This window comes from Vanessa cardui, chromosome Z (genome assembly GCF_905220365.1).
Source record: "Vanessa cardui chromosome Z, ilVanCard2.1, whole genome shotgun sequence".
Lineage (NCBI taxonomy): Eukaryota > Metazoa > Arthropoda > Insecta > Lepidoptera > Nymphalidae > Vanessa > Vanessa cardui.
This window is the reverse complement of record NC_061154.1, coordinates 8,800,239-8,860,589: the sequence shown is the minus strand read 5'-3', so window position 1 is coordinate 8,860,589 and position 60,351 is coordinate 8,800,239. Positions and strand designations below refer to the sequence as shown.

At 31.2% G+C, this 60,351-nt stretch overlaps 1 protein-coding gene and 1 long non-coding RNA gene across 2 annotated transcripts; both read right to left on the bottom strand.

Moving 5' to 3' along the window:
* Nucleotides 1-9,134: 9,134 nt before the first annotated feature.
* On the bottom strand, nt 9,135-11,368 carry LOC124543366. The gene is made up of 3 exons (XR_006967455.1): nt 10,797-11,368; nt 10,568-10,714; nt 9,135-9,248 (listed from the first exon to the last, which is right to left on the bottom strand). It is a non-coding gene; the product is annotated as an uncharacterized LOC124543366 (long non-coding RNA).
* Nucleotides 11,369-12,450: 1,082 nt separating this feature from the next.
* Nucleotides 12,451-40,146, bottom strand: LOC124542862 (alpha-1,3-mannosyl-glycoprotein 4-beta-N-acetylglucosaminyltransferase A-like). Its single transcript, XM_047120750.1, is given in 12 exon segments — nt 12,451-13,246; nt 14,341-14,557; nt 14,898-15,094; nt 15,824-15,931; nt 16,050-16,262; nt 17,365-17,593; nt 20,995-21,107; nt 21,974-22,182; nt 22,944-23,049; nt 23,130-23,242; nt 34,562-34,692; nt 40,053-40,146. Coding segments are annotated over 11 exon segments (1,752 nt in total). The 5' UTR covers nt 34,686-34,692; nt 40,053-40,146; the 3' UTR covers nt 12,451-13,123.
* Between the last annotated feature and the right edge of the window lie 20,205 nt (nt 40,147-60,351).

The following is a 60,351-nucleotide window of genomic DNA, read 5'->3' as shown; positions in this document are numbered from 1 at the left end:
ATGTTCCAAACCTTCTCCTTAAAGGAAGAAGAGGCCTTTAGCTCAGCAGGGGGAAATTACAGGCTGTTGTTGTTGTTAATTCTATATGAACATATTGATTTATGACTAGCTATGCGTTCTGGCTCTTTCGTGTAGGTAGGGGTTTGCAATGTACATTTAAAAATATTTAAGGAAAAACAAAAAAAATCTCGCGTTATTGGGTTAGGAACTGCTCAGCGCTACAACTCACCTAAGAGTCATCAAAATCGGATTAATGGTTTAGCGAGACATATAGATCAAACATACAATTTTGTTTGTGAACATTCATTTTTATTTATTGAGATTAACAAAAATTTAAAGCATATCCAGTAAATCTATAATCGGTTAGTTATCCCTTATAATGATTTAATGGTTTTATTTTAATTAGTTAGACTGTTAACTGGGCCTGTTCATCACCAATAAATAAAAATTGGCTTAAAGAAATATAAAACATTGCATACATCGATTACGATATTTATCTTTGGAACTAAGTCACCTCGTGCCAGTAGTTATACTGACTCACTTTAAGTCTGAACACAAAAACAGCTGTAGTATTGCTGTTAAGCGGTAGAATAGGTGATGATTAGATGGTATACTATATTATGGCGGTTTTTCCAAACCGATGCGACTTGGGAATCTTTAAGAAAAGAGCGTACTCCTCTCCTAAAGGCCGGCAACACACCTGCAAGCCCTTCTGTGTTTTGGGAGGTGGTAATCACTTTCCATCAGATGACCTCCTGATCGATCGCAACCCATAAAACATAAAAAAATCTTACCCAAATTCTCTACTACTAAGATCAACAAAAAAAGGCTCAAATTAATCGTCTTCTTATGTACTTTTTATATCCAGTTGAGTAAAGATGTTATCCACACATTCCATAGGTGTCATAAACTGGCCGGGTTGGCCGCCCCACATTTTCGAATTAAAATTAGTGTATCATGGACATTATATATTTTTTTCAAAGATCGCTTCTTTTTTTAAAATAAAAACAACCAATCACAAAGACAACATAAGACTGCAGTCTCCGAGAACTTCAAACGAGTTCGTTCTTCTTTAGCGTAACCATCGAAACGCATATGGCAGGTAATTAACTAATTGTTATTGAAGTTGTGTAGTTATGTAGATTTACAAATTAATTTATTCAACAAATGAAATGGAGCCTAAAATAATGAGACACAGCCACGCAAGAGGATTTCTACTGAAATATAAATACATATATCATCAACAATGTATCATTTTGGGATTTTATAATTTACATTGATTTGCTATAGAGGCAATGATGGATTGTACAAAAAACAAATACATTATTTAATTACACAGAGCAATGCTGGGAAGTGCTGCTCATATTTTATGTCTATTAACATATTTTAGCTTAATATGTTCAAATAAAATATAATCGAATAAAAAAGTTTTCTGACTTTCAAATTTCAACCTTAAAGATCATCTACAGTGTCACTTTGCTATAAATTGATATTCTATTTTATATGGAGTATATTCGTTGCGAACAGTCTTTTTTTTAAATAATAGTTTATGCTGCTTCGTATTGTGTAATGTAATAGCTATGATTGTTTCTTGCAGCCCACAAACCAACTTTATAATAAAAAGTCCTGCTTTCCTTATAATAGAAAGACAACATATATGTTTTCAAGAAAATAAGTTCTAGTAATGACTAAGCGAAGCCAAACGACATAAACTTATCTGCCTTTTTCTAACTCACTTTACTAAGAAACCTAAAAAAGACTGTACCTGCTCATAATGCATCTAATATTTGAGACAATAAAAATACCCAAGTGGCTCATATCGCTTTTAAAATATATCATACTACACGAAGCCTGAATCCAGATCTACAAACCTTAGCTACTTGATTTCGAAAAGGCACGTTATTAAAATTTATTGTGCTGCTTTTAAGTTTTGTAATGCCATCTAGTTCCATTTTCTAAACTAAAATATAATGTCGTATAACAAATAGTGTATAAACTGGAAGACAGATGGCGGTAGCAAATTGATAATAAAAACATAATTTTATTATTAAAATAATATTAAATAATAATCTTATTGATCAATTATAAAAACGGTTAAAATATATACCCTTCTTATATTTATACAAAAACTATAATAATTATAACAGAAATTAAAGAACGTTACAACTCAACGCTATCTAGTTTGGCATGCATAAAATATACGAGTGACGAAAGTTCTTCTATTCACCCATAGATGGAGCTCGTGTTTTTTAAACTATAATAATATTTTAAATTGGTCATAATATATATATTTTTTCAATATATAAGTTTTTATTAACATAATAATTAATAAGATTATATCCTTAAATATATACAAATATGAACTAAAACTAGTTACTGTATGAATCTTGACCGCGTGGAATGGGGGCAAGAATGCTAGCAGCATTTCCCTGTTGAATCGATTCTCTGGGCAAAAAACGAATCAGCCGTCTTGTCACCAGTGAAGGCAATGAGGCGAGGTGATATACTTTTGACAAAGCTACTCCAAGGGCTAAGCACTAAATATTAGCTGCTAACAAGCAGCATTGCTATGCACTTCAAGAAAAAAATCTAACTGAATATGATTTTTGAATAAATTCGGAATAAACAAACGAGTCTTAAAAAAAAACCTCTCTTTTTATTAGGTACCAAAATATTGACCTATACTCCAAATCATAAATTCATCATCTACTTTAGTTTGCTGTGACTTCTGTGTATGTGTTTTCGACAACTCAGACTTATTATTGCATATTCCTGATGCAAGATGTCGTTATTTCTACAAGCGCCATCTATTGTTTTATCTGCTAACTATAACGCTTTCAAACAATCACACTACACTCCAAAGAGGACCTATATTATTTATTTCCTACTTGTAGCGGATACGTCTGATTAGCATCGGTCACTTGACAGCTGTCAGATTAGACGTAATATTTTAAATTTCCCGCTACATCTAATCAATGTGAGTTTAGGGGTGGATTTATATATAGTTCACTGACCTCTATTCCATTTATCCCGGATCAGCGCAGTCTCGAAAGGGAACAGTATGTTAGCCCCAATCACGTTAGTTAAACTTAATTATATTGCCACGCGAATTTTCGTTTTGAAGAATTAGTGACCAGGTTTAATTTATAGGTAGCGTGACGTCATAATGATATCACGGTTGGAAGCTGTTTGATGGAATGATTAATTAGTTTATCTAGTGGTAAATGGTCACGGGTCGCTGTTTTGACTTTCGTGTAATAACATTGATTCTTTAACCCTTAACAAAATACACTATAGAGGTAGAATAAAAAATCTAAATAACAAAGATATTAATATTAATAGTTTGAAGCCCTTCGTGGTCGAGTAGTGGTCTTCATCGGTACGCCACTCCGAAGTCTCGGGTTCGATTCTCGGTCGAGTCGATGTAGGAAAAGTTCATAACTTTTTTAAGTTGTCTTGGGTATGGGTTTTTGAGGTACCGTTGTTACTTCTAATTTTCCATAACAAAAGTGCTTTAGCTACTTACATTGGAATCAGAGTAACGTATGTGGTGTTGTCCAATAATTATTCATTTATTCATTATAATGTCATAATTATTTAAAAAACTATTGCAAAACCTTAATTTTATTGTATTAAAAATTAAACAAAATTATCACCTTGATATAAAGACAGTACGTTTGGCTCTAAACTTTTATTTCGTACTAATATTTATCTATAAGATACAAATAAAACAACATTATATTTACATGTACATTGTTAAAAGCCGCATCCGCCGCGGAAATAACAGAACGAACAGGCAATGCAAATATATACTTACTTCAAATTATGTCATTCCGATCACAGATAAAATATAGATAAAGAAAAGTCACGGTACAACACAATACAAACTTCGTCCAGACTAATTTAGTATAATATTTATTGTTACTAAACAACAATTTCATTTAAATGCTATTTGCTATTATTTTGGAGCTGAGATGGCCCAGTGGTTAGAACGCGTGCATCTTAACCGATGATTGCGAGTTCAAACCCAGGCAAGCACCACTAATATACATGTGCTTTATTTGTGTTTATAATTCATCTCGTGGTCGGCGGTGAAGGAAAACATCGTGAGGAAACCTGCATGTGTCTAATTTCATCGAAATTCGGCCATATGTGCATTCCATACACTCTCCTTAATGGAAGAGGAGGTCATATCCCAGCAGTGGGAAATTTACAGGCTGTTACTGTACTTTTTTTAACTATTTTTTGGAATATTTATAAACCAGTTGATGTAAAACACTTTGCTTGTGTTTCAAGGGTTCGTTGTCATGTTATGCGTATAAACATTACCGTCTTTACATGGAATACATGTCCAGGGCCCCCATCATGAGGGGGCACCGAAGAAACAAAAACTTCTCAACACATTTGTGCTCACTTAGACTGCTATGTATATTTTGGAAATTGTCATATTTGTAAGAACTAACATCTTTATCAAAAGGCTAGTGACAATAGTCGATAATAAAAGCTAAAAGCTATAGACGTGCTCATGATAGAAATATATATCGTATCATAAGTTTGAACAACCAATCAAATTTTTAAGATTTACGAAGATTTACGAAAATTACTGCAACGTTTTTTAGAAACTGAACTATTAGCTAATTAGTTCTGCATGGTACATTAAAAAAAATATATTGTTTCATTGTGATTTAATAAATATCTGGCTTAGCTATTTAATTTTAGTAAATAACTAGCAAAGGGCAATAAATTCATGCGTGCTAAACAGCTTGCCTAAGCTATTGCTGTTGTTTGTAGCTGTATGCAAATACAACGCCTATCTTTCCTTGGTTTAAGCTTTCTTTATACCAAAATATAATCAGATACGGTTCAGCAGTTTGACCGATAACGACAGCAGATATGTTTATATGTATATTATATGTTGCATTTAAAATATTATCACACATTGAGTTACTTTAGCAGTAGGAAATTTCACTATTATCAAACATTACATAGAGTGACCATGAAATAATTAAATGTTCATTGAGAAAATAATACTACAAAGTATATAAGCTACAGTTCAGTAAATAGACGTTGGCATTGTATTGAATGTATTATTATTAATCGATTGATCTTCAAATGATTGCAATGATTTTTTTTTTAAGATAAAATAAAACGACATACAGTTTTGGTGTTTATTAATGATTATCTACTTACAATTGGTTAAATTGACATCAATTACATTACAATAGAGATCTGTAAATTTCACCATAGACAATAAATTCATAGTTATATAACCAAAAATACAATAATAAATAGAATCGTATAGGCATAAATAAGTTCGCAAATAATAAATAGGTATATCACAAGCGATGTCCGGCTTAAGATGAAGAGATTGAATCTACTAAGTAGATTTATCATTTCATAACACATTTAGACATCAAGATCACTCAGTAAGACCCTAAGTTCGAATCTAACTTTTATGGTCTTCTGTAAAGTTACTTTCATATACCTAGTATTTCGGAATTCTCATTTTTAAAACCTATATCTTTTATTATGAGCTAACTAAACTACATACACTGACTTAAACTAAAGGAGAAAAGTGGTCTAAACCTTATACCAAATAATAATTTTCTTACAAAGTACTTAATTTTATGTTCTTATATACTAAATGTCAGACGTATGTGAATGGCTTATCGCGAGTTTAATCCCTCAAGCGATTTATTAATTTAAATTAATTCCAACAATAAATTAAAAATATAATCTTATCCTAACATTATCTATATTTATTATGTACAGTGCGGCAGGCTGGAAAAGTAAACAATTCGTCGTTCGAGAACAATCAATACATAGGCAAATAATAGTACAACCAAATTTAATTAAAATAAAAATAAAAAAAAAACATAAAAAATAGTCCCAAACTTACGAGCGACAGTATTTACGAGCGATATTCGGTGATAATGGTTGAAAATTAATTATAAGAAAAGAGATAATATAAAAAAAAAACATGTAAAAATAATAACAATAATAAATACAATAAAGATGGGAATATAGGCGAACGTTATGGTTGTTAGTACCAACCACAATAAAACAAGTCTTTCATTCCTTTATCTTATTTTTTTTATAAATTTCTTTTTAAAAAACGTTCGGAAAGAAAATTGTTGACCTAACTAATTAAAGCAAATTAATTAAAAATGAACAGATAAAAGTATAAAAATAATTAAAAAAGGCGAAAAGAAAATGGGTTAACTGTCGACAAATTACCTACTTTTCCAAAACACAAAGGCGGTGTAAGGAGTGTACTACAGTCCTATCAAAGCCGATGTATCGCCTGCCACGGGATCTAAGGTGTTACATCCCATGTGCCCAGTAACATCTGGCTCACTCCCCTTCTGGCCGGAATACACCAACACTAAGTATTGCGAAGTGTAGCTGCTTTCCGGCGGAATTAACAGGGAGTGGGTGGTACCTACCCAGTCGGGTTTTGCACAGAACCCTACCACCAGTTTTAGCGTGTGAAGGTTTTAAAGTCTTTTTTAGGAATTATAGTACCAAAACGAACTTAAATATGTACTTTTGTCACCTGAGGTATGCATAAGGGTGAAATTGCATACGAAATTAAAATTAGATTGCAACAATGTAATTAAAAGTAACGGCTAATGCGTTTATGTTTAGAGAAAGGCGGAAACGAAAACATTCAGACCTGAAAAACTAAACGAAGAAACTCGAAACTCACCAGAAAACGACTGAGTGAAATATCAGAACGTGATATTCGAAATTTGTTATAATAATAATGAAATATATAGGACACAAGTATCAAAATTGCATGTCAAATCATGTTAATTGTGAACATTTAACGAACGAGAGCCAAAGGTAATTCTTTCCAATTCGCACTTCTGATAACAAGTGGCACAGTTTGACAATATAAGGAGTATAGTTTTCGTGTATAAGAGAAAAAAATATGGAGTGATATACTGATTTTGACAACTGCAAAGAAATAGTTTCGGTTATATTAAAACAAACAAGTTAATATCAAGCAATTTAAATGCACTTAATTAATGTCAAAAATCTTCCACCGATTTGACGGAGAAATACTTGGGAATGGACCGGAGATAGAAACTCAAAGATATTGAAATAGCCTGGAGGCGCTCGGTCATATTCTATAGCACTCTCATAACAATTATTTAAAAATATACAATTGAATATTTTTGAAGTTCCTCGGAGATCCTGTTCTTAAATAAAAAAGTCAAAAATCTTTATTCAAAATATAAGTATTATTTACGTATAATAATGTTATTTATTTAGAAGATACAAGTAGATAATACTCGTTCTTTCCTTAAGCAGTACCTACTCAATGCACAATTACGTAAAAGTATTTTACATTTTTACGTTTATCAAGTAGAACAACAAAATACTTACATTTAATCTCCTTTCATTCGAATATTTATAATTCGAATATAATTCGAATGTTCGATTCGGTTATACTTATTTATCAAAAAAAAAAAAAAAAATACGGATGTAAGCCCATTGTTAAGATGTTATTTTAATTACTGGTAAATGATCTTTTTGAAAAAAGAAACATAATTTCTTAATTAAGGACGATGAATAATATAAAATAAATATTACTTAATTTTCGACGTAAACGATAAATTATATGATTTGTATTAAAATAATAATGCATCTTTTATATTGCCAAACCACGCCAGTTGTATATTTAGAATTGCAAGCATTAAAAATTCCGATCTGGTGTTCAATCATTTGACAACAGTACAGTTCAGCGCTATTCGATTCAGATTTTACCCGGAGTAATTGTATGAAGTTGAACGGACGACATCGGAGCCAATACCGTTACAGACATTTCCGCTTTCCGGGTCAATTTCGCACCAGTGTGATGACAGATTCAAAGTCAATCAATTCACGGTTGATCATATTAGAAGAGGTAAAATTATTGGCATTGGCAAACCAAACAGTTCTTGGAATACGAACTGAAGCCCCACTGAATTTTCATATGATTTATTTCGTGCTTACAATTTATATTGAACTAGGCGATTTGCGAAAGCTTTACGTGGAAACTCGCATGTGTGGATATCAGTCCGACATTTATGAGCAATCTGCTTTGAATTTTCATGGAATATGCTCTGAACTCAGAATAACGTTGTTTTTGGATTTTTCGAATACGACTTTCAATCGAATTTCACAGCTTTAACTTAGAAATAATTAATTATGATATCTTTATTAACGGAAATAACATCAGATTTCATGTTGTTGGAACGGCTGGACCGATTTTGACGGGACTTTCACTGGTAGATAACAGATATAATAGGGAATAACTTAGGCTACCATTTTTTTTGTTAAATTCAAAGACGTACAAGGTGGTCACAGCTAGTCTAAAATAAGTTCACATCCACATTAAGATATCTAGTCAGTACGAGAGTCACGCACACCAATGCACGCATATTTAACGTAGGGGGGCGCGTCTTCAAAGTGTATAGATTTCTATTTAACAAATAACAAGTCGGTGGTCGAGTGTATTTCTTCAAGTATAGGAAGAGTTTGTTTGAAACAAAACCCATTTCTATCTAATAGTTAACATACGAAATATAAATAATTTAAGATATATGTAAGTAAGGTTACTAGTATTACTAATAAATAATTGCTTATGTATACACATTTTTTAGCTTAACATGATATAATATAGACACAGTGAATCACATATATTTATAGTCTTTTTTTTTAAATCTATCAATGTATATTTGAAATCCGTCAAACGATTTTAATACAAAAAGGTATAATATAGCGCAATCAAACTTCGTTTGAATACTTATTTGTTAACTTAAATAAAAATAATATTAATATAATCTAAAATAAATCATAATTAAATTAAATGAGAGATCAGTTTGAGTAGCATGATTAAAATTTTCCTTATAACTAACACTTTAATTTTCTCCTCAGGAGTAATAATGTACAGTCCGAGTAAGAAAACCTTCGTCAGTTCAAAATCATTCCTTTATCAAGTATTAAACTCTTAGTGCCTTTTGAATCTAAACATTAAATATTTGCGAAGTAATATGTCATTCTCAATCGGTAAAGCAGATTATCGCTCATACTGAGCACACGAAAATAGATCTTAAGGTGACGAATTTTTTCTTACCCCGACCTCTTTAATTAATTTATTATTTAGATTATTATTTTGATTCTTCACAATATCATTCAATTTCCATTCCCGTTGTCTATTTCGTGTGCGTGATCATATAAGGTCTCCCACTTGGCGTAAACTGAAAATATACTTATTTATATGTTATACTTATTATTATATTGAGTACGTATAAGTGGACCAACTTAAGGTTAGTGGTCACCACTATTAAGAAATATTAACCATTCTTTACCTAGCCATATGTCACCATATTTGGGAACCAATATGTTATATCTCTTGCTACACTCACAATTCATACTTCCAACCTTAAATGACGATACTAAATATTACTGTTGGTCGGTGTGGTAGCCATATGGTATGTTACCACCGACTAATATTTATAATATCGAAGAATGTTACGTAAAGTACATATTCATAAATTTGGGTCAGTAAAATGAAAAATACAAAATACAAATGATTGTAAAATATTTACATTAAGACATAAAGCAGAAGGAAACTTCTATATCGAATAAATTGCTCGCTTTAAAATTTCACGTTTCACATTTCAAATTGGAAGTTTATGTGAATTTTGAAGTTAAAAAGCTTTTATAACTCGTGAGAGTATTGCGACTTGTGATCATTGGAAAATTGACGTACACGGAAGTTTCGAAATTTCGAAATACGATGTTGAAAATGAACCACCAATTGGAAGAAGGAAGGAATAAATCCAAAAAATAGGAACGGAGATAATAAAAAAAAATTCATAACTTTTTGCTTTCAACTTATAAACTTATAGGACATCAATGATTATTAAGAAAATATCAATCCTGATTTATGCACCGACCGATCTGCCTTAAATGTATAATATTTAGCCCTACGTCTAAAGAATGTAAGATTGTATAAAAGTGAATATATCGAAAAGTGGCGTTTATTCCCTTCTTCCAATTGGTGGTTCAAATAATCTCAACACTATATTTCCAATGATGATTATAATACATTTTGGTTACTTGAAACCGTTAATGATAGAGGAAAAAAGGTCAATGGGTCAAATTCAATAGGTACCTTATTTTTTACAATTCCTTGTCTAGGAAGAAAGAGTATTTCTTGGTCTGTGTCCCATAATCACTCTATGGACCTATCACAGGTAGTTTTTACGAAAAGGTACGAGTTGGAAATCTCTAAGATATATAAATTTTCTTAAAGAAAAAACGCAACTGCAATACCCCGGGGTATTTCCATGTATCCGCTGTATGTCCATGGGCGGTGGTACTCACTTTCCATCAGGTGAGAGTTTGTTTCCCACCCATACAAAAAATCACCGGATGGATAGCAAAAAATTAGGACAAATATTTTTTATTTTAAACAATTTACTTTAAACATTTATATTTAACTAAACTAAACACTTAATAATATTTTATTTATTACTCATAGAAAGTTTAACATTACTCTAGTTTTACTTACCTTATGAAGTGTGGTCAAAACATGTAAGCCATCGTCCATTGCTGCTAAAATTTTCATCAGCTAAGCCGATCTCGCCAAAACAACCAACACGTGCGCTTAAACTAATCCGTGACCTCACTTGACCTTTTAGATCACGTACTGCATACCCTGTTGATAATTTATAAACTAAATGGTTTATTTTTATCATAACGAATTAAAAAATGTAATGTAATTGTTTCAAATTACTTACATGCTTAGGGTTTTGTTTTGCGTTTGTTATATGTGTTATATTTTCATATTGAATTATTTATATTCTCCAATATAGGCCATTAAATCGATTTCATAACGCTTCAAGATTACTATTTTCTTAATATCCTAATTTGGATTTTTTTAGTACTTTAACTCTTCATAAAATTAGCATTACTTTTTACATTATCATCAAACATATAATATATATAAATGTTAGTATATTATGATATCATAAATGAGCATGTTCAGTCATCGTTGTGTCATGGTTACAATATTTCTCCTACTAGAGTAAGCACGTGAGAGGGCAAGCTACGAACGTTTTAGTTACGTGAAAATTGTTTGTGTTTGCTTTCAAGCACCTTACCAACTTTTACCCTGATCATGCCTTGATCACAATCACGCGATCGGTGCCGCTAGTCCAGTGTTTACAAACGTATATAAGGCATAGAAACCGTGAATAATGATTCTTAGATATTTTATGTAACTTAACATTTTTCAAACAACTTTTCCTATAAGCTCCCAGATTATCTTGAAAAAAAATTGGGTTAAATTTTTTTATTTTAATTGTCTCGGCTATAAATAAGGAAATTGTTGTATTTTTTTTAAGTTAATCGTTCTTAAAATATCAAATTAGAAATTAAAAATATTAATGATGAAAATTCTTACTTTCCTCTTATTAAAATATAAGTTAATCTACAACCGTTAATCCGTTACAGCGTATTATCAAAAGTCGATTTGTTTTTTGAAAAGTCATTTAAATAAAAAAGTGGTGAGGGTAAGTCATAGGAAATCTTTAATTTGAATTGAATGCAACCTGTATAGACAAATTCATTTTTATTGTGTATTAAGTGGTAATATATTTTATGATTTTCAGCGACGGTACTTCTGAAAGACAAAATCTTATAGAAAACCCGAGTCGAACATCAAACAATGCACTCGGCTTTTCGATCTCGGACAGGTATTAATAGCTCTCGGTCGTTGAAGGCCGCTGAATGGAATCCAAATAAAATAACTCGATAGCTTGAAGTTACGCAGAGAGTTTCTATATAGTAAAAACGGAGTCTCCTTATTTATGTTACATTGGATGTGTAAAATACGTTAGACATTGTATACACATGTATAACGTTTTTATACATAAATAGCAATGTCATTTGAAAATTAAAAAATAAATATTTATAACATTTTCTTCAAAACCAATCGATAGACAAAATTTATAAAATGTTCTGCTAAAGCTCAAATTGAGAATTAAATTAACTTTTATTATTATTAAATCTTACTGTAACAGTGTAAACAGTGGATACAGTTTTCATCTTACTTTCGGTACACAATTTTTTAAATTGTGACGTATATAACATATTAACGAGAAGTCGAATTTTGACTGTACTTGTTTTAGTTTATTGTTATATTACGATGATGGTAAGTTCTATGGAGGTTTAATTAAACAAAACTCCCTATTAAAAATTGTAGAGATTTTTATAACAATTAATATTCCCGATATTTTACGTTATTTAATTAATTATATGATTTCGCGCACCTAATGACGTTTTGAAGCGTACCCTCTCACGTTTAAAGTTACTCTTTATTTTGAGCAATGTTAGATATTATATATTTTATGTAAAATTCATTCCAATTTTAAATTTACATTTTATTTTAATAATATTTTTTAAACATTATAATGGATATATTTATCCAATTATTAGAATACCCTAGGCATTATCAATATATTAAATAGACAAAATGACAAAACATGCGGTGGTCCTTTCAGTTATTCATTAATTTTTTTTTGGGTAACAATAAGCCTTTTACAATGGCAACACTTATCTAGTACCTTATAATATAAGATTACACAAAATTCTTAATTTAAAAATTAATATGATTCCTCTAAATATGAATAAATCCTAGTCTAGTATATGATGTAGCATAGACACTTATTGTAAATCACAATTGTTTTTGGTCGTGAATTTTTCACATTTTTTTTTAAATTTATGAATGAGTCATTTCAAATGCTTAGAGTTTTTACGATTACAATAAATTGTTGCGCTTAACATGATTCGTTTTAATTTTTGTTAAATAGTCCATCGATAAAAATTAAAGCATAGTGAATATTTTAAACCAATAAAATATATCATAGATAATACTTTAACTTTTTAAATAACATAGAGTAGTGTCTTTAAATCGTCCTTAATTCTAACATCTATAATTATTTTTTTGGTATATTTTTTTGGTTTTTGTTTATATTGAAAGTGAAACTGTAGCCGGTTCAGATCGCGAGGGTACATGTTCAAGCGTAAAGGGCATACGAAACGACGAAATTCTCTGGCGACATATTTATGTCAAAGCCTTATACGGCTTTGGAAACTCTTGATCCGGCAAATAATTTTTAACCATTCCATCCCAAGTCGACTCCATAAGATTCTGCTTCTGTTTATCGTAATAAGTTTTCAGCTCGATCTATAAGTTAATATTTATTGTAAATTAACTAATTTTTTTTTAAGTAAAACGAAACGTTCAAACTCCGATTGCGGGTTCAAACCCAGGCAAGCACCACTATATGAGCTTAATTTGTGTTTATATTTCATCTCGTGCTCAGTGTTGACGGAAAACATCGTGAGGAAACCTGCATGTGTCTAATTTCATCGAAATTCTGCCACATGTGCATTCCTCCAACCCACATTGGAACATATTCCATATGTTCCAAACCCTCTCCTTAATGGAAGAGGAGGCCTCTCAATGGGAAATGTACAGGCGGTTACTTTACTTTTAAAGCGATAATATAAAGTAAACAACTCAAATAAAAGTTCCTTCGTACCGGAACACAGCAATACCAAGTAATGACGGTTAATAGTCAATGTATGAGGGAGACAGCTTCCAGTGAGTCAGCCTTTCAGCGACTTATTATGCTAATTATTATGGCTTTAATTAATTAGCTGTCTACGAAAGGAACCAAGAAGAACGTTCAACGTTTACTTAACAAACATACTTAGCTTATTAGTTTTCCGGATTTTGATGAAATTATTGCTAAGATTTTTTTTTTATTCAAAACTATATCAGATATATTTATTATAAAAAAATATTTTAATTCAAATAAATAATATACATTTAACGTTGAAATATCGTGAAAGCTTTATTCGTGTTAGTTTGTATTTATTTATTTTTGAAACTGTTTACTATGTGAAACAAGCTCAAATTGCAAATACATTTTGATCTACTTAATAAAATTATATTATAGATATTAATGTATTTGAAATACCTTAATATGTAATTGGAAAGTACAAAAAAATGTTTTTAAATTAATTTAATTTCTAGGGGGCTTAAGGAAGTGACTTTCACTCGCTAGTATAAAAAATCGACAATTCTGACATAAGAAGTATGGAAATTGGTGATTTTACAGCTTTTTTAACAAGAGGATGACATTTTATATGTATACGTTAGATACTTTCCGTAAAAGGGTAACATTTTTTATATAATTAATTGAAAGCTATTGCTTGTAATCCCTGAAAAAATACAACGAATGAACATCACCTATTTCTACAATTAACACTTACCTCGGAAAGGACTACCCAGTAAAGGCTGTCCTTGTTGACCCGCAGTCGAATAGCCAATATAGGTCCGATATTATAGTCGAGCTTTCCATCGGCCAATCCGAACTCATCAAAGTGATCCACAACGAAAAAGTTTTTAGTCTTCATCGTATAGACCTCCACGACGGTATCATAGAATTTGTCACTTTGGTGTTGGACGTTGCCGCTTCTAAACGTATAGCTAATGAAAAAGAAAACCTAAATCAACGACTGATAACTTCAATGATAATAACTCATATTATACAATATGAGTTAAAAGTTCATTTCTGTAGTTAATAGATCTTAGTTGAAACCGAGATTTATCTACATCAAAGAGCGTTTAATGAGTGCGTTTTATTTAGAATTTGAAGTTAACACTAATTCCTACACACTACACTGTGTATTATATTGAGCCTGTAAGATTTGCATGCCATTTCTATTTTGCTAGTGTTCTTCTAAGCAAGGATATACAATGTTATATCAGAGCACGTTTTAAATCTGGCTTCGTCTATATACATAAAAATATTCGAGCAAATATTTACCTGGAAATTCGCGTTGGTTTCGCAAACCAGAACTCGATAACTTCACCCTTTTTAGGGTGAAGGCCCCAGAAGAAAGATTTGCCTTCGTATGCATTCTGTACCGTGTATTCGCCTTTCTCTTTGATCGTTACACGGACGTATTTGAGAATTGGATTATCATGAGGATAAAACAATGGCAGAGTTCCATAACGGGGATCCTAAAATATTTCCGAATAAAATAACAGATATGTATTTATAAGAGAACATTAATGTTATTTACCTAGAAGCATTGTATCGGGCCTTTGTTTTCAAACCAGTCCCTAAATATTATTTAACAAAACAAAAGTTGTTTGTTAGAAATATCCGCCTGTTATAGTAACTTCAACTTTATCTAATAGCTGTGCCCGTGACTTTATGCTCGATCGAATTTAACAAAAAAGTTATTGCTGTAGCCTAAGTCACTACATCAGCTAGCTACCAGTGAAAGTCCCATCCACATCGGTCCAGCCGTTGCTGAGATTACCCGGAACAGAGATACAGACAGACATAAATTCAAATTAAAAAATATATACTGGTATATGTACCGTGTATACGCATATAGTAAAATGAGGTTATTTAAATATTACAAACAGACACTCCAATGTTGTTGTATATATATATATATATATTATAATATTACTATATATATATATATATATATATATATATATAGTAATATTATAAAGTATGCGAAAGTAAATCTGCCTATCAGTCTGTTCTTTCACAACGCCGCTGAACTAAATTGTATGTACTGTGGTCTGAGACAAGCTTCTTTTCCAAGGGAATTCCTATCTGTATACTTTTATGAATAGCCCTTGACAACGAACGCATAAAGGGTGAGTGAGTCCACGTGGGACCACTTGTAAAGTAATGTAAGTTAATTCATCTAAAATATATGCAATTTTTACCTTCACTTTTTGTATTTTTCCTTTAAGAGATGAGTACAAGCCAATATGTTGGAACAAGGACGATTTGTATTTGGGTCAGATCTGCATTTTATTCTTCCCACAAGCGTTCTACAAAAAAATTACGTAAGTTATAAATATATAAATGATTACACAATTAACCTTTCAAATAAAAAAGTACATAAATTTGCTTTATTTTTTTTATTAAACATATTCAAATATTACTGACCGAGTATTTGTCGATGGTGCAAACCCGATCAGCGAGGTAGCTCTCCACTAACCAATCAATTGGCATATTTTTGTAAAAGAGCTGCACGTATACTATAAAGTTTATCAGGTCCGACGATTTAAATAGCTTTCCAATACCGCCAACGTGGCAAAACTCCAGAATAAACCAATCCGGTGTGGTTATCGTAGTGGCGCTCACGAACTGTTTGATTTCCTGAAACAAACCTTTTTTTGTCGGCCAATATTTGGATACTTTATAAGCTAAGCTGAATGGAAACGGTTTATAATTAACACTGAAAAATATCAAGGTGCTTCTTGACCTGTGATATTGAAAGCCGTATTCTCATGAATAACGAAGTCGATAGCTCTTTAGAAACTGTAGGTAATTAACTTTACGAGCAAGTAAAGCTTTGTATTAAACAATTAGCTGTACCCCAACCTTATACGCATTATAATTTAACAAAAAAATATATTATTGGAGCCTAAGTTACTCCTTATTAGATCAGTTATCTGCCAGTGGAAGTCCCGTCAAAATCGGTCCAGCCGTACCAAAGATTAGCCGGAACAAACAGACAGACAGAAAAAAATGGTACAAAAATGTTATTTTGGTATGTACCGTGTACATACGTATGCATTGAGTAAAAAGGGCTATTTCAATATTACAAACCATTATTATTGTATTATTATATATATAGATTTAAATAAATATAATAAAATTCGCTTCAAATTTAATATTCAGATGTTTTACTGAAGAAGTACTAAATAATATCTCTTAAGAGTTATTTTCCATTTCGCTAATTTGTTTCTTGATAAAATGTATATTGCATTCGAATGGGAAGAGCGGTAAGAGGTTTAAGTTTTCGCTTTGCTTAAGTTACGCTACGTTGCATAAATGTGCACTTCAATTCGCTTCGTCAATAGCATTGAATATGCTTTCTAATATAAATTTCATTGAGTAACACAAAGCAGATCAACAAATATACACTTCGCATTTTAGTTGCATTCACGATATTAATTAAGCATGTATTTGCACAAATATAATAAATACTGTTTGTATGATTTCATTTTATGACGAAATAATACAAATCAAAATATGATTTGATATTCATAAGAAATTTGGTTACTAAATTTGTAAAGAAAAACAGTCTTTAAACATTAAAAATACGACGGCTTAAATCTCAGTTTTAATGTAATCGAAGTAACGGTCAGCTTATGTACCTATAATATCACACACGCGTAAAGTTATATATGAAAAAAATAAATAATGTAATTTAGTTTCTATTACATCAATCATAAAATTTAATTTTCCATCTTACCTGCATGTAGTTATCTTTGGCGATGACATCGTCCTCGAGCATAAGATAGTAGGTACCTCTTGTCTGGGCGTAGGCCATCAAGTAAATGGTGTCCAAATTTTGTTTAGTACGCCATTTCACACGCTTCAACGAGTCACCAAGAGTAAGCGGCAGATCGTCCAGATCGGGGTAGTAAGTTGCAGACGGTGATATAACTTCAATCATACCATTTTCCACCTCTTTTTCAAATCTAGACGAAAAATAAACGAATACAAAATCTTATAGTAGCATTATTATCTATAGATATTAAACGTGATTTTTTATTTAAGGTTTTTTATTTTTATTGAATCTACTTTTTGTATTGGAGCGCTTTTACCAGTTTTAATTCATAGGTTAAAGGGCAATTAAATTTTTTAAGCTACCATTTACCAGTATTTTAATAAAACTGACAAGTAACGTTTTAATAGTTACCATACACCACACGCGACTTAATTAGCGATCTGTATATCTATATACAAAGGATACATTCAACACGTACAATGCAATTGTATTCCAATCAATTGACAGGTACGACTATAATCAGAGAACTACCGACTAATACTAATTATAATTAAACCACAATTATAATAATTGGACTAAACTGCTAAAGGTGTTTAATGTGGTGCGAATCTATTGGTCTAATACGTTCTGAGTACAAATTAATATATCGACTTATCTCTTGATTTAGTATCGACCAAACATTTAAACTTTGTTCTTGTTAGCTGATGATTAGTTAAACTTTGATTAATCTCCTTAATTCATTGATTTGACATTATATTATGTACTAGTTCCCACCCTCGGCTTCGTCCGAATTTGAGGGGATGTAATTTGGAATTGGATACAGTTACCGGGATAAAAGTAAGCTATTGAATCTGGCCTGCATGACTTAATTCATAGGAATAACAAACAAATTTTAAATCGAAGTTATAATTTGATTTCTGATTCGTATGTATCTTCATTATGTATTATTATATATTATTATTATTATGTATTGTTTATTATTTAAAATCATATTTGATCAAAAAATATTTTTTCTTGTTGTTGTATAAACTATTTAAAATATACAAATTATTTGCTTCTTTGAACCTAGAACCTACCTTGAGGGTAGAAAAGGTATTTAAAAACATATATACGTATATACAAACACACGTGTTAGTACGATATCGTTGAAATAAATCAGTTGCCCATGAGTTTTTTGCATCTTTATTTCAATGTTTGCGTGTTGATTTGGTGGTCACTAAAGTCATACATAGCACTAAAATAATATATAAAACATGCTTTTAACTACACTTATTCTTGGATAAAATATTATGTAAGCATGAGGTGTCATAAAAATGATTAACAGTCCGTTGATATCAAACTTGTCTCAAGATGTTTTCATTCTCGAACACTATATAATTTATAACAACAATGGAAGTGGTAGTGTTTTATTTGGCAATCAATAAGTGTAAATGCTTCTCTTTTGAATAAAGAAATTTGATAATTCTGTGGTGATTGCCTGGGTTTGAACGCAATGTCATCGTTTCGCATTCTAGCTGTACTAACCACTGGGTCGTCACGGCTAAAGCATCAGTTTCGGTTTGCTTTATTCTTATAAACTATACCTGCTTTCTAATTAATATTTTAGTGTTAGCATTTATTACCAATTGTTATTATTAAATTAGCATTTATTATAAATTATTATGTTTTATGCACTTAGTTTTGTTAAGTTTAATGTTGAGAGACTGTCAACTGATTGTAAACACGTGATAAGTTATTTATTATAACGAATTGTTGTTGTCAGTTGAAATTATGAAATGTACAGTCAGTCCATTCGGAACATCGGCAAGTGTAACAAGTGAATTGTGATTTTAAATAAATCTTGAAGTACAAAAGTGTGTTTTTCTGGAGACTGGACCAAAGCTCTGAGACCGGTTAAAAGCTCAGAAGTGGGATCGCCCATATTAGTTTCAGCCTCGCGCTTGTTTTTACACCGGCTTACTCACCATTGAAACCGGACACAGGATTATAACGTTTTGATGCATTACCTAATTAGCAGAATATCGATTCAATAATTGAAATTGCGTATAAGCGCTTTGCATTAATATACCATCATATTATAATACGAACGGCCTCCATTATACCAAATCGCTTGAATATTTTATTAATAATGATAGTTTCATTTATATTAAAAATAATTTCATTTAAATATGATAATTATTTAAATGGAAATTAATTGAATAGGAAAATACATAAATTGCATTAAATAAAATTCGATGAACGATAAAAATTAAATAAGAAATCGTCTGCCTTATTAACTGAGATTATTTCTAGTTCATTGATCATTTTATTGCTTTGATTTGTTTGTGTTTATATAACACAATGTAATGTAAGTGCAACATAAGATAATAATAACTTATAAAACATCTTCAGATTTATTGTGTTGTAACAGATGTTGATATTATTTTGTTCGTGTTTTGTTAACACTCTTCTGACACACGTTGATATAAAGTTTTGTTAAGTTCACTATTTCTCGAGAAGCGAAGGAAAGAACTAAATCTTGCTTACATTTATTACAATTCCTGCAAGAAATTACTTAAAACTCTCAATTGTGAACTTACAAGCTCGTGTCGCTGTATCAAAGGATGACTTATGTGACACTTTCTAACAAAGTTTATAACTGTATCATATTTTTTATGTATTAACGATTTTGTTTATACTGTTTGCCTGGATAACTTAACATAAACTAATGAAATTTCAATTATGAATTTGAGTACGTATTATGAAGTACTGATTTTCATTTTATTGGTTCAATGATACTATGCTATGTAAATGTTGTAACCCAGTGAAACCTCAGAAATACAAGGTTTCACCATACATCTTGTAGGAATATTATTTTCCATCTTTCACTGGAATATTCTTTTGATATATTCATGGAATAAAATTGAAAACGTTTCTAAACATATTTACTTATGTGAATTGATAGTCATTTCTGTTGTCGTGTATTTGAAATTCGTTCTGGAACGAAATATATAGTAAACACTAGTTCTATTATTAAACTTTATTTTACACTGGCAAATACTAGTTGAATTTTATAAGTTAGTTAAGGCAATATTTTCCATTAGAAAATAATGAAGATTTTATTAAATGTCAACTCTTACTAGTGTTTTTCTTTCCGTTTAGTAATTGATTTTATAGAAGTCGTGTTCTTTTGTCAACATTATATAAGATTTCTGATTTCACAGATAAATGTTTGTCGTCAACGAAGTGAACTGTTAAGAGTTAGTTTTTAACAGCTGTGCTTTTATAAATATTATTTTTATCTATTATATAAAATAATAAAGCTACTTTTATAGAGATATGTTTGATATGGATGGAATTATATGCGCTAACGCATCGTACATCCGGTTTAGTTAATTCGTGCTCACGCGTGGCCACGTAAAAATTGCACACATAGTACCTACTGCCAACAAACTGTTAATGGCGTGCCCAGACGTAACAAGTAGTTTCTTCGTAACCAAATATTTCTTTTAATATGTAATTAACCAGTCTTTACATATTAAAAAAATGTTTATGGGTTAAATTGAATTAATATATAATAAAGGGGAATAACAAAGATATACATATACTTACTCAAACTCAATGTCCCTGGCGAGGGTAAGAACGTATTCTAAGTCTGTCTCGCCGACTAAAATGACGATGAGCGTGTCATTTTTGTCCTTTTCTCGCAAGCCGCTGATCAAATGCTACAAATAAACGTATAAGAACACAATGCAACAACAAGAAATACTAATGTAAGCTGTTTGTTACAAAATTTTCGAAGAAGCAAGCAATAATCATTTGCCGTTTACGGTAATAATATACTTGATTAACTCTGAAAGGAACTTCCAACTATATTAGAAACTTGTGCTAATGTTTTTCTATTGGTTGTTGGTGGTTTATCTTATGTAATAATTATAAAATTATTTTGGCTGCGACAAAGGAAAATATTTGTAATATGAATTGAATAATAATAAATGATTCAAGTACACGCAATGACTTACTTGCAGCGGTTAGTTATTACGCCATTGCAAGAAATTGTTCAAGAACCAAAAGTACAATTAAAACGAAGCTTAATATATTTACTATTGTGTAACTAGACAGCAAAACAGAAGTGTAATTAAATCGATGTTACCATTTAAATAAATAGTATTCAGTTTTATAATGTTCTTAAAAATCGAATAAACACCAACATAATTTTTTTTATCAATTTCCGAATATAAACTCAAAAAAAAAGATAGTTGCCATATCCGTCACCTCGAGCATCGAAACAAATGAAAACGAATGAATTTAGCAATAAAAACAGGAATATCTAAAATTAAAAAAAAAAAAAAAAACGAGACCAGTACTGCAATCTATTTTCATCGAAGTATTCGATCACAATATTTTATAAACGAAAACTAATAAATATTTCTACTAGCCATCTGCTATCTGGTGCTATCTGGAAATACTGCTACGTTATCATATTTACATACATTAAAATCGGTTAGTGGTAATAATAATTTCTATCAAATGTAGAACAAAAAAGTACGTATTAGTATATACATTAAAAAAGGTAAGCGAAACAACTTACCTCTAAAGTTACCATGAGATAACTCTGTTTATCTCTTTTCACAGTCGGTATCGCTATAACGACGTCTGAACTGTGCCGATTTGATTTCATGTGATAAGATGGCCGCAAGCTGCTAGGCTTGTTCGCGAGATGGGGTAGCAATTTTAATATAAACGAATTTTGCATCGCTGGTACATTCTTCGTATGCACACCCGCGCTCGACTTCATGCCTGCGTACAATATTATTGAAATTTGTAAAAGGACTTTTCGAGTGTTATTTAGACGAATACTACGACTGATTAATAAATAGCTTACAAAGGTATGTCTCAATACACAATACTCGATAATTAATTTCGCAAATACGCCTTTGTTTTTTAAAGTCGTGTGGGCCGGTGTAGCTGTATTAGATGAATATATGTCTATGTATGTATATTGTGTATGTTATGATAAAAAATCTCAAAGACTTGTAAAGATTGAAGGGAGTATGAGATACCCTTTTTAAGTGTACCAACAATGGAACTTATAAAAAGGAATTCGCTAAGGTTTGCAAACTAAGACGAAAAATATTCTTGACATACTAAATATGTAGTCCAGAATATTTTTCTCTAATTTTATATGAAAATAAGGGACGATTATATACTTTCGCTGAGCATCGAACATTGACTACGAATTAACACGAATTCGAAAAACTTAAACTATTTAATTCAATTGTAATTCCAACACAACACAAATCTTAATCGCTTTAAGAATTTATTTTAAGAAAAATATCGGAAACAAAGTAATAACTAGTGTTTCAAATATATATTAATTTGGTGGAATATACATCTTAGCTATAAAGGGAAAACACTGCGTAGGTAATATAATAATTTTGCTAAAGCAAATAAGTTATATTTTTAAAGCGCAAAAGCATTATAACATCAATGACATATTTTGAAGTTTATACATATACAAACATTTATGTACATACTGAAAATAAATCATATAATCATACCCGTCATATTTTTCAAGATCATCACAATTTCGGCCGTGATTTGATCGTGTCGTTCAGTTGGCTTGACGACAGCATACGTGCGGTTGTACCTCGGAAAGACCTTGCTCTAGAAATAAGAAGAAATGTTAGTATATTTAGTATTTAAATTACATAATATTCTTTTTATGTTTGTTAAGTTTCTTTCACCTGTATTTTTAGAATATCTTCGCTGCGTGCTAAGTACAGCGACTCGAGGAACTGGAGACGGGTCTGTAGTTTAACTATATTCCGTTCCATTTTTTCCTCCCTCGGAAATTGGGCTGAAAAATAAATCCAATATATAACATTGTTCTATAATAAACATTATATTTACCTTATGTCACCTATAGTAGCTTATAAGTACTTCTATGTGTAACATTAAGTTTTATGCTCTAAGTCACTAACTGCCGAAATAAAATTTGAATTGTTTGAATGTATTGTCAATTGTATGAAATTAATAATATAAATTATATGAGGTTCCCATATAATTGTCTTCATATGGTTTTTAAGAAGACTGTTAAAGACAAAAGAAACACATATATTTTTTTTATAATATACGGTACAAATCATGAAACTGAAACACTTAATGATTCTACTAAATGATTACCCCGACATTTTATTAGGCACGTAAGATGAACAGGACATGCAATAGATACACCCAACTGCCGTCAAAGCTATGACTGCAATTGGGTTCGACCCGCGAGTCCTTTCCAACAATAAGACCGACAATCTCCACATTTGATATGTACGACTTCACGCTAAATAAATAAATTGCACTCAATGATTTACATCCGATCATATTATGACGTGCTAATTTGTGTGTGAAAGGTCGTTTCAATAACTTTATGATATTATTGATATCCATACGAGTTATGTTTGTTTATCTGTCAAAACGTTGAACAATATCTGTGTTACCATCAACTGCAGTTGAGTTTCACAATTAATTATTTCGAATTGAATTTAAACGATGAAAACATCTGTCAGCTGTTCACACTCTGAATATTTATAAGCCGGTAAAAGGTTAAAATTTATTCATATGCCATTTAAAAATCATGATCTGAAGCATTGAAATTCATTGATTGATTTTTTTTCAGTTTCAGTTTTACGAATTGATAGAATTGGGCGAAAGAACGTTGACGCTAATACTTAACACGCATTATTTCTAAATTGAATAAAATATATACTGTATAACGGCTAGCAGTGGTAGTAATATTATATGGTGATTTATAAAAATAAAAATAGATGTTTGTATACAAGTTAAGTGATTAGATATTTATTACATGTAGCAACGATACGCATCCATTTAATTAAAAAAAAGCACATGGATATTGGTTATCATTACACTATGATATTTATTTTAAGGCAATTTTTATAAATTAAAATATCAAACAAGTGTTAGAGCTACGCATTTTCATGAACCCCTTTTATAAAAACAACAATTTATAATTTTATCATCGAAAAAGTTTAAAAATTTAAGTTGCAGCTTAAAGATAATAAATATATCATTAAGCACAGTACACACAAGCGAAAAGCAAAGAAAAATCTGTTTTTATTTAGGTGCCTCGTTCTCACAGGTGTGTTATTAGCTTTAGATATTTTTCGTCGTGGGAGCTTTCGCTCGATCTCATCCGTCTTTGATCCCTTAACTCCACACCTGGGTCTATAAATAAAAAACATGAATAATGCACAGCATGCATTTAGTATCGTGCCTGCAAACGCTTCATTCCCTGTGATGAATTGAAAATATGGACGTGCAATTAATTTTCATTCAGTCAAACAGTGCTTGTGTTTTCGGTTTCCGTTAAATGAAATGTGGGATTTACGGCTAGCGTTAATTATTACTAAGCCTTTGATGGATTTTAATCAAATAAAACATACCTATACCGAACCTTTAATGTTATTAACGATTGGATAAATTTATAATAACCTTTTATTTTAATGATGGTTTCGGATTTTGATGCCGAAATTATTAAAATAAAATATTTTTTGAATCGAGGTACATAAATAAGCTTTTATAAATAATATTCGAGAGCAGGATAATTATTTACTGTAAAGCCCGTTTGGTTAGGTACCACCTACGTATTAATGACAAACGGCGTCGTGTTCTGTTGTTGAAGGATGAGTGACCGCATATAACGCATATAACTGTGATTGACTGATGTGGTTATGATAAGTCAAATCAAATCAAATCAAACTACATTTTATTCGAGTAGGCTTTTACAATCACTTTTGAATCGTCATTTAACAAACTACATTAAATGAAGCTACCACCGGTTCAGAATGCTGATTCTTCAATAAAAATAAAATCGTTGGTTGGATCGGTGCGTTTTTATAATATATTATGTGACAAGTAGTTTGCTTTTAATCTCGAAAACAAAAATCAAGAAACCATGCAGCGCCGCAATTTTCAATTCATATGCAAAAATAATAATAAAATTATTTAAAAGGATATCCTTTCCACTTACATATAAAAAAAGAAATAAATGTATCAGTTGGTAATCTTTTTGAATATTTTCTTTTTCAAGATACAAAGCCATGTTAGTTAAATACAATTACATTTGTGTGTGTGACGGCGTCCTAACTAAATCTATAAGATTATAGCATATATATTAGTTACATAGCATTATAAAAAGGATTGTGAAAATTACTACTTATAATAAAGGATCAGTTTATTTACTCGGATTAATAATTTAAAAAGTAAAATAATTTTAAGATAATTATAAAAAAACAAGCTGGCTAAACATATACTAATTTTGTCGACATTTGTCTAGCGTCATAATTGTATTCAATTATTATATTTGTTTATATAATAACAATCAAAATATTTGACGTATTGACGTAAGAACTCTATCGAAAGTGGGAATTGTTCAAACTTTATACGAATCGAAGTGAGCATGTAACCTATTATTATAGTTAGTGGTAGGCTTACGGCACATTCGCGTAAGCACCCCCAGTACAGCTGTTTGATTCAGTCGAAAGGGTGAGTGAATCAATATAACTTCAGGCACGAAGGACATAACATCTTAGTTTTCAAAGTCGGTGGCGCATTGGCGATGTTAGGAATTAACCGTTAATATTTCTCAAGATGATAACATCTGATGGCGGTCCGTAGGTCTATTTACCTCTCCTCCTACATGTAGAATATATATTATTTCAGCATATAAATAAATTATCATGACTATGTACATAGGTACACGAAACTAAACTAAAAACTTTTATTATCTTTAATTATTCCGACATACACTTTGCATATAAATTACGAACATACATACACAAATACACACTCACACAAACGGCTATATATCTTATTAATTTATATGAATAAAGAAAATAATATGAAAAAACTCCATTAATTAAGGTTAACGCGGACTACTAATAAAAGAATTTTGACTCCCAAGATACGGACGTAGTTGTTAAGTTATTACTTATTTTGTTAAAATTAAAATAATCTTCAAAATTCTTTATTATAAATATTGTAACTAAACAATACCTATTCACGTGTTATAACTCGTATGACAGTTTAACTTTATATGAAAATTAAGTGAAGTAATAGCTCGTGAATTATTGCTACTAATTGGCACTCGTAATAAATAATTACACGGTACAATTCCAACTTCTATATTGAATATTTTATAATCGTTTCTATTCCACGGACGTCATAGACTGGTTTTAATAAAATGTTGCAGATAAGGCTTAAAATTTTGCCAAGCTGATGAGTTATATAAACCGACTTATCAGTCACAATTATTAGATAAATATCATAAATAAAATTTTAACAAAAAGAAAAACCGACTTCAAACAAAACAGTATTTAAAAAAAAAATTAAAATGCACTAAAAAATAATAAAAATAATTGCATATTTAACATATTTTTGAGAGTCCTCCTAGGTAAAATGAAATGAAAAATATTAGACTACTTAAAAGTCGATTTACGATTATATAATGTAGTTATAATTATTGCTATATTTGGAGCCGGTGTCAGCCACAGGCACACGCTTCAACAATCAAAAGAAAGAAGCGATACGAGCCTCTTGATTGACCCAGTATAATATCGTATAAAAGGTAATTTGTAAGAAACATTTCTTAAAGTATTCTCGTATTGTTTTTTGATAGGTATAGTATAGGGTTGGCTGACACCGACTCCAGGCCAGGGGTAGGCCCTTACCCTTACGCTCCAATTTTGATTTCTCAAACATGAAGAAAAACTCATTTTTCGACAATATTTTAATCAAGAAAATAGACTACATTTGATAATATAATTCTGTCAAGCAAATGGGTGTTACGTTTTTATAATTTTTTTATGTGACAAGTAGTTTGCATTTAATCTCGAAAACAAAAATCAAGAAACCATGCACGCGCCGCAATTTTCAATTTATATGCAAAAATAATAATAAAATTATTTAAAAGGATATCCTTTCCACTTACATATAAAAAAAGAAATAAATACCAATGAAATAGATAGGTTTTTTATAGTCAGTGAGGTATAACAACATCATTTACATTTTGTGAACTGTCTCTAGCGAATTATAACACAAATAATTCTTCAATATTACGCATTCGTGGAATTATGACACTATATTATCAAGAATACGCGATCACAAAACAGTCATAAGTTACAGAAATGTATAGTTACTTTATAAATTCATGAAGGTTCAATTATATTACATCGATATGTCAGGTTATATCATGTTTCATAAAAAGTGAACCTTCCTTGACGTAACCGATGTTCAAGCAACGTTATGATACAAATGGAAAATGTAATATTCTAGTGGCAAGCTCATTGTTAAGTTATAGGAAAAGTATTGAATGCTCTTTTCAGTTTTCTTTTGTGTTATTTCTTATGTAACTCCTCATTGAAATTGTATTTATCATTCTTAATTATTAGCTACTGTTGAACGTGTATTATAAAGATCAGACTTATGTTTTTTCCGTAATAAATTTTTTTTGTCAAGAAATGCTAGTAAGGAAAATATATGACTGCTGTTCCAAAGTCGCTTTTTCGCGAATTATTTAACGTTTTTTAAGTCGCAGCTTATTCCATTACGTAATTCCACATCTGTTTGCTGTTACGTCCAAAATAAATAAAAGTTATTCACTAATTTTTAAGACTTCATAAAATATAACAGGCTAGGCCAGTAGTATTTATAGTATTCTACTCACATGAATAAAAATGTATTAATATATCTCAAATACTTAATTGCAAAAAAAAAAATTGTCTATAATACTTTTTTATAATAAAACGCTTTAAAATATTCTCGGTTTTTATTATATTTGATATATTACTTATTGACCTCTTTAGTGAGCTTCAGTAAAATTATAATTAATGAGCGCTAACAAGAGTAATTGAGTAAGTAAGGATAATAATTCGAAATGTAATCGATTTGCTTGTTATTAAACTTTTTTTTGTTTTTACTGCGCTTAAATCGAAATGTAATTATGTATGGATGATAACGGTACTGCATATTTTAATACTTTTTTTAGTCGCAAAATACCTTACAAGTTACAATCGATTTGCTTAATTAAACTTTTTTTTTTTTTTTTTAACTGCACTTATTTTTTGCATTTTTAGTAGATGTTTATTATAAGTATATATAGAGTTACATCTAGAGCCATCTTATTTTTTTATTATGAAATAGGTTGGCGGACGAGTATATGGGCCATTTGATTGTAAGTGGTCACCATCACCCATAGACAACGACGCTGTTAGAAATATTATCAATTCCTTACATCGTCAATGCGCCACCAACCTTGGGAACTAAGATGCTATGTCCCTTGTGCCTGTAGCTACACTGGCTCACTCACCCTTAAAACCGGAACACAACAATACTGCGTACTGTTGTTTAGCGGTAGAATATCTAATTAGGCTAATACAATCATAAAATTGTTTCCCTGTTTTTCAATGTCAAAAAAGATTATTTGTTTAATGTCAGAGAATCGGTGTTGGCTAAGATTACAACTTCTAAGTGTCTAATGTTTCTTACATACTGGCAATTTAAGTTTTCATTAAAATTGACCTTTATTCGTAGGTATCTGGTGTAGGATTAACATATAAGTGACGTCATACAATATAGTGAAGTGAAGTTTTTCGTCTCACTATTACTTCGAACCTCTCTTTAAACTAACATGATCGTAGTTGTAGTGCTAACTCAAATACTCTGATCCAATTCAACTATAATATGGATGGTATAAATAAATTATATTTATAATACGTTAAGCTAAGCAGAGCTTATTGGTACATCAAATCAGTACACCAGTTTTGAATACCATAAAATCATGAATGTCTAGACGTGAAATACTGTTTTCAATTTCAATACCAACTTCAATCTGTTGCTTTCACTCAACGACGAGCTACGAAGCTATTACTTATTAGATGTTAAGATAACATAGCAGTGAATAAAATAAGCATTGAGCCGTATTGCTCTGAAAAAAAGGTGCCTGTACCATACCTAATTAAATAACAAAATTATTAGAATAAAGAGGTATTATTATATAAATTTTCCGTAGATATTTATCTTTTGACAGTTCTTTTTTTTATTTCATTACGAAACCATTTCAGTTGGCTTAATAGTTGATTACCTTTTCCTATCAAAAGTTCAGACCGGTCAGGGTCAGGATATCCGTTTTTTGCCTTAATTTTATTAAATAATCTGTCACATTGAATATATAGGATTACTGTAAAATTCGTTTCTCTTTAAAGAGTAATGGAATTTATCCGTTAGCCGTATTGAAAAAACGTCAATCTTTTATCTGCGTATATCTATAATATTTTTCCATTTCATGAATCCAATTTAATTAGTCAGTTCCATTATAGAAAAAAATAAATAAAAACTAATCTATTATTTCAGTACGTATATGATTTCAATCGCAGCAAATACGTTTTAAATTTTTTAATTTAAAGAGTTACACGCTTTATTAGAATTCTTATTCGTGGTATTTGTTGGAACTAATAATTAGTTGGTATTTTATCTGTTTATCTTAACTGAATGTTTCAAGGTTAATTATGTAATGAGTTTGTTTTTTTTAAAGAAAAACAGATTAGAATGCATGGAATATCGATAGACTACTTATATCATCAAAAGTGATACTGGCTATAAATTAATTATTCATTAATTCAGTACAGTGGTTTTTTTTCTTATTTGAAAGTAAAAAATATTTTTATTTTTGTAATAAGGAAGTTGTTTAAGAAATTACAAATAACAATATCATTAATAAATACTTAAACATCACTTTGGTCATAAAGTTTTTTTTTTTTAAATTCATGATAGCAAGTATTAAAATTAGAAAAGAAACATTATGTTGCATAAGCAGAGATAATAATCACTGTAAAAATATATTTTATTTCAAATTGACTCTTATGAGAAATTTTGTATCGTCATGTCCCAGGATAGCATTGCGAAGCTTCCCCGGCTTCGTAATGAAGATTCTAGTAGCTGATCTTTTCCTCAATTGAAGTATTTACTTTATAATATACGATTACCAAGAAATACATCGTTATTTCCTCGTAATATGGTGTATTATCACAACAAAGAATATTTATTTATTATTTGTTTTATTATTTTAAAATATTATAGGCCTGAGGTTAAAATTCCAATTAACAAAAATCTCCTATTATTCGCGATTCTTTTGTTTTTCAACATCTTGCATTATTTTAAGTCACTCTAGTGATGTTCTAAAATCGATTACATTTTTATAAAAAGGGATACACTAACAAAATATGAGTTTAATTAATAATTATAATAAAAATGTAACTACAAAAGAAGTATTTCCCACACTCGTATTGTATAGTATGCGTATAAGTATATTTATTTGTTACTAAAAACGTCTCATTTTTTTTTAAAACCAATGTATACACAATATTAAATCAAATCCGATGAAACCGTTAACAATACACAGTATGTATTTTACGATGTTAATTAAAATATTCAATCGCCTTGATTACAAAATTTAAACTTTGCCTAGATTTTTTATGATAGGCTGTCGTTATTGACAGCCCGGCGCTACTTGCCCTTGGTTGGATAAGATGCTACGTTGTCTAAATTCTTTGTGCAGATGAGCTTAGTAAAGAAAATTTCAAGACAAATGAAAAGTAAACCTTAACATCAAAGTATTAAGACTAAACGATTAACCAACCATGGAAGTGTATGTTAAAAAAATATCACACTAGTCAAGGTAATAGATCGCAGATGTAACATTTCCTAACTTTAATTGCGTATACATACCTATAGTTTGTGTTCGAAAAATTTGGATGTGTAGATAAGGGACGTGGTCTTCAAAGTATACAATGTGAACTAATCGAGAAATCGATGACACGACACCCCAGTTAAGCGTAAAGGGTAATAATCCCGACGTTCCATGCGTGGAAGTATTGCAACAGCACAAAATATGAAATATTTACTCACTTGACTTATTTCACTTGCTGATAAGCTAAGTAATATTAAGACTAAAATAAAACACACATTATATTGATTTTTACAAGTAATTTTGTAAGTGAATTCATAGTCATTACAAATATTAAATACGCAGTTATATATGAAAATAGAAATACCATAAAAACCATGTTATATACGATCAATGAAGTTTTATTTTCCATACATTGTGAAGATATATTTTAAGAACACCTAACAACAATCAATTAATTTAAGTTGTATAAAGATAATTAGACTTTAAAGATAATATTATCACTTCATATATGACTATTCTATTTCGATACTCTTTTTTTTAAAAAAAAAAAAAGAACCAAGTGATACACAACAATACTTGGTATTACTGTTATGTATCGTATGCTTGCCGGCCAACACTTACTGAAAAGTGTACTGTGCAGACAATGAGTATAAGGAGGGCGTGATAGTGCGGTGTGGAAGCCCGCAAAAGTGTCGAAGAGGCCGCAAAAGTGCGGGGTGGGATGGTGCAAAAGTATCAATCAAATTGTGCGTGAGCGCAGTTCTTAAGGAGAGGCGCGTAAACGCGATAACACCGTAGCACAAATTTGCCGTGATGCGCGTGTAGTAGCACAAACGTGCAATAATGCCGTGGATTTAAAACACAAGCCTTGTGAATCGGACCTTGAATCACTGTAGGACGTGGCCAAGTCTGCGCCGTCCTAGAGGTTACCTGGCGATATTCAATTAGAGGCTGGTCCTTAAGAACGCCTAGCCTGGACACTGTATGGAAAGGATTTGGAATACAATAATGTTTGATTCACAACACAGGATCCTTCTAGTTATCTATAAGTGAGTCTCTTTACAAATATGTTACGTACTACATATATTTTATATAAATTGAATCAAAAATATTTAAATCAAAATATACCGTTCGAGGAGAGTTTTAGATTGTAGTTTTACGGAATTGTATTAAAGGTACAGCTAAAGTACCAACGGTTCTTTAGTTAAAGGTTCGTTTAAATAGAAAATGTGCGTAACCGATCTTCTAAATTATGATCAACCACCCTCTTCAGCTCCTATTAATTGCGAGGTTATCTATTATTTACTGTACTTTTTCTTTATTTCCTTTGTTCCAATTGGTGAAAAAATAGTACTTGTAGGTAAATACAAGATCTACAACGAATATTTCGTCTATTTTGATAATCCCGGTTTACAAAAAAATGAAAAAAAAACTGCACTTTCATAATTGACGTTGGTGCTACTTTATTGATATTTTTGATGATTATTTAATCTTTTTTTTTAACTTTTATTTGATTTTGATTAAGGACTATTTTTATTTTCAGCTCTATGAAAATTCGAATATATTGCAAAATCTAATTTGACCGGATAATGTAACTACCTAATGTTATATCTATCAGGCTTCTAAAACAACGGTACTTTAGCGCACTAATTAATTTCAATTTATTTGATAGCATCACTTAATGATATTAAAATTTCAGCTTTGCTAAATTGATTTGAAAACATATATATTTCAATGAATTCAATAGAGTCCGGCACGGAATTAGCAACCGCAAAACTGTTTCACAAATTAATATTATATTGTTGAAAGATCATAGAATATTACATTAAAATATAAGTTACATTGAAAATGATTTTAAAATTTAACATGAGCACATATACAAATTACATACGCATAGTAAGTAATTACTAAGTACCCAGAAGCTAGATTGGGCCTATTCCTATCAAGCAAACAAAACAATAAAATATAGCTGACCTATAATTCTTCCTTGAAAACGCTTCTAGCTCTTAGCATAAGTATAAACGTTTTTATAACTATTATAAATATATGAATTGGCAAATCATGACAATATGTGACATTTTATTGTAGAAATAAAAACATTACTTTAGAAATAATTTATTGACCATGCAAGTCGTAAACTTGGTGTCAACACATATACTCACTTCTCGTCTCTTACTACCTCGTAATCACTTACTCAATTAAAATTATCAATGTTAACATAAATATACAGAATATTTTTGTAAATATAAGGGGTTCTAAGTAGGCCTGCTATGATAAAAAATATCCCGAATATTGTCTTATACTTTATGGTTATGAACAGATCGAATAATTCTTGATGTAAAAATAGATGATCGCAACAAACAGATACAACATCTACACAAAACTTAAACTCGAAAAGTTTCATCTCAATAGCAAAACTAAGAATCGATTTAAAAAAACAAAGCAGACCATCAGACGTCAAGTTTAACTTTCGGGACAAAAACAAATTAGTATTACACATAAACAAAACGTTGATTACATGTGTCATACAAATTGTCTTTTAAAAATAGAATGTAAATATTATCAATATTGTAATAATACGATTTTACTTTTAATACACTTTGTAACTGTATTTCTAACTAACTATTTATACAACCTAAATGATGGTTCGATCTACAATGAAATTGAGAACGCGAACCGAGAACGTATATTTACGTTAAATTGAAAACAAATAATATCGTTGGTGTCATTTGTGCATGTTCGTATTAATATTCTACAAATAGAAAATTCAAAATTACCCATTTTAAATAAACTTCCATTTGTTTCAATAATGATTAATGTTGTTTATTTTATAAATACAGGTTTCTATGTTACAGTTTCATAGATGTGCACATGAAATTATCGTCATGTATAATTTTCTATAATAAGTTTGATCGCAAATGTTGTCTATACTGGTATATGTATGTAATAGTACGTCGAACTTTCCGATGAAAACAATCATTATTTTTAAGTACTTTTTAGCTGTACTATTATTTCGCCTCTATGATTTAAAATATAAATGCAATTATTTTATTACAAACTTTCCTATCTATGTTTATATCATAACGCAGTAAATAGGGTCAGACAATATTTGTATACATTCATATTTTTAATTTGTTTATAGGTAAGGTTGGATTGGGTTTTTCGCATATTCCAGAAAAAAAATCCGCGTAAATAAAGTGGCACGAAACGTTTAAAATCATAAATGAGTGCTGTAAATGTAATAGTGACGCAAAATAAATTCTATAGCAACATATTGTCGGTAATGTATTTACGGTAACGTCATTCATGAAAGTTATCTGTTCAGAAACAAAAGGCTATAAATATAATAAAAAAGCTAAGCTTTTAACCTAAATTTTGAATAGGACGGATATTTCATGAATCATTAAAAAATATACTTACACGCGCTGAGGCTATACAATATGAAGACCGTTGATAGAACGGAGATCACAATTATAAGGAAGATGTTGTTCCGACGACGCGGCGGACCGCATCCTCTGAATTTCCGAATCATCCTTAGCGGCATTTTAAACCTGAAACAAATACTTTACATAAAATATATTTCACAAATAACTGTTATCTACGATTTTATTGGCTGACCTACTGATCGACCGATATTGATATAATAATTATTTAATTCGTTCTATGGGCATAATAAATACGGTTGCTCTGTGTTTTTCCACGTCGAATACAGTGAGTAACTTAGTTTCTCTTGATAAAATATATATTTTATGATATGACGCGTAGGGGCAAATGCGCCACCTGTTGGTATATGGCGATCTAAGAAAACATTTCTTAAAATGCGCCACCTTGGGAACTATGATTCTGTATCCCCTGTGACTGTATCACACTGTTTTTCTCACCCATAACTGTTGTACGGTAATAGATAATAGATAAATAAGGCAGAAGGAGTTGTTCAGAAAGAACCCTTCCAGCAAGTATAGTTTACAGCTATGCTTATAAAACTTAAAAGAAGCGAAACGAGGAAGATAATATCATATTTACATTTTAAATGTGCAGATTAAAAAAAATTACTAAGTCTGTATTATTGACAAGACTACCTCGCTTATGAAGTGGACAAGGCGTCGGTCCCTAGTTATTGGGAATTCGATTCAAACTCCGGGACAGTTTATTAGAAAGTAATTTCTTTCGAAAAACTCTTAGTAGCAATGTGAATTTGGAAATTGGCATTTGAAAACCTAAAAAACATGTAAAACCGTGTCTTCTAAAATCTTGCCAGTTGTGTTGGCCGTATCGTCCAATAGGATGATGAAAGTAGGATCATCTCAAATGCTTATGCGCATACACTGCACATATATTTTGTTTCGCACTGCTACTCACTCTTGAGAATGACTGCCGCAACCATAAATCTGTCACAGTCTGAAGTTTTAATACGACTTAAAAAAAATCTAAAATCTAAAATGAATTCAATCAATCAAGGTGCTACGTTGCTACGTTTTGAAGCTTTCAAATACAGCATCGCCTAAGGTGCTAAAGAAGACACAAAAAAGAAAGTCTACTTGTAATCATCGGCATATTGTATAATCTTTTTATCAAAAGGATTGAATATATAATTTGTAATAAAAATGCTTTACTACGTATATTGTTTACAATTCTGATTGCATCGATTCAAATTATTATGACTCCATATCAGTTCATGTTAGTAGGCCTGTATTATTTATTCTAATAATAGGTTTTTGACAAAGCTTGATGCATCTAATAATAGGCATGCTCGCAGCAATGTATTCAATAAACTATATTCTCCTAATTCAGTTCACAAGATATAGACAATAATATAGGTGGTTTTATGTCAATCAGCTACCACCAACTCTTACTAAGACCCTAGTATATGTATTTTATCTTAATTGAAAATGTATCAATATCCGTTTCAACATAATGTCATAAAGAATTCGAGATTTGAATTTCTCTCCGAAAGACATGCGAACGAGGTTAAGTTCATTTTAATTAAAAAAAAGACAACAAGATGCTAACATAAACTAGGAGTGTTCAACTTACAAAGGAAAGCATCATAAAAAAAAACATCAATACCTATTTGAAAATATATAACGAATGGCTAGATGCGTCAGAACAAAGGGAGCTTTCAATTTTATTGTTAGACGGAACCTCTTTCACGGATAAAGAAGCACTCCGTATCCAATTACCAATTATACCTGATAGCTATGGAAGTGCATTTTTTGAAATAATGAGATGTTCATGCAATATATACACTATCCCGACGGAGATTAAGTTTCCGCTGAGCGTGGAAGGTATCGATACAATAGGCATCACGTAATTTATGATACTCAGAGACTTGTTACTTGAGGATATTTTACGGTCGCTCGTAAAGATGTATTTAAAAAAAAAATCTCTCTGAATATTCTTCCGATTCATTTCCCAAAATATACATAATATCATAATAAATATACGTGTTTTCTATTAAGTTTAGTATCTCATCCATTATAATCCCAAATACTCATGAACTAATTTGTTGGTCTTATTACTTGGTGGTGTGTTCCGATTTGGTGGCTGGATGAGCCAGTGTAATTATAGGCACAAGGTATAAATCATGTTAGTTCTCAAGGTCGGTGGCAAGTTGCGATGTGAGAAATGCTTAATATTTCTTACCAACTCCATTGTCTATGGGCTGTGGTGACCACGTACGTACATCACACGTACCATTAGGTGACCCATGTGCTCGTTCGTATAACAAATGCCATAAAAAAGAACTTTTAACGTACACGGTACATTGTGTTTATTTATCTTGACGTAACAAAAATATTCACATTACACATTAAATGCGGTAATCGAATAAAAATGAATATTGAAAATCAATATATTGCAATTTCTTCTTTAAATACATCAGAGCATTATAAAAGAAATTTCCGACGTTCAACTGTAGTACAGTTAAAACATTCTTTGTCTATTACGTTCAAGACATTCATATTTTAATATAATCATATATTATATACTGATGGATAAAGAATGGTGTAAAGCCTCTGCCTTAACTTTGGCTGGGAATCAGAAACTGACAATGACCAGGTAATTTTTATAATATTTTTAAATTAAAGATATACTGGGAACGAGAGGGCCTGTACTACCATCCTTCTGTAATTAATGCCTTTAATTTGATCTACATACATTCGTTTCATCTGTGCTGAATACTTCAAATTACAATATTTGTACGACGTATGTAATATATTTACGAATTCGCGCGGTAATTGAAATAGCACTAAGTCTCATCGCTATATAAATGACTAGCACTAGTGTCTTAGACAGACGGTAGTCGTATTATGTACACAGGATGCCACAAGTGCAACAGGGTTGTATGCGAGCTGAGGTTACGCCCTTGCGAATGCGCAACGCGCGATCCAAGGAGTAGTGACGCCTTCAAAAGGAATGCCGACAAAGTAATACGCGGCGCTACACGCTGTAGTAGGTACTATATTCGAATTATAACCTATCTCCAGTAAAATTTGTTATGTACATCCAACTTTTTTTTGCCATTGGCGTTGAACATGGACATGGACCGTCTGGTTGCAGGAGGTTGCCACGGGCGGCAAAGGCTTTTAGCTATTCCATGCATGTTAATATCCCACCGACCTTAAAAACCGATATAATATTCCTTAAACCTATAGTTACAAAGGCTCACTCACCCTTTAAACATGAATATAATCATTCTAAGTATTGTTGTTGGGTGGTAAACTATATGGTGAGTGAATGGTACCTTCTCCGATGCGTTTGCGTAAAGCTTTACCACAAGCTAAAATTAAAGACCTGCCAAACTACGTTACCAAGTAAAGTTAGAAAGTATTGATATGCACGAGTCATGGTCACATAAAAGATGTAACATATCGCTCTTTAGTTATTTTTGCTTTTAATTAATTAATATGAAGCTGCGAACAAACAACGGTCGACACAGAGAAAATCACCGATAATGTTAAATACGCCGAACCGGAAATACAGCCGGTAGTTACATATATACAAACTAAAGTTGAAGTATATTAAATGTTTTTCTTTTATTTTTGTATTAACTTCTCGATTTTCAATCGATATAATTTATATTGATTCACAAGATAAAGTGTTGACCGTCTATTTTATAGATGTTTTGGTCATCCATAATGATCCATGATAGTTATGTCTTCGTGCTCGATTTCAGTCACAGCGGACTCTTTAAGTTAAACTAGCCAACTAGGCAGGCCATTTTATAGTGCATAAGCGTGTTTGCAAACACAGGTGCTCAATCGCTCTCATAATCCGATGGGATGGCAAATCCGACAACATCGGAAAGAGCTCCGGCGTAGTACAAACGGTTTTACATGGCTATATACACACGTCCAACTTCCAGGTTGACCATGAGAATATTTCGACAGAAGAACTGAACCCAGAAACTCGGATCTACAGAGCTTTACAACCTTATATCTAGCCGATATTTTATAAGTAACGAGGCAGTAATTTAAATTCAAATATCTAATTCCAAGATTACCCTAATGTCAATTTATTTACGTTTAAGTCGTGATCAACGTGACAACAGGTTGGTCTTGTTGCAGTGAAGGTAAATTTTGATGATAACTGTCTCGTTAGTTGAGTGGATAGATCCCGAGTTCTTAGGTTCAAAGCCGACTTCGAGTTGATGAAAAATTAAATAGGTTTTATTATCTCATTTTTTTCTGTAGCAATTCAGATGTTAAGTGCCGTGCCTCAGAAAGCACGTAAACTCTGAAATACGCCTGAACTCATTTCGTTTTCCGTTTCCTATTTGCCGTCCCAGCGGAAAATGAGATTAAGGTAAGAGAGTGCATCCGTGTTTGCGCACTCACTTGTGCAGAATAATTTATGCGTTGCGTAGTTGGCTAGTTTCCCTTGATATTCGCCGCTTCGGCCGAAACTTTCGTGAGGACATAATCATCTTTCGGTGTAATATTTCGAAGAGGTATCGTTGATCGTCAAACTAGGTATTTAAAATCTGTTGCAATCAAAGCAATCACAAAAGCTATATTTTTTAACTTTTACAAATATTTTCGTCTTTTGTTTACTAAGTAATTCTAAAAGTATATTTTTGCATAAATAGCTATTTTTTCATTCGACTCAATAAACTAAAAATTTTGCAACTTTAATTATCTCTGCAATATGTTCATTTGTGAGCTAAAAGCTTTACAGGAATTGTAATAAAGACTGATATAGTTAATACAATTAGCAATATAAAGTGCGCGACAAAGAGAAAACTATTTTAAAACTTTGCAAACGAAATGGCGTCAGACAAAGCTATTCGAAGTAGGATGCTTTTTTCGCTCGTGTAAAGAAAAAAAATCGTTCCGTATTAATTTTATAACAAATAAAAAGTTAATGCTTAGCTTAGATTCACCCACATACGGTACTAACCACTTTGAATTTGCAAGAGAAATTCAACGTAATAGGTTTTTTCTCATTGATAGTATAATATGTATAATTCCACGTTCATCCCTAAAGGATATACAATTACACATATTTTTGCTATACTGTATATGTGTTTACTTTTTATTTTTCAAAATTGTTATTTAAAAAAAATTGAAATTAGTTTAAAATCTTATGATTTCAAAAGACATTTGTTTTTTGCAAATGATAGAATAATTATATTAATTACATTTAATGCAAACGTAGACGTAATTATTTATCATAAGTTTCTATAAGCCAACTTAAAGAAAAGACGAAAATTTAATCAAGACAATTCTTTATAGTTATAATGTTGACGTTTTAATATTGTTGATAACATATTCAAAAGATTTTATTTACCAAAAAAAAAAGTATAAAAACAGTTTCCAAAAACAATAATATGAAACAAAAATAAAAAAATATTTTCTTCAGACGAAAATAAACAAACAAAAAAGTAATGTAATTATTAAACAAATTTACAAACCTTATCCAATGCCGTGTTCAGCACATGAACAATACATTTAAGAAAAAACAAGTTTTCGCGAATTGTCAGCGTCTGATTCGTAAAACCGACGCCGGCAAACTGCACCCGGCAGGGTAGCATCCCCCTATATATATGATGCGTGACGTCAGTAATTTCAACTAGCGCATGCGTAAAGAGTAAATGCAGATTTACTGGACAACTTGCACTGGACAAATTATTAGTCGTGGGATTAATTATAATAAATATAAGGTAGATAAGATGATATTTTTTTAACAAAACATGATCACTTTCAACACACAACTAAACCGGCCGAACATTAGGATGTTATCGGTAAGGTTACCTTACGGATAATAATGAAATGAGTAAAACAACTTCGCGATGCAATTAGGATGTTCTGGAAACAAAGCAATGGTATCATATGCGTTTTAAATAAACAAATCATTAGCGATTCGAAATTTTAACAATCGTATCAGTTTCATATGCGAACTTAATTAAACAAATAATGAACCACAAACGGTTGTTTTTCTCTGACCACGGTTCAATTAAAATAGTATTAAATGTACTTTTTTGTAACGACACTGTTTCTTTATGTTAAGTTGTACACTCCGCTTATATACTCTGTAAAACATTTCATATCTTACGTTGACAACCATGATACTTAAGACGTTATGATCCATGTAGCCGTAACTACGTACTACGTACTAATACTTACTAATGCTTTCACCTCTTAAATCGGAACACAGCTTTAAAAATCATTAATACTTATCGTTAGCATTACTGATAAATCCGTTTTATCTGACGAGACGAGCTCTTATCGAAATGTATTGTCTACTGTGAAAGGTCTACACATCTGAAGCGGTGTCGGCAAATATCCACACTGCGATAGCTATGTTTGTCGTCTGTGTCTCGATAAAATAACGCTTTGATATCTATACAAATGTCATAAAGAGAGATCGTAAATTTGTGTTTTTCGGAAAGTAACTCAGGAGCCACAGGTGTTATTTCAAAATTCTTTCATCATTTGAAGGCTACATTATTCAAGGTGGTCATAGGCTCATTAGATAAATTCGTTCACTGAGTCTTGCGTCTTATAATATTAATGAATAACGGATACGTACATTACTATGAGTAATGTACAACAAGATCGTTCATCAGAAAAAGATCGAAAAAAGTCCACGATAAGATTATTTTAACCTTTTAAGGGTAAATTGCAGTATATATAAATTTCCTTTTTAATTTTCGTAAATAATAATGAATTTTTGATTCTTTTAACAGATATCGTTACAAACTCACACCATATTTTATGACATACATACATATCTGTACTGACCACGTCACTTACATGGATATTTCATTTGAAATTTTTAGTGATTATGTGAATAAAATATCTGCTGTTATGCATAAATAATAACTTAGGTGACTACTTTCTTACTTAGCCCCGTCTGTATAAAAATAAATTGTAAAATTGGTTAAAATTATGTTGGTTTACTCATTTATTACGTACATACGTTGCTGTTTTATGATTCATAAAAGTTGTAACATTAGATTAATACAGATATAAATTTCAAAACTGCATTCAAAAGTCGCTATAGATGCAACAGATGGGCTGGTTATTTTTTTGCTCAGGGGTTCGAAATCGCGATTCAGCGGGGAAATATTTGCCAGGATTCTTACCACCATTCCATAGGTAATGATTTTGTACAGTACCTATTTTTAATTTATATTTGTATATACTTAATGCCTTAATGTTAGTGATTCTTATGTAAATGTTAATAATTTATTATTGTTAATATTGCGTACTTAATTCGATATCGGTTTCATACAAGAACTTCAAATTCTATTCATATGCTACTGTCATTTATATTTATAGTTTCAAGATGGACAAAGGCTACGAACTAGCTTAATATATTGGATTTTTTTTTAGATATACGTTATACATATATTTATTTTAGATCGATTGATTAATGTTCAGATCTCATTGTTTAAAAAGTACACTCGTGGAATCAGGAAGTTACCGTAGTGTGGCTGATAGAATATCTGACAGACACTGAGGGTCTGGCTGAATGAAATTTTGTATAGGGATTCCTTGATATGAAACGTTGGTATCAATAGAGGATTTTTCAAAATTAATCTCCTAAAAGGCATGGGGGTGAATGTTTGAATTTCGTCTGGAATTTCTGATATTAGCAATATGGAAATCAATGTTTAGCTTTAGGCTTATGATAAATCAGTTTACAAATGGTGCAGAGATTTCTGATAGTATGAGGTACTCGCATAGTATCTGTACAATAATAATGAAATAAAACAAAGCTGTCATTATAATATAATAGTAGGATTGAAAAAGTATTTCTGTCTGCACCCGGTAATTTAATCTAAGCTAATTTTGATGCAGCTTTCACTGATATAAAGAGAGAAAGGCTTATTATTATGTATTTATTTTGTGAACGGTTTGTACAAAACGGCTAACGTTCATGTTTTATCCAAGAAACTATTTGCCTACGATTAAGCTGGCTAAACTATAGGAAATACATAAAAAATGCAGAAGTAATTTGTAGGTCATAGGTTGATTCATGGTTATCTTCTAAGGAGGACATATAATATTTTTTAAAATTAAAATAACGTTATTATTAGAAATTAATACTGATTTCATCGTGATCACGAGTTTACATGCAACCAAAAAAGTGTAGTCGAAAAAATGCATATCTATTAATATGTAAGGTAATATTTTTATCTTGAGAACAAATTTAAAAGACAATAATGTTCCATAGTGTTTAAAATGGATTTTAAATTAAGAACACAATTCAAACCATATCTCATTTATGTCATAATTAAGAAGTAAAAGTTTTAAAAATATATCCACTATAAATAGTTTCTCGCTAAAAGCACTTCTCATTTTCTCTATTAATAAATTGCACCATTGAGAAGCCAGAGCGGATCGTTACTTATATCTAATTTTAATGCGCTTACAGACCTTACAGTCGGTAGTTAATAGTGCGGTTTCTATTTAAAATGAATAATATTTTATTTATATAATCTTAAATTATTGCGTACTACATAGGATTCCCATTTATTCTGTAATGTTTCTTATATGGTGATTAATCTAATACAGAAGGCAGACTTTACATAAATTGATTGCCTTTTGGTCGCGAACGTGTGAAGGCAAAGTAAAGTGATTGGATTAGAATATTATCTTCCTTCCCAGTAGTCGCTTGCGAGTTCACCATAAAACATGATCCGGTCTACTCTTCTTCTTCGACTTCGAAAGTGGTGCACATTTTCACAATTTATGGTACCAGGGTTCACTTAGTACCCTACAATTAAAGCGTGTAAATTTTCCACTGTAGGTCTAAGGTCTCCGCTGCTTCTGAAGTGGTTGGGAGCATATTGCACCACGCTGCTCCAGGACGGGCTGGTGGAATCACATGTGGCAAAATTTCGTCGAAATTAGACACCCGGCATGAGGCAGCCGGCATGGCTGCCTCACGATATTGCCCGTCACCGCCAATCTTGAGATGAATTACAAATACAAATCAAGCCCATGAATAAATTATATATTATTATTTACTATGCATATATAGATTAATTAAAGACTTATGTATTTTTATTCTTAGTTTATCATCAACAGATTGTAAATTAAACATTGCATATATAGTCTTAAATAATATTTGTGACTTAAGTACTTATGAGAGAATAGATTAAGGCTTTGAAATAAACTCTTAATTATGAATAAGAGTTTTTCCGTTTATCATATTATGTCAAACGAGGAAATAAATGTAAATAAATTAGCCAGCGTAAGAACCATTTAGCAATGGAACAAAGCACAGTCAGGTCCAACATGCCGCTTTGTGTTTGTAGCGGCTAATAATATTAACATACTATATGAACATAAATTAAACTATCTCTGTGATTAGCTTTTACCAAATGACAATTTAATATATCGTACGATAAAATACTATGCGTTTTATGTTATAAAATCGAATACATTCTTGCCTCATTATTGTATCTAGAACTTATATTCTTAACAACTTAGTTCTTATAGTTAGTGGCGCATCTGCGACTTAAGGAATGATTAATATTTCCTGCAGAGCCATTGTCTTTGAGAATATGCTTACATATAAATAATTACTTAGAGAAAAAGTGTTTACTTAAACAATACTAAAATTCATAAGTGCACTTATTATAACATACCGGCAAATAGGTCACTGGTGGTAGGCACCACCGCTCCTATGGAGAGTGTCTTTGTATTTGTAGAGTAAGAAATATTAATCATTCAATTCACCACCAACTTAATATCGAAACTAAAATGAATATAGTAGATGTTATAACAATGCTGTCAAAAGTCTGCTCATAGAAGCGTAAATAATTATTCCTTATTTCGAAATACATATCAGCTTTCGTTCGAAAACAATACTTATTTTTATTTGATCAGCTCTCGTCTCCATACAGTGTACTTACTTATACACATAATTAAAAATTGACTGTTTTTAATATTATATCTACGTAAGTATTTATTTTTTGAAGATTTTAATAGTAATTATATTTTATGAATTAAGTGATTTTTAAGTAATGTAAAGAAAGTATTAAAATTACCTTGATATATTTTCAGAAAATTTAACTAAGTTATATGAATTGTATTTTAGCATCGGAAAACAGGAAACGTGCAACACATCTATTTGCCTATAGAATAATTGCTAAGTGGATGTTATCATCAAAGTGCACCACAAAGGCCTACCACCAATTAAATTAGCTGCATGACAGTACAAATGTACGGTAAAATTATTGAATTCATCCAATTCTGTAACCTTGTACGTTGAAAGCAGTTAGTAATGTACGTTGTCAAAAGCTCGACTATATTAATATGGTTATTGTTTTAGGGCTTTGGAATAATCTGAATATTTCGCCTATGTGTTCCATATATCTATTTGAATTTTTAAGTCAAACAAAAATAAAATTATGTTACCATAATCACCTCCAATATTCTTAAAGAAATTAAATATAGGAATCAAGTCGTTTTGTAATTTTGTAATAATAATAAATTTTGTGATTGGATCTTTAGTCTACTACAACTTTTGCACTACTACTGTACTACTATATCGTATATTATATATGTGTATACGCACAGTTTTATTTAGAATCGTCATCATCTTCCTTTCCTTATCCCAAATTATTTGGAGTCAGCGCAACATGTCTACTTCAATGCTTCCCTATCCGACGTCATTTCACAAGTTACATTCCTTCCAGCTATATCTTCTTTCACGCATTCATATTAAATATATTTATTAAAAGTTGACATTCGTTTGTTCATAACACAACCCTGATTCAATTTTATTGATGCACTCGTACCTCTGTTTTGTAATAAAAGCCGTTATCGGATGATGCTCGTTCACTATTCAATTTTCTGATGAAATATATATTAAATATAAAACGTTCGCTGTTTGTTTGACTATTTTAATTTGAACTATTAACATTTATATGACTTCCTTTATATGGAAATAAGCTTGGCAATTTAACTGTTAGTCTACAAAGTCTTTTTTAAAATAAGAATTCCATTTCCGCGAAATTAAAAGAATCCTAACATTTAAGAAGTTTCGTTTCAAACTTACTCTTAATTTAAAATCATTACGCAAGTTATTTTTATTGTTATTGTTTCTACCACGTGACGGAACTAAAGAGTTGCTAATTCGTTTTCAATAGAAATATTATACGGTTCTAGTTTTAAAAGGATAAGTCACCTGTCGGTTAGCGACGATATGCAAGTACGTAAAGTTTAGCGGGTAGGGAGGTGAAGCGTCAGCGGGCGCGTACCCCACGCCATACATGCGCTTACATATAGGAAAGGGGGAGGCAACCCGGGCGATACCGGGACGACATACCCTGGGCATTATTTATGTAAACGGCAATATTTTTGTTAAAAAACTTGTTTTACAAAAGTCCCAACTATCATAAATATCAATAGGAACAACAAAGAGCGTATGTAAACTTAAATATTTTTATTGTTTTGGTTACACAAAATATCCGGCAGTATAGGTAATGTGAGTCTATAAAACCAATATTCTGAAATGCTAAACATTTGCGTCAATTTTCTTGACCTGATTCAACTCGGCTAGATGAAGTATGCACTCAGTACTCAGTACCATTACAGTAATAAATATGTTATATAGTTAATGCTTTGTTTTTTTTTTAAATCTTTATATGAAACTAGTAGTGTTGGTTGTCATGTAGGCAAAAAGTGGCTTATGTCCTTTCTTTTACTGAATTTAATCAAATTCGGTTCAGCGGTTTGGTCGTGGAAGAGCGATGCACAGACGGACAGAGTTACTTTCACATTTATAATATTAATACAGATATGTTTATGTTTTAGAATATAAATGTTTCAACCACAGCCTGTAAATTCCCACTCCTGGGCTAAAGGCCTCCTCTCCCTTTTTGAGGAGATGATTTTTAACATATTCCACCACGCTGTACCAATGCGGGTTGGTGGAATAAACATGTGGCAGAATTTTTATGAAATTTGTCACATGCAGGTTTCCTCACGATGTTTTCCTTCACCGCTGAGCACTGGGCCATCTCGACTCAATATTTCATGCAGTTACAATTAAATGTATAAATTATAGCAATGCTGAGCTGAAAGGAAATTTAATATGATTGAACATCGTGCAACGTAAATATTATTTCTATAAATACATTTATATTATTTGCAACGAGAACTTTAAATATTTATTTAATATATTTATAGTAACTCGAATCAAATCAAAATATATTATTCAAACGGGCTTTTATAAGCACCTTTGAATAGTAAATATCAATACTTCCTATTTTTATTTATTGACCTAGTTTGGCAACTATCTAATTTTACATGGTAGGGCTTTGTGCAATTCCGTCTGGGTAGATACCACCCAAGAGAAGGTATCCCTGTCTTTTTAGTCGGTATTCCGGATGTTGGGCTCATCCATCATCCTGGCACCGGCAAGTCCCACATTCCCCCTCATTTCAAGTGGGGAAAACGCGAAGAAGTTTTCCAGCGAGTAAAAGAAAGGTAGGTTTCACCCATTAATCATAAATTCTACCGCTATACAATAGCCAGTGTACCTACAGACATAAGAGACATAACATCTTAGTACCCAAAGTTGATAATGTATTAGCGATATAAGAAATAGTTATTACTAATTACAGCAAAGTGAAAGCAGACGCCACATTATTTGAAAATCACACCCAAATAAAATGTAAGCTATAGGTTACCGTTTAAAAGTACCAATTGTTAATAACATACGTTATAAATAAGTAGTGTTGATATATAGGACTTTAGTTGTTGGTTCATTTTACTTTTGCGCTGCTACAGAGAAACGATTGCATTTGTTTTATTTTACAGAGGTTATTTATCGACCGGAGAGTAATAAAACCTTAAGGCGGTTTCTCACCGGTAACACTTGGCTGTAATGAACAATCTAACACTCAATTTAAAGCATTCACCTGCATTCGAGTCTGTATATTCAGTTTTATATTGTCATGTAATTCTATCCTATTTTTACCTTTACTTTCACAATCATAATGCTCAAGTTTTGAACTGTTTCAGCGCGAGTGCTCCCGGTCCCCTATGGATAGTTTAAATAGTCACTTATTTTTTGCTAGAAAGTATTGAATGTAAATAAGGTAATAAGTGATTGCATCAGTTACATAATAATAATCCATAACGTTTATATTAAGACGCGTGAATTTCGACTATTTACGTGCGTTACTAATTTTGTCTCAAACTAAAAAACTAGCAGCCTATAAATTTCTCACTACTGGGCCAAGACCTTCTAATAAGTTAGGGATTACAAACACATACTAGGTATATGAAAAGTCGGTTGAACTGCATATTCAAACCCGAAACCTAGAATAGATTTACTCTTCGCAACCACTGCGCCATCTAGGTTTTAGTAATGTTAATATTACTAAATATTTTAAAAGTTTTCCTGCTCTCTCTACTAGAGGTATTTCTCTGTACTTTTCAAAAGGTAATATTTTTAGCTATAGTGTTTTAAGAAATTACTAATATTACTTAGAACAAAGACATATTCCTTCCAATCAGGCAAGAAGCCTGTACGCCCATAGTCTAAAGTTCAGGATGGAATTTGTGTAATGTATTTATGTAACCGTGACTTACCTCATGTTTGAATTTATTAATAAGTAAAAGAAATGCAAATTATTATTGTTTTAATAATTGTTATATTTTTTTTGTTTTGATTTATATTATTTGATACTTTGTAACTTAATTTTTAAATAGCTTATTTACTGGTATATTTCACCAACCCGCATCGGAGGAATATGCTCCTGATCTTCTCCTCAAAGGGAAAGGAGGCCTTTGCCCAACCGTGGGAAATTTACAGACTGTTATTATTAATATTTAACTTGTAACTGATTTATGTGTCCTACGCGTTCAATCGCGTGAAATTTTCCTTAGTTAAAGTCTTGAGCAGATCTCTTTTCTGCGAGATTGCTAATCTATACATATAATAAAATTAGAGTGTATGTTTGTAATATTAAAATAACTCTTTTTACTCAATGCATATGTATTTATACACGGTACATATCTATACCGAAATAACATTTTTTACAATTTTTTTCGGTCTGTCTGTTTGTTTATTTCGGCTAATTTCTGGAACGGCTGGATCGATTTTGAAGGGACTTTCACTGGCAGATAACTGATATAATAGGAAGTAACTTAAATTTATACGCGTACGAGGTCGCGGGCACTGCTAGTAATAAATAAATAACATGTCAGCTTGTCGTCAATTCGAATATCAGTATCACGTATATGGATTGCAAATTGTATATTTTAAGTGACTTATACTTCTTTATACTTCTTTTGACACATTATGAAAATATATTAGAGTGGTATTTTACGATCCTAGCGTACGGGGTTACATAAAAACTGCAAGATGAAGTTGCTCGCTAACCCGCTAATTAACTGTCAAGTCGCTTGAAATAGACCACTTCGCACCGTATCTTATTTTACGATGTTTATTCTTATACACGTTTAATGTCTCAATTATTATGTTATTGTAATCAAATATTTGCATACAACTAAAACCATTTTATAACGCTATAGACTTCTATAGCGACATTCAATATCCCTTATAACTTATATCGGCCTGTTTACTGTTTTTCATAATTCCGCATATTTAATATACATACACTATTTTTAATGTTTAATGTTTATCAAGTAATACACAATACTCCAGTCAGTTTGTGGTGTGTTCTCCGGAAGTAATGATACACTTATAAAAGTGTTTTCATTATATATCATTTACATATATTGGCCGAGATACCTCTTAAATCGGTATAACATTAAAATATACAAAGTAAAAGTAAAGTAACAGCCCGTAAATTTCCTCCTATTAAGGAGAGGGTTTGGAACATACAAAGCAATAGACTTCTATCGAACTTCGGGTGGAGTATTTTTTTTACAATAAGTATTCTCAATAGTATGATGTCAGGTGGTAACCACCATTACTGAGTGTATGAACTAAGTGGTTATGTTTATTGCCTGTTGTTGCTAGCTCACTAACCTTCTAAACCTGGTTCCAACAATACTTATTACTGTCCGGCGGTATATGAGATTATTTTTACTATTTATTTATTATTTAAATAATATCAGTGTGACGGCTAAAAAATTCCCAGCATATAGTTTAAGTTATTCAAAAGAGATTATTTTAAAAATATTATACATTTTCGCATATAAACACAGTAATGAATGCTGACTTCTCACTCGTTAAACTTTGAATGTTTTTTTTTACTTTTGCAAAAACCCATATCTATTATAAGATTTCAGCTAATCAAACCTTTAGTGATAAGTGTATCGATAGTGCATGTATTTTGGAACAACTTACGAACAAGTTTTTTTTTGTAACATTTAGTTTGTTTTTAATACTATTAAACAATTTAATATTTTGATCCCATTTTTAGATTCCCATTATATTATTTAACAATTTAATATTTTGATCCCACATTCTTAAAGCTTTTGTTTATATTTATAAATATTTCTTCCATAAACGGACTATATATCACGAAATGAGTTATTCAAATCGTTCTGGTAGTTTATGAGATTAGCACGTTCGGCTGAACTATCCAGCTTTATGACATAATCCAGTTGAGCTGTGCGGTTTCACATGCGTTAAGACTACATATTATGATTGTTTCGCAGACGTGATAAGTACGATATAAAGTGCATATCATTAGCGAAATATTAATACGCTTTGATTGATTGAGGTTTACAATTACTGCTCTGATCTTTTTAGTGGGAGCGTATGATTTATTTACTCTATGCCCTAAAAAAACTACCACAGGTTAAATTTAATTTATTTAATGTTATTTTCTAGTCTGACTCGCAGTTCATCAAGCTCTGACAAGTAACTATTATTTATGCATACATTATTAATTAATTGGTGTTGAAATGTTTGGTGTGTAATTCTTAAGTATCGCATAAATTGTAAATGATTTGACTGTGAAATAAATACAGCAAAATTATCCTTTGCTCTTCAATGTACTGTACTGTAAATGACAAGGTAAATTAGGTGAGTGGCAAAACGCATTCGCCAAAATTTGTACAAAGTTGCGTCTAATGGGTTACAAACTCACGGTAAACTTCATCCTAATAGCCTTTAAAAGTACTCTACGAACAAAGATAAAAATACAAATAGATTTTTTGGTGGAAAAACCATTCATTATTATTGTTCTTGATCAGCCTTGTGTTGGAACTGGAGCTCAAATCCAATCAAATATAAATGAGACAATATCACATACATTACTCTGATCCCAATGTAAGTAGCTAAAGCGTTAAAGTGTTATGGAAAATCAGAAGTAACGACGGTACCACAAACACCCAGACTCAAGACAACATAGAAAACTAATAATAATCTACATCGACTCAGCCGGCAATCGAACCCAGGACCCCGGAATGGCGTACCCATGTGTAAACCGGTGTACGCACTACTCGACAACGGAGGTCGTCATATCATCAGCAGCAAAAGCATTATTTTAGTAAATTATAAGATTTATTAATTGAGTCGTAATGTGTTTAAGTAACAACTTTGTGACATCCGCAGGGTCTTACCAAAATATTATCTGTATCGTATGCAAGCGATTAGCGGGGTTACCACGAGGTAATTGCTATTATAATAAAAAAATCTACCCGATCAGCCTCAGCTGTAATAATTTAGGTAATAGTTTAGGTACCTAACGTCTAGCGATAAAAAATATAGATTTAATCCTGATATTGTCAATATAATCCACAAGATCATAAGTATTATGACGATTTATTAATAATTCATGAAAATATAAATTTTTATTTACTAGTGTTTGAGGTAAAACATTTATTAAAAATTGAGAAGCAGTTTTATTTATTATTACACAAAAAAAATATAAATAATTTGTATATAGAAAAACCTACGAGATGAAATCGTAATACTAAGAATCTCTTTTAAGATTTCGTCAGACTACTTTTCTAAGGTACGAACTTGTGAGAACACTCTTCAAAGCGAATCGTACTTTTGCTGAATTTCACAAGCTTTATTCGGAAAAGTGACACTAATTTCTCTATAAATTTGCGAAGAAAAATTTAATTTTAAGGAGTCTCTGCTGTAACGAATAAATTTGATATTTAACTATATTTTTATTTTTGTTTATTTTAATATCAACTGACTTAGTTCTATAATGTTATCTCAGGTGTCAATCACACTCTATAAAATTTAAGAATACATGAATTTTGAAAATGGAACACTATATAAGAACGTTGACCATAAATCCGACCTTTATGTTTAACTTCAAATAATTAAACGGCATTAAAACACAAGCAAAAGTGCAACGCCACCTCAATATATAATATTTATACGAACTGGAATTGGATTTCATTTTTAACGATAATTACAGAGGCAGGACATTAATAACACTGGTCTACATCAAAATTACCTTTTACATGAAAATATACTATATTGATTGTATTCCACTCGCTGAACATAAATATACAAGTTAAAATTCTTAGTTAGCTCTTATTGTGCATTTATGCCATATAAATATAATAGCGGGTAGCGCGACAGATATATCACATTAATGATGATAACTCAAAATATTTAGTGATTACCCGCGGAAATTTTATTATTTCACATTTGTTTGTTGCGTTTAACGCTTGACTGTGTTTTATTCAACAGTTGAAACGTGAAATTGTTACCGTTTTTTTTACATTTTTAGTGAAAAATCTACAGTTTTCGTTATGTCGCGTAAATGTGTTAATAGTGCAGACAATTTTTGCTACATTTGTGGTAAGGTGACCCTTACTAACCAAAGATGCTCAATAACTCAACGTTTAGAAACTGCTTACTTCCATTCTTTTGGAATTAACATTAAAAACCAAGACAAATCGTGGGTACCACATTTTAGTTGCACAACTTGCTCCACAAATCTGATTAAGTGGCTAAACAAAAAGAAACGTTCATTGCCTTTTGGTGTACCAATGATGTGGAGGGAACCTACCAATCATGCGAATGACTGTTACTTTTGCTTGACTCCACCCATCCAGCACGGTATATCACGAAAAAAGAAACGAAGCGTAGTATACCCTGACGTAGCCTCTGTATCGCGACCTGTACCACACGGAATCGATTTACCTGTTCCTCGACCTCCCGAAGAATACCAGGAAGATTCTGAAGAAGCGATGATTTCAATGGAAGTTGACTACAATGAGCCTACAGCCTCACAATCGTCAGAGTTTGTGGGTGACAATATTGTTTGTGACGAACCTCATAGAGTTTCGCAAGATGAACTCAGCGACCTTATACGAGACTTAAATTTATCAAAAGATAAAGCGGAATTACTAGGATCGAGACTTAAGCAATGGAATTTGCTTCAACCGGATGTCAAAATCAGTTTATACAGATATCGTCAGAAGAACTTGATACCCTATTTCAAATCCGAAAACCAGCTTGCATTCTGTAATAACGTAAATGGCTTGATGAACGCTTTGAACATTGAATACCATCCACAGGAATATTTCCAATTTTATATAAGTAAAAAGCAAAAAATAATAGTAAATAATTATTATAGTTTTTTTTAATAAAATATTTTGTACTTTAACGTGTTACTAGAAGCCAAATTTTGTATATTAGGTATATTTCCAAAATAAGAGCTAATTAAAAAAACATATTCTTGTTTTTCTATTCAGTAACCTTAAAGCAATATAAAAATAAAGTATTCAATTGAAAGGCACACAAAAAGTTACATTTTGTAGACCAGTGTAATGTGTCAGAGTGAAACAAAATAATTTAATATGTTTTCAGCCGATATTATATAAAAACAGCTCGAACCTATTAAATTTTTTAACCGTTTTTTTTATTTTCGAGGTAGGCAACACTACCTGATTGTATATGGCAAAGTCAATACACGACGAAGTATAGTCAGGAAGAATGATTTCCCCAAGTCGCCTTCGCCATTCCGATCCGCAAGATACCCCTTGACGACACGTTTCAAGCCAACCCAAGTTATACGTTAAAGAAAACTTGTGTGCTGGAAGAATTGTATGTTTTGGCGATGAGACGAAGAGAAGAGTCGCCAAATTTCCTTGTACGCCATATTGATACAGCCAGGCGGTGACATCGGGAACCATTACGCGAAGTTTTTTGAAGGATAGAGGAAGCAGGAATTAGGAGAGAATCATTTCTCGGTTAAAACTGTGTTAAATGTCATAAAGAATCCAACAAACACACATGTCTATTCACGCAGAAGCTATTATATCGCAACTGTTCTTTTTTAAGAGGTTTTGGTTGCTTTCAATTGTCATTTATATTTTTCAATAAATGCATGTAAAAATTAAGCGCCACTTGAGAGATCAATCGATATATGGTAAATATTTATATGTAACTAATTGTTTTCAATTAAATATATTATTATTAGTAAAAAGTAATTACAATATTTACATAAAAAGTAAAGTAACAGCTGAGATAAGGTCTCCTCTTCCATTAAGGAGAGGGTTTGGAACATATTACACTACGCTGTTCCAATGCAGGTTGATGGAATGCACATGTGGCAGAATTTCGATGAAATTAGACACATTCAGGTTTCCTCACCGCCGAGTACGAGATGAATTACAAACACAAATTAAGCACATATATACATTGGTGCTTGCCTGGGTTTGAACCCGCAATCATAACGCATCACTTGCATCTTATGCACGCGTTCTAACCACTGGGCCATCTCAGCTTTTATATTAATATATGGCATTATGAATTTAGACATTGGTTTAATGGGAATAATGGGAGAAAATGTTAGAATGCAACATCAAGTATGTAAAACGAAGTCAAACCGAGCGGTTTGACTTCGTAATAAAAAGAAAAATTCCGTCAAAGTGGCGTCACCCACTATAAACGGTTAATGACATAAGATCGAAGGCAACTAGCGAACTTTTAGCAGATCTTTCTAAAATATGGTTCACATTCATTGAAATTCAATAAAAATCTTTGTGTATATTCTATATCAATTATTATTTTGATTATTTTTTTTTATTTCATTAAGAACTAGCGACCTTCCCCGGCTTCACACAGCTGCAATACTGATACTAAATATAATATAGAATTTGTTTTTGTACGACTACATATCACAAAGTTTTGAAATTATCAGTGTTCTTTTACTATATTGTCCATGTATTATATACAAAAACCTTTCCCTCGAATCACTCTATCTATTTAAAAGAACGCATCAAAACCATTGCGTAGTTTTAAAGATTTTAGCATACAATGGGACATAGGGAGAGAGAAAACGACTTTGTTTTTTACTACATAGTGATTATTTCAAAAAAGTCTTTCAGCAATCAGACAACACAAGTGTTCTGCGTTGTCTATTATATATGAGGCGAAATATCAATCACTAATTATTTAAAAACTTGCACTTTGGCATGCAGGTTCCTTATAAGGTGTAAACATCCGCTAAGAAAATATTTTCAAAAATTCCACCCCTAATAGGGTAAAATAGGAATTGTATGTTTGTGTTTTATAAATTTGGTGCTGGCAAAGTCGCATTTTCAGCTAGTTGGTTATATAATGCTAATAATCGCCCGCGGTTTCGTTCTCGTTTTATAGCTTAATCGGAGGTTTCGTTAAAAGCCTATGTCTCATAGGAGTTCAAGCTTACTTCAAACCCAATTAATCAAATTTGGATAATTGGTTTAGCAGCGAATCAATCAATAAATGGATAGAGTTACTTTCGCATTCATAATATTAGTATATACATATATAGGCATGTTTACTCTACTGTATACGAATAACATTATTTTTAAGTTTTACTTCAAAACAAAGAAATGTTTCATTCTATTTTGAATGAGACATATGCGGATTTACAATAGTGAATTTTCCACACGAACGAATGTATAAGATAGAAATATATTCATATTTTATATTTCCTTCAGCGTACAATAAAATTTTATACGAACTTACTTATATTTAATATGTAAGTATCTCCACCAGATATTTATCTATATATCCATATATGTGACTATTCACCCGTACGTATGTATGTCACTGAATTACTTCTAAGTGACTGGAACGATTTGAATGATTAATTTGTCTGTTGGAGTTATTGGTTTTCATTGCGCCCGATAGGTCAGGACTTTAGTTTGAAACCGAAAATCTTTAAAATAGGGAAGTTGCAATATTTTTGTGTTTATTTTAAAGAACTACATATAGAATAGACTACAAGTATATTAAAAATCTAAAAAACTGTAATTTAAAAAAATGCGTTTTCCAAATGTCAATTTCAAATTTCGCGCGAAACTGACTTTCATGCTTATGCATTTTTTTTCGACCTTTGAGATATTTTTTTGTAAAAATTCAAAGCGGACTATCGATACTCCGTAAATAAGCTTTGTTGACGTATGTTTTGTGCCAATTTGTTCATCTACTTCAATAAAGTTTTCAAATAAATGGTTTTTGACTCAAAACTGAGAAAAAAGTGGTTTCAAGCTGAAAAGAGGAATCTGGAGTCTGCTTTGACAAACCCAACTTCCATTTTAATTCGAAAAACGCAATTAATTTTCGTTTCAATGTTCATTTTTTTACAACTATAAACTCAAATAAGTAGTTATAACAGGAGTGACTTTAATTCGTAATTATTGTTGAAAACAAACTTATATCAAATATAAAGCTTGTATTGGCCCTTCTTTAATATGTTTGTAACATTTTAATAGATTTTTTTTGATAAATATTATAGGTAATTACACCGACAGTTTGCAATAACAAATATATAATATAAAAACCATCACCTTTTCCTACTTAGCCATAACATACGTACTTACGCTAAATACGCTGCTATTTTTGGTTTCGATTATTTCCTTTATCTACATTAGAATAAAAGTGACTCAAATGAAATAAATGAGAAATCATAAGATGAATAATATTATTGCCTCCACTGGTAACAGGAAGCATGGTTCATATTCCGCTTGGAAAATGCGAATCGCAATACAACAGGGAAAAGCTCGTTGTGTTCTTGTTGTCATTACACGCAGTCAGCCGTGAGGTAATTATTTGTAATTTTGTTCTCTTATTACACACTTTTTAAGTATTTTTCCATTCGATAACAATTATTATGATTATATTCAATAAAGGTAAATAAAAGAGCAATGTTCATAATTATCATCAAATCAAATCAAAATAAAATTTATTCAAGTAGGGTTTTACAAGCACTTTTGAATCGTCATTTTACAATTACCTAAGTGAAGCTACCACCGGCTTGAAAAGTAGATTCTACCGAGAAGAACCGACAAGAAATGCAGTAGTTACTCTTTTTCAACATTTAAAAAATGCAGTAATGTTAGTTTAATACAATTATTTAATTAATATAATCATCGAAGTCATAAGCTTTTTTGTTACATTAATGAATAGGAACTAACGTACATAAAAGTACGTTTCTGATTGTAAAAATCTTGATTTTACTGTAGTATTTCAACCTTACCTTACGGAAAATAATTATTATAATATTTGTACTACATTTTAAACACATTTTTGTTCCATTTGTTTGGTATAAATAGATCATAGTGATATTGCGCGGTTATGTTATCAAAATATTCAATAATTAATCATAATGGACTATAAATTAATTAATAACTGGCAGGGTTTGTACCACCCACTCGTTAAATATTCGACATTTTAACAGCAATATTTAATATTGTGGTGTTTCGATTCGAGGGGTGACATGAAATCTTAATTCCTTAAATATTTATTGAAACGCAATGATATTCTAATAAACATATATGTTATACCCATACTAAACAACAGAAAAAAGGGTGCCACGCCGGGGACCGTTTATTTTACATTTCGTTACAAGTAAAAAGGATAGCTTGATAAAAACAATAAGTAAAAGGGATAACTAGATGTTTTAATTACGCAAAACGTATTACTACATAATTATGAGGTATTATAACGTATTACTGGCATAATTATGATGAAAACGACTATAAAGGCAAACGTCCCAATTAAGACGTTTTCTAGTCTTCACTTTTTGCGCGTTAATGACATATCTGTTTACTAGAAAATAATTGTTGAAACGAATATAGAATATATGGTTAGAATTTCTTACAAATCGCAGTCGATCCTTAAATTTCATTTTGACGCTGGACATTAAAATGGAGGCACAAATAATAATAAACATTATAAATAATATATTGTAACAAGGGCACGTATAGCAGATATGTTCTCATCACTACATATTATAAAACAAAGTCCCACGGTTGCATCTGTTTCTCTGTATGTTCGCGATGAACTCCAAAACTACTGAGCAGATTTTCATGCGGTTTTCACTAATAGACAGAGGATAGAGGAGAATAGAGGAGGATTCATAAAGGAGGTGTATATATTATAAGGTTTTTTGTGAAGTAGAACGACAATTGTCGAACATGTCGAAAGAAAGCAAAACATAAATCATACAAAAAAATATAAAAAAAATATGTCCACCCGTGCGACGCCAGGACGGGCCGCTAGTTATAACATTAAAAGAACAGTCTATGTCTTTTCCATCGACATGCTTTGGTGACCATTTCCTAAGAACGGTGTTACATAAAACATGTCTCGAAAAAAAAGTAATTGTTTGTATGTTAACTAGAGTAACAGCCTGTTAATTGCCACAGCTGGGCATAAGTTTTCTCATCCTTTGATGATAAGGTTTATTTACAGCCTTTTCAATAAGGTGCTGCTAATCGAAAGTCATTGGAAGTATTTTATTGAGTAAAGTAAGTAGTAAAGTAACAGCCAGTAAATTTCCCACTGCTGGGTTAAGGCCTTCTCTTCCATTAAGGAGAGGGTTTGGAACATATTACACCACGCTGTTCTAACACGGGTTGGTGGAATGCACATGTGGCAGAATTTCGATGAAATTAGACACATGCAGGTCTCCTCACGGTATACTTTTACTAGCCTGCGTGTAATAAAGACTTATTACGATCCTATTATTTTAAGAAAAAATCTTTGAGTTTGGTATCAAAGCCCAAACTAATCTTCGATACACTTTGAGGCAAAACATATTTGTATAATATTTCAATTCTTGACGTATTGTAATTAGTATTAAATGTAGTATAGAAAAGTGAGAAAGTATTTGCAGCTATTGAATATTTTATCGTAGAAATTGATGTAAATTTGCGTCGTGCGAATTCAGAACAAACTTTAGTTCATACGTAAGTAATCTATAAACAGTTTCAAATAAACTAGAAGCAACAACCTGAATATTGAGAATGCTTTGAAAACTTCTCATAACTTTGCAATGAAATTTTCCTGTCAAGTTTTTGCTAATATCCTAGATAGCATTATACATACAAAAGTAAAGTGTATTATGCTTCCACGTGTTTTATACACACCAGATAATTATAATACTTTGCATAGAAAATGTCAGGAGTGTAGAAAGAACGTGGGATACCTAAGGCCTGCCACCCACTTTTCTTTCACTTTCTTAAGTTAGTTATGATAGTATCAATCACAATATTTAGTTTAATTTAATCATAGTAAAGTAGAGTAAGTAAAGTAAAAGCCTGTAAATTTCCCACTGCTGGGCTAAGGCCTCCTTTCCCACTAAGGAAAGGGTTTGGAACAGATTCCACTACGCTGTTCCAATGCGGGTTGGTAGAATGCAAATGTGTGCAGAATTTCGATGAAATTAGACACATACAGGTTTCCTCACCATATTTTCCTTTACCGCCGAGCACGAGATGAATTATAAACACAATTAAGCACATATATATGGTAGTGCTTGCCTGGGTTTGAACCCGAAGTCATCGGTTAAGCTGCACGTGTTCTAACCACTGGGCCATCTCAGCTCTCCTTAATCATAATACAGCGACTCTCTCTTAAAGCTGTTAAATCAGCTACGGCAAATATGATTAAAGATTTATTCAGTTCGAAGGGGAACGTTAAATTATTACTTTGTGTGTAACGCTCGTGCTTACAAGATATCTAAGTGTGCGTAAGGCGACTAAAACACATAAGAACAATACAAGTTACATTTATTATTATTTGTTTAGTTTATTAAACATTAATTAATTAACAGGGAAGTCGCGATATCGAGAGTGAATAGAATACGAAATTTATGTTTGGTTTCACTCAAAACCCATTTTTTAACATATGTTTAATATATTGAATTCAATTTTTATAACTTTTCAAATGTCGACAACCCTCGTTGCGTAAATATGTATTTAAATGAATAACGTTATAAATAGGGATATGTATACAAATTTACTTACCTGTTGCAAATGAAATACAATGATATTAACTTTAAAGTATTAATTTAAATTTATCTTCAAATATTATTATTTTCTAAGAGAGTTACTTAATTTTTGTTTAGGTTACCCTGATAACGTTTATAAAAACGTTAATATTATTATCATATATAACTTTTTTACCTTTCTATAGATGAATGCACTAAACTAAAATCCTTAAGAGCTATTTACGAGATGCTCTCCCGTTTCAAATATTGAACGTTTTTCCCTTTACAAATACGACATATTGGTTTCCAGATATTTCAAATTTTCGTAGGAATATTAATGAATTTCCATGGACATTAAACTTCTACGAAATAACTTAATAGAGTAATAATTTATGTTTAAATTTACGTCGCTCTATAATATTACAGAATACATTAATTTTATAATACTGAAATGAAATTTAAATTCATGTATTTGCCACGATGTATAATGAATGGATTTATATAAACAGTCTTATTAATATGGTCCATTTGGTAAACGGATCAGGTCCGGACTAGGTACAAAAACCTGAAAAATCTAAAGCACAAATAG